The 72,089-nt window shown below is 35.6% G+C and overlaps 3 protein-coding genes across 6 annotated transcripts; 2 read left to right on the top strand and 1 right to left on the bottom strand.

Annotated features, from left to right (window-relative positions):
• Positions 1-4,200: 4,200 nt before the first annotated feature.
• LOC131167957 (heterogeneous nuclear ribonucleoprotein 1) lies at positions 4,201-11,795 on the top strand. Its single transcript, XM_058127057.1, has 6 exons — positions 4,201-4,499; positions 5,150-5,190; positions 5,340-5,503; positions 5,587-5,686; positions 5,786-5,955; positions 10,901-11,795. The coding sequence occupies exons 1-6, from the start codon at positions 4,384-4,386 to the stop codon at positions 11,420-11,422; spliced, it is 1,113 nt and encodes a 370-aa protein (XP_057983040.1). The 5' UTR covers positions 4,201-4,383; the 3' UTR covers positions 11,423-11,795.
• A 2,408-nt stretch (positions 11,796-14,203) lies between these two features.
• LOC131167956 (uncharacterized) lies at positions 14,204-47,061 on the top strand. Of its 4 annotated transcripts, none has more exons than XM_058127053.1 (4): positions 14,204-14,278; positions 14,380-14,446; positions 14,576-14,710; positions 46,562-47,061. In XM_058127053.1, the coding sequence occupies exons 2-4, from the start codon at positions 14,402-14,404 to the stop codon at positions 46,739-46,741; spliced, it is 360 nt and encodes a 119-aa protein (XP_057983036.1). In that variant the 5' UTR covers positions 14,204-14,278; positions 14,380-14,401; the 3' UTR covers positions 46,742-47,061. The 4 variants fall into 4 exon arrangements, with proteins under 4 accessions (XP_057983036.1, XP_057983035.1, XP_057983039.1 ...); XM_058127054.1 differs by having other exon boundaries at positions 14,226-14,278; positions 14,582-14,710; XM_058127052.1 differs by having other exon boundaries at positions 14,206-14,446.
• Positions 47,062-63,615: 16,554 nt separating this feature from the next.
• LOC131167528 (uncharacterized) lies at positions 63,616-64,308 on the bottom strand. Its single transcript, XM_058126332.1, has one exon. The coding sequence runs from the start codon at positions 64,306-64,308 to the stop codon at positions 63,616-63,618; it is 693 nt and encodes a 230-aa protein (XP_057982315.1).
• Positions 64,309-72,089: the final 7,781 nt, after the last annotated feature.

Below are 72,089 nucleotides of genomic sequence, written 5' to 3'. Positions count from 1 at the left end.
ACCAACCAGAATTAGACTGGTGATATTTCACACTCTCGGATATAGAGCCAAACACTCTTGCCTACGATAGTTAACCGATCCATGGCACATCGTACGGTAATTAGCCGCCACATAGCTGTTTCGGCGTACGGTAATTAGCCGCCACTTGCCGATTTCACAAAACCTGGAATCATTTTGGAACTCACGTCCCTATACATTTCAGTGTATGGTAATTAGTCGCCACGTAGTTGTTTTACAAATACCTAGAACAAATACATACAACCATATATACCACACTTATTTGGTTTACGACAAATCATATCATTTACAATTTCAAGTATACAGTTTATGCAAATATGGATTACGGTCACCTCAATAATACAGTTTTAACACAGCCAATAGATTTTCAAACAAAATAGAGATGATACCCGAAATCCCCGGTGTTCTCGAAAATTATAACCCTAAAATCCCGCATTTTTACCCGATAGATTTCCCCAAATAAGTAGTCAAAACATACATATAATCGTAGCTTACAAGCTTACCGATCTTGATTTCAAAAATGGACTGATATAAACAGAATCCCCTGACCTTAACTTGAATCCCAACTACGAACTCTACGGCCCTCAAAACTATGAACTGAGACTTCAAAAGCTACAAACCACAATACAGTACATACTTACAATTCATACTACTACACATATACTGAATTAGAAATGAAAACCAAGCCTTACCTCGATTTTAGCCCGAAACCCGAAAACGCTCGAAATGGACTTCCAATCTGCTAGAAACGTAGAGAATCCTTCATTGATCCTTGCAATATCTTTGGATTTACGATTCTGGTGACAAACAGCGAAGCAATCGAGGAGAGAGAGAGAGAGCTTCAAATCCTAGAGAGAGAGAGAGAGAGAGAGAGAGAGAGAGAGAGAGAGAGAGAGAGAGAGAGAGAGGAAAACCAAAACTTAGCCAAGAAGCAAATGAAAATATCCTTATAAAGACCTTTGACCCGGAGGATTTTGTCGACGAATCGGTGTCCTCTTCGATGAGGTCTTTAGGGATTTCATCGACGAGACAGCGATTTCGTTGACGAACCCTGATATTTAAAATTTTCCAAACCTCTCGGCTTTTCTTCGTCGACGAACCTCTGAATTTCGTCGACGAGAAGCCTTCTACCTTCGTCGATGAATTATGGTCTCATCGACGAAGTTTGCAGAATTCCATTTTTTACCCCTCTTTTACATAATTAACCCATACAACACAATTCGGGTTCTTACATTTATGCTTCATAACTACATTTTGTTGTGGAGTTTCAACACAACTTAGTTGATGTTTGATCCCTTTAGTGGTATAAAAATCAAGCATATAAAATTTTGGGCCATTTTCACTTTGAATAGCTTTAACTTTGACAGAAAATTGATTTTCCACAAGGCTACAAAAAGACTGCAATAATGGCCTAGTGTCAGATTTGGATCTCATTAAGTATGTCCATGTAGCTCTGGAGAAATCATCCACTATTGTTAATAAGTATTTGAAACCATCTAAAGAGGGTTGAGCCACACGCCCCCAAATATCACAGTACAGTAGATGAAAATGAGCTAGTGATCTATGTAAATTATAAGGAAATGGTAATCATTTCAATTTAGAAAGTGGACAAGTACTACAATTGGAAATATCATGTACTGACAAAGATGGAATTTGTGACTGCAAAAGAAGCATGTTAGACAAGGATGGATGTCCAAGGCAATAATGCCATACATAGGAAGTAGAATATTTATGAACTGAACAAGTAGTAGACAAATTAGAAGGAGAAGATGCACCACGATTAGCTGGAGTCAAATAATATAGTCCTTGCTTTAGCTCACCCCTCCCAATCCTCTTCCGGGCGGCAAGGTCCTCAAGAACATAGTGGTCAGCAAAAAAAAAAAAAAAAAAAGGCAACATTTATGGGAGCGATCTAATTTAGTGGCTAAAATAAAATTGAAGGTAAAATAGGGAACACAAAGGACTTCAGTTAAGATAAATTCTTATGAGATATGGACTTCTCCGATGTGTAAGACTGGAACAAGTGCTCCATTAGGTAAGCGCACAAAGGAAGCCATTGAAGTAGTGATATGAGTCAATAAATGCGGAGAACAGACCATGTGGTTTGAGGCACCTGTATCAATAATCCAAGAGGCAGTGCAAACAGTCAGTGCAGAAGGAATGGAAGAACAGACAATGTTACTAGAAAAATTAGGCGCTAAGGCCATATTGACAGCAACTTTAGGAGGGGTAGAGGCAGTGTCTTAGCCCTTGAGCAAAGGTAGAAGTTGATGGCATCGGTCTTGTGTCAAGTTCAAAGAAGGCGGAATAGGAATAGAGTCAAAAGTGACTGGTGTTGTAGTTGGAGGAGTTTGAGCCTTATCTTTGGAGCAGTAATTGGGTGGATACCCATGGAGCTCATAGCAACGATCAACTATGTGCCCTAGTAAAACCCAGTAAGTGCATAGAGGTTGGGGATGAGTTCCAAAATTTTTAGGGCTACCTTTGGAAGAGTCAGAGCATGTAGCAAGAGCAACAAAATCAATATGAGCTGCAAAAAGTGGAGCAAGGCCACGTTGTCTCTTTTCTTGAATCCCCAGGGTGAAGACCTTGTTAATTGGTGCTAATGGATCAAAGAGTAAAATCTAGCTACACACATTAGCAAACTGATAAGAAAGCCTTATAAGAGAATGCGTCACATATTCCTAATGGTGATATTTAGCAAACACCTTGGATGTAGAACAAGTATAACTTGAGCAAGAACAAATAGGGAGAGGATGGTACTAAAGAATCTCATCCTAGAGGATTTTAAGCTTGTAAAATATGTAGTGACATCCATTTGGTCCTGCTTAAGGCTAACAACAGTAGACTGTAACTGAAAAATATGAGGGCCATCAGCTTGGGAGAATCGATCCCTCAACTCCAACCACATCTCTCGAGAGCTATTAATATATATGTCACTAGCTACAATTTTGGGGAAAAAGGAATCCAGAAGTCAAGAGAGGATCATTGTATCGCAATGATTCTAGGAATTAAACAAAGCATCAGAAGGAGGGGGTGATGGTAAGGTGCCATCGATAAAGCCCAACTTGTTTTTGGCCTTTAATGCAAGATACACTGAGTGAGCCCAAGAATGGTAGTTCAAATTGGTGAGAGGCTGAAAGAGTAGTAAGATACCAGGATGATCACCATTAGTGAGGAAGTAAGGACTCCTAGGATTAGCCATAACGACAGATGCAACAACATTTCCAGAAGAATTTGCCTACAACTCAAATGATTGAAAGACAGGATCTGCCATAAGAGCAATGAGAAGGAAATAAGAGAATATGAGAAAGAAGCAAGAAGAAGATGGAGATAAGATGGGACGCTTTGATACCAGGCTAAAAGAGAGACTCCGTCTAAATATAAGAAATTTCAGTACAAAAGAATACAACCAACTTCCATCTATTTATATACATTGATCGGTTATTCTGGTGAATATAAATGGCGGGAATAAAAAAAAATTACAACAGAATAACAAGCTCTTCCCACTCATTTCATCGCATGGGATTATCCAACTCAGCAACCTTCCATGTTGTTCCAAAATAAAACCATGTGCTTTTATTTATGAGCTTCTAGAACTTCTAACAATATGAATCACAAAACAACTTGATCCAAATTTCTTAAATTGCCCAAATGCATGCTAAAAGTTACTCATTTCAATTCACTTTTGAGGGGAATGATTTCAGTTTCAATTGGTTTGATTTCAATTCTCAATCCAAACAACCAAGCGCCTTGTGATATCTGATTATACTAATTTGCTTTATGATAAAAAATCTGTACAAAATTGATCTTAAAGCAAAATCAATCTTAGAAAAGTATAATTAATTATTACCCAAAAACAAAGAAACTAAATTTCATTGGTAAAATTAAAAATTACAGGTATACTTTTTAATAAATATGTTACATAGTATGTGAGAACGTATTTCACATGTTAGATTTAGATTTGTGTAAATTTAGACAAAACTTAATATTATTTTATGTTATGTTTTATCTAAATTTATGTAAATCATATATATTTTTTTATTTTTTAAGAATATAATATTTTTGGATAAAAACTCAAATAATTTTTCTAAAAAATTTCCATTTCTTAAAAAGAAAAAAAGAAAAAAAGAAAAAATGTGATGTGTATTTTATTTGAACAGTGCATTTGTTCGAGTGCTATCCAGGAGTACGTAGGCCCTCTTATGTTTGGGCCAATCGAGCCGTCTACCGTACATAACAAAATTTAGGGTTTTAGGGAGGCTGGACCTGCAAGCAAGCATTCGAATCAGCTTGCCTTCTCCTCCATTTTCCGTCTACCCTTCTTCCTCCTCGCTGGTATTACCGTCCGTTACACTCGGACCCATGGACTCAAAGCTCACAGAAGCGGCCGTTGACGGAGAAGCTAACGACGTTCAGACCTCGGACCACCAGGAAGACGATCGGTCTCAACCTCAGACCGGTGATGGAGCCAGCCCTGGGTAACTTTCTCCGTTTTGTGTTGTACCCTTTTAAGGCTCCGTTTGGATGCTGAGAAAATGTGAGAAAGGGAAAGGAAGGAAAAGAAATAAGCTTTTTTTTTTTTTTAAATTTTCGTTTGGTTTGATATAGGAAAACATATCTCCTGTACGCACAGCGTAATCTAGAAAAAAACACTTTAACGCGTTATGGTGTGTGCTAGCCTTTCGTTTGATTGTTGAGAAAGACAGAAAATGGGAAATGAATTTCGGGCTTCATGATATTTGATGTTCTAGTTCTTTTCGCGCCATTATTAGTAATATTATGAGTCAAAATTTCAATTTCTTTTGTTTCATGCATTTGCTCAATCATAAAACACTGTTTTCTGATTTTTTCAAGGCTTTTATCCGTTGCTTTTAATCTGGAAAGTTGACACTTATATTCCGATTCATTTTTCTCTTGTTCTTGGGGTTATTTCACATTGGTACTATTTTGTATTTCCTTAAGCTCGTTCTAATAATTTTCACGTTTGCTTCATTTCTTTAATTAGTTGTTTGCTGCCTCTGCATTTTCTTTTCAGTTTATGTGCTTTTTTCCAATTTAGTTCTAGTGAGGAATTTTGCGTTGTAGAGCTTATGTTCTATTGCTGATCATAATTGACATTTAAACACAGAAAGATCTTTATTGGAGGTTTAGCAAGAGAGACGACTTCTGGTTAGTTCTTTGTCCTACTAGAGTTCCATATATAATGCCTTCAATTATAGTGTGACATGTTTGTTTGGTTGTTTTGACATCCTTTCTGTTCTCTATTTTTTTTTTTACTTTTTTTTTCCCCTTGCTTATAATGTTGATTATTTATGCAGCTCAATTTGTCAAGCATTTTGGTGTATATGGTGAAATTACAGACTCCGTGATAATGAGAGACCGGAGAACTGGGCAGCCTCGTGGATTTGGGTTTGTGACTTATGCAGATCCTTCTGTGGTTGATACAGTAATTGAAGATATTCATGTTATCAACGGAAAGCAAGTAGGTTTGACTATGGACTCTAATTTTATGCTGGACCATTACTCTTCAATTTCAATATGTTACCTCAATTGGGGATCTTTTAGGTGGAGATTAAACGGACTATACCCAAAGGAGCTATTGGCTCTAAGGATTTCAAAACTAAAAAGATCTTTGTGGGTGGAATTCCAACAACAGTTACTGAAGGTCATTTTCATTAATTAGTATGTTTTTCTGTTCATTTACTGTTTTTGGCGTTTGAATGTCAGCTACTGTGCACTGAATCTTTCCATCTTGAATTCGCAGATGAGTTTAAGGACTTCTTCTCCAAGTTTGGAGAGGTCAAAGACCACCAAATCATGCGGGATCATTCTAGCAATCGTTCTCGTGGCTTTGGATTTGTTACATTTGATGCGGAACAAACTGTTGATGACCTCTTGACCAGGGGGAGCAAGCTTGAGTTGGCTGGAACTCAGGTGAGCAGGGAGTTGATGTGGCAGTGAGACAGTTACTTGCAAAGAGTGCTATAACTATAATTGATATCAATTATGAACCCTTTATCCAAATCTATTTGAAATTTATTTGTCAAAACCCGAACCCTATAATATGTCATTGCAAGCTTTTGAAAAGACAACAAAAAATGGCACAATGCCTATTTTCTTTGTTGCTTTTGGCTACATTCATGCCTGAATATCTTCTTTCTTATGGTTTGATATAATGTTTTTTGTACCAGATTTGATAACACAAATAGTAGCAACAAGTAACAACCAAGCCTTTAAGTCCCACTAGGTGGGGTTAGCTACATGGATCCTCTTCAGCCATTCTAGACTATTTAGCGCATCCTAACGAGGCACTTACTTTTGATATCCCAACTTGAATCTTCACTCTGATTGCCCTTTCATGTCCACCCTTCTCTTTTGGCATTCCCACTTTAATCACTTAATGCCCACTAAATGAGTTTCTAATAAACTCAGTAGAGGACAGGATATGATTAGCTAATGACTAGTATCTAACGGGACGTCTAAGACTAGCAAATGAACCTTCTCTGAGCTAATTCAAATTAGCTGAACTAATACAAGTTATTCTAGGAAAACCTTTCTCCTTCCTATTGCCCCTAAACCAATACCATCTTAATTGTCTTTCCCTCATCTCACATTATACAAGTGCGCGTCTAGTTTATTACACATATATTCAACTTTGCTTTATTTATTTATTTATTTTTAAGTTAAAAACCATTCAACCATGTTAGTATTCTCATTTTATACAACCTTGAATTTTTTGATATGTATTCTCATTTTCTACAACCTTGAATTTTTTTATATGTTTTTTTTAGCTGCCCAACTTTTTGATTTGTGTAGCATAGGTGGTCTTATAGCTGTCCTATAAAAGTGTAAAGTGTTCTCTCTTAATTTCAAAGATATTGTATGCTCACACAATACGCCAAAGCCCTTCTCCATTTTACCCCACTTGCCTCAATTCTATTTATTACATTTTCTATAACATCCCCTTTGGCTTGCATAATAGATCCAAGGTATCAAAATATACTAATATGAATAATTTTGTGGCCATAGATAAATAGAATTTCTTTGATAATATTGGTTTAAATTTGGATACTAATATATTAATCTGCATCTTTGATTAACTTCTTGCATTTTAAAAATGACTTGAATTTGACAATGTTAGTTTGCTAGGTTTGAGCCCTGCTAGTAGTACCCATAAAGAAAAATGCTTTAGTTTTGGTTTTTATTTATTTTAGAAATTCCTTTGGAAAAATAGTAAATTTTGACACATCTATTTTTAGGGATCTTTCTTTCCATTATAAAAAAATTATGTTTGAAAATTTTGGTTAAAAATTACATTTTCTTTCCAAGAAAACTTGGTTTAATGATTGCCACCATTCCTGAATTAATAAATCAAATGATGGGAAATAGAATTGGCCGTCATTTCAAAAATATTTAATTTGAATAATGGAATTTAATTAACCCATAATTTGGATGACCATCACGTCTAAGCAATGAAAATGAAGTTGTAGGAACTTGCCTGGTGGTCAACTGTAGCGCTTACACATCAAAATAATAGGTTTTTTATATAACCATTAGGTCTCAATTGTATGAGCCAATTATATGATTTTATCTCGTGGCCATTATTCCAAACTCACATGATTTTAAGTAACAGGAATTTACATTGAAAGGCATGGGGTTGCCATCTTAATAATTTTGGAGAAAATTATCAAACAAATTTGATTCAACACTTACAAGGACATCCCATAAAGAAGTTGAGGATTTAAGAATGATGAATGGATAGGTCAATGAAACTTGGCAAGCAACTTTAAAAAAAAATAGGAAAAGAACTATTATTATAATTAATTATTATATTTCAAAATTCACTTTTCAAGAACATTCGTATTGTATGTGACAATTGAAATATAGTAAAAATATTTTGTAACTGCAGTTTATTACTTTTTTATTTTTTTGAAAATTTATGGACATTTTTATTTTAATTACATTTTAAATTCATGTGATCATTCTATTTTAATTTTAATTAAAAATATGTATAGAATGAATGATTTAATCCAAAAAAAGTTAATTTTGGATATTAAAATATTTTGGTTATAGGTTATCAAAACATTTGAAAATCATAGAATTTGGTTTTCAAATTTTTTGCAAACAGAGGAACCCACAATAGAAACGAAACTACTAACATGAAAAAACTCATTTTCATAATATGTTTCTTTAACCAAACAGACCCCTAGAATATTTTATTCTTTGATGAAAACAAAAAAAAAACACACTTAATTTTGACAACACTTATCTAATTTAAACATAAGATAAACGCCAAGAAATAATAGGTTCGTGAAGCATGTAAATATATCCAAACCAAAGCACCTTTACCCAAAGTTAACATATATCCTATTATTGGATCACAATTCAATGCCTAAGCCTGTCAGGAAAGTTTAAGTTGATCGAACCATGGAGAGGGGGATAACAGTGAGAAATATAATCAACTTATGGACCATGATTTGATGCCTAAATCTATGTGGAAGGCTTAAGTTGAGCAAACAAAAGGATTTTATAACAAAAATAAAAGATAATCAATGTAATACTTATAGACCATGATTCAATGCCTATATCTATGTGGAAGGCTTAATTTGAGCAACAAAGGGATTTTAACTTATGATAATTAAAGAAAATGAAATTAAAATGTTAACCTAAATTACTCAAGGTTAATTTAGAAATGAATTTTCCATGGACCATGGTAGCTCAAAAAACTTTATGAAGGGGGAGCCAAAACCACCAAAATATAAGACACGTCAATCAAAAAGCATCATACATCTATATACTCAAATCATGCAATTAATCTTCCTGTCATAAACAATGAGGATAAATAAAATCATCTTTGGATCATAATCAACATCAAAGTAACTCATATGCATTCTTCTGCTTGGTATCCTGTGTGCATTAAAAACTGAGCATCCTTATGCCTATTGCTTTAAGAGATCCAAGCTTTTAGAGAAATCAGTGCAGAGAATAGTTTGGTGATAATCTTAAGCTTCTGGAGATATCCAAGCTTCCATGGTGCAATTTTGGTGAGTCTTGGTACTTCTGTATTTTTGCACTCCTCACAGTAGCACCATCTCCCTCTCTTTCTCAATGCTCCTGAAGGAAGCACCCTATGGTCTTAACAAGGTGCCTTAGGATTAGAGTTAGGCTCGGAAGGCCATCCAAGAGTTCAAAATAGTAAAGTTGACCAAGGTAAAAACTAGGGTCATCTTAAATGTAGGGTTCCATTTTGAGGGAAGAAGAGTTTTCAAATGCATAAAAGAAAAAGAATAGGGCATGGTTGTCTGGATTGTTGAGCTAAAGGGATGGTTGGCGTTAAGTGTGGCTTGGCACTGCATTGTGTCTTAATTTTGCAATTATATGGCCCCAAATCAGGCCATTGAGCCTTTTATGTTGGAAAACATGGAATTAGGTGCTCATTCACTTATTAATTTTAAGCATAGTTGTTAGAATCTTATAATTTGCGATTCGATTCATAGAAGCATATCAGTTCCTTATCAAATAGATTCAAATCTTACTAGCAAATAAAAAAACAACCAAATCTATCAATTCACCGTGCGGATCTAAGAATCCATTAGAATCCATGAATTCACAGGATTTAAACCAATCATATCTTTTGACAGAGTCAGCTGGTTTAAAACCCCAAAAAGAGCATTTCCTTTTTTTTATTCCTTTTATTTTTACAAAAATACCTTTCATTCCTTGTCTATATCAGTTCTGTGCTGAAGAAGAAGAAAATAGAACTTTAGGTCTTATGTTGCGTTCCTGAAACCACTCACTTTTGGAGTAGTGTTTTGCCATTGAGAAGAAGGGGCAGAACACTCATCTACTAAGGTGGTACTCATATTTTATTGTATGTTAAGATTCAAAAGTTGGTTAGTAGTTTGTTAAATTTTTATCACTTTTTTTTAAGTTAACTATTTTTTCTTTTTAATTAAAAATGTGCATAATGTATGATCTTTTTTTAGTTGTTCATAAATACCAAGAGCTCAGTTTCATTATTTTTTGTTCATTCTTTCCCTTAAATAACACTGTTCGTTTTTTTCAGTTAATTTTTCTCAACTCACTATTGTTTAGGGAAAGCATCTACATGAAATGTGATTTGTTTTGTGATGGTATTTCCATCTGGATTTGCAAAATTAATTGCTTATTACCTATTAGAATAGTTTCAAATACCAGACTGGGTCCGACTTAGTGGGACTGAAACTGGTCACCCAACGTGAGGGTATAAGACCAGAAATGTGGTGAACCGTGGTCAAACCGGCCAGACCCAGGTGGCTCAGTCTAACACTCTGAGCTGGCCAGATTGACCTGCCTCATTTTTTTTTTTTTTTCCCAAATTGTGTTATGTGGAAACAGTGGAAAGGCATCGTGATAGAACTTAGTGAGCTCAAGTGGGCAAGGAAAGAGCCTTGCCACCATGCCCGTCACTGATTTCTGCTTAAATTGAACACAAAGTATATATATAACGTACATCTACACGTCTTGACAAATATTTTTTGATCAGATTTGTCTTGACTTATACAAACACACACACACATATATCATAGACATGGAAAACATTATGAGAAGGAAAGGAAAATATGAAAAGGAATCCAAAATTTTCATGTTTGGTTTTCAAGAAAAGTGAGCAAAGTATATAGCAAATCGATGAACAATTTTTTGATTTTTCACATCATTAACATTTAATTTTTCTTAATTTTTGATCATATTAGAACAAATTTTGACCTTCAAAAGTATTTGATATAAAAGAAAATGCTATGGAAAATGAGTTTCCTTCATATTTTCACATCATTAACATTTAATCTTTGATTGTTAAAAGTAAAATAATCTATGTTGACCATTCTCCTTTTTCTGGTAGGTGGAGATTAAGAAGGCAGAGCCAAAGAAACCAAACCCACCTGCTGCTCCATCCAAGCGTTACAATGATTCTAAGCCTGCATTTGGCAGTGGGTATGGAGATGGCTATGGTGGATTTGGAGGTGGTGATGGTTTTGGCCCTGGTTCCTACAGGTCAGGTGGAGCTTATGGGGGTAGAGCCACTGCTTACGGCGGATATGGTGGAGGTGACTTTGGTGCATATGGAGCATATGGTGGAGCTGTGGGTGGTATGGGGGCGTTTAGGGGACAACCCTCTATTGGATACTCTGGCCGTTATGCGGGAGGTTTTAGTAGAGGTTATGACATAGGGGGTGCTTATGGTGGGCCTGCTGAGAGCTATGAAGGATATGGTGGTGGCAGCAGTGGCTCAGGTGGTGGCTATGCTGGTAGCTATGATGGAGGCTATGGAGGCTATGGAGGCAGCAGTGGAGGTTCATTCTTGGGAGGTAGAGGTGGTTATGGTGGTGCAGGGGGAGGTCGGTATCATCCGTACAGCAGGTAGAGGGGGGTCTGGAAAGGGAAGACGAGCTTTAACCATTTTAGTTGCAGCATGAGGTTTCTCTTTAGGTGTTGGCTCTTTTTTTTATTCAAGAGGCTCTTTGATCTGTTTACTCGTCTTAAATTTTGTTTACAAAGGACTCAACGAACAAATTTATTTGGCCTATTCTGACTTACATTTATTTGAGTGCTAGATCATCCTGTTGCCAAAAAAGAGTGCCCTCTTATAATTGTAGTGACCATTTTGCACAGGCGTTTATGATTTTTTCATGTTTAGTTTTATTCAAGAAACCTGCAGAAACAAACTGAGCATTTCCATTATCTCTGGTTTATTCAAGAACCCTGCAGAAATAAACTGTGCATTCTTTTTGTGTTAACTGCATAAATATTGAGCAGTTGAGCTGTGGCGGGTTGGATTTTAATCTTGCATGCCAGTTAGGTGTATTTGTGGAGTTTTGCCTCCACACTGACTGGAGTATTCATGTATTCATGCAGGCCATTGAAATGCATCAAGTATGAAGTTTAGATTTTGGATTTGCAAACAAGATAAAAGAGTATAACATTGTATTGAGTTTGTTAGGTCAAAGGGTTTGGCTCTGTCTGGTTTTAGGCCAAATCAGAAACCTAATTGACCTTGCATTTTTTACTAGAGGAATCAAACCAAAATTTGCAGAGCATTGTGAAATGGACTTTGGGTGGTTTATTTCCTTTTCTAACATATAGTGGTGATGGGGCACGGTGATATGCTCGATGACCTGTTCTTGCGGTGGTGGGATGGTCGAGTGGCTCGTATGAGGGTGCCCAGCTTTGATGTGATGAGTTCTGTGTGCCCTGTGAGCCCATCTGGTGATGCTAGTTGCTTGGTCAAGGAGTAAAGGTCTTAAGGACCTTGGGGTTTAGAATGCAGCAAGGTGAAAAACAAAGGCTTCTAATCCTAATATTGCCTTTGGAAGTATTTTCAAATCTTGAATTTAGATATGGATGAATTTGAATGAGTTTTATTGTAATTTTGCATTGTATTTTATATAAATTAAAATAAAACTATCTTGATTGGGATGAGGGTACTAATTTTGCATTTGAGATTAAATTTGTGTAGATTTAAATAAAATATATTATAAATTTTATCTATTTTTGTCTAATTCACACATTAAATTCTAATCCTTCAAATTTATTCTTCTATACACCAAACCAAATTAATTAATATTGGGGTCTATATTCATATGTGACGTGTTGCATAAATTAAATGCAACCTCGAGGATCTTTGATATGGGTTGGGTTCCCTTGTCCTTGAAGTTCCAACCACACAATCCCACTCTTTAGAATATTGTGGCTGCCCTTTTTTGCAGTCTGCGCATCCGTCCACTACCCATCACTCCTAAAAGGAAAAGGGTAAAAAAAATAAAAAAATGCTTTTGTTGGGTAAAATGAAAATACTCAGATAGACCTGAAAGACACTTATGCCCTCTAGTCCCATCCTTAATTTTTTTTTTTAAAATACTAAAAGCTGCGGCGTAAAATTTGAAAAATATGAGACAAGAAAGAAAACATAAAATAATCTACATTTTAGCATTTTAGTTATCCACGAAAATAAGAAATAAAATAAAATATGTATAAAATAAAAAAAAAAACTAATTTTATGCATAATTAAAATTTATTTTTTAAAGAATTTTAACTATAATAGAATAAATTTTTATTTTTCAACACTATATATAAAGAGAAATACAACATAAAATGCATTTTCTTGTTATTTTTTTTTTCTTTTGTCAAACACATCCTTGATCCAAATTGGGTCGTAAAGTTTCAGAATTTTCACATACTTTTCTTGACGTAACATTTTGTGAAGTCTCAAAAATCTTACGAATATTCCCTAAAATGTTTAGTAAGGGGATTCGAATATTTTTTAGTGTTTACAAAAAGACTGAAGAGGGTATTATTGTCTCAAAACTTAAATGTATAGGGAGGCTCGGAAATTTAGATTTGAAAATTTTTAAACTAATAGAAAATCTACACATATGTTGCCAAAATCTAAGAAGGATCCATATTTTTTTGTCAAATTTTAAGGGAAATTAGTGTCTTATTACATATAGAAAAGTAACTCGTTTCTCTTATAAACTTTTTTCATCTCCTCAAGTTGAAACTTAAAACTTTTAACATGAAAATCTCATTGATGAAATAATAACTATTTATTCTCCATATCTTTAATTTTAAAAAAGTAGTAGGGATGTATGAAATTTATCGAAAAATCATTTGTCAAATCGAAACTGAATTGTTTGATACTTTGATTTGGTATTTCGATTTTGATTTTGAATTTCATAAAAATCGACTCTCATTTTTGGGTTCGCTAAAAAACAGAATCGATATATATTATTTCTTTAATTTTGTAATTGAATACATTTAATACATAATCCACATGAATAAAAATTTAAGATTGAAATTACTCACAAGTCGCATTGCAAAATAAGAGTCAGAAATTTTAAAATAATAAAAGGATGTTATTAATTTTTTATATAAATTTTTAAAATTAAAAAACAAGATAAAATTTTTATAATTATTGCAATTGTTATAAATAGAAAATAAAAGTATTTAATTTTTGTTTAAACTTTTTTAAAAAGTTAACCTAAAAATTTGTTTTCAAATTAAACTTACCCTTAACTTTTTTATTAATAAAACTAGTGATCATCTTAATGCCTTTTTTATATACTATTTAAGAAAAAAACCATTTCTTTTAATGCATTTAAAATTAAAATAAAAAACTAAACTAGTGGTTAAATTAGTAAATTCAATTCATTTTCCTCACATTTTGTCCCCGAAAAAATTATTCACAACTTCCGTGACTCCGTCTTCCGAACATTTTTTTCAGGTGAATTTTTCAGATTTCTGATGTTCCATTTCCAATTTCTTCCTCCGACGCTCACACTCGGATTTCTGGCTTCACGTTTCGATTCTCTTGCTCCGACACAGCTGCAGCTCAGAGAGATTGGCAATGGCGTCGTGGAACCCAGTTGCAGCTCTGACGGTGAGAGAGAAGGTACGAGATTCCGACATTCGTGGAATTTCTTTTAATTGCAAATTTAGAACCTTAATTGAAAATTTATTGATTGATCATGGAAATTGATGTAGTATTCGTCTGGATATTGCCCTTTTGTTTTCTGGGCAGCCACAGATGCTCCAAGTTCTGTGCAGAAAGAAAGAGCGCGACAGAGGAAGAAGAGATAGAGACCACCACTACCCTTACAAGGTCATTGAAATTACGCCTCCACCAAAGAGCCTCGGTGTTCGTTGTTTCCCCCTCGTAAGTTCTTTATTTCTATCATTTATAGACATATACATACATGTCTCCTGTTTTGAGTTTATTCAATCTAAGATTGGTGTATTCGTGAACCCTCCGTTTCTTCTTCTTTTTTTCTTCTTTTTGTGATTGTTGTCTGGGTGGAGGGGTTCCTGCAATGCTGCAGCTGCATTTTCCCTGCAACTCAATAGAGCTTAGATGAGAAAATCTGAAAATGAGTAAAATCTAGGTGGATGAGTTTTATTAATGTTATTTCAACCATTTGGAAGTGTATACAGTTTTTCTTGATTTTGGGAAGTTTCATTGCAGTGCATACAATGGATTAAATTTTTTTTTCAACAATAAGATTCTAATCTATTGTGCATGTGGAGTGCTGAGAATGAGGATTGATTTTGAGGAAAATGTGCTTTAGAAGCTTGGTGAGTTGGGGGGGGGGGGGGGGGGTGGGGGGGTGTTTCCCCAATTTTTGGTTTCCAAAAGTAATAATGAGAAGGTAACACCTTTTTATTGAAGTTTTACGAAGGTTGGAAGTGATGCAAAATGATGAGACGAGTAGAGAAGAGATTGCTTGAGAGCATTTGGAAATAGTGGAGCATTATGGCAGGCCTTCCTTCTATTTTTTCTTACTTTATCCATTGAAGATTTGCATATCAACAAATGCAATGCCCTCATGAAACCATTGAAATTTCACTTGCAAAACAACTAATTACTGTGCAATTCCTATCAAGTTTTTGAATCTTGTAAACACAAATCTGTTAGATCTTCTGAGATGTTTGAAGCTTTCAGGGAAAGCAACATGGTACATATATCTTTAATGTACTAGTAATGCTAATAAAGGATGTTTGAGTTAAATTATTCTAGAAGTAACATTTTTTCTGTGCTTCACAATGCATTTGAGTTTTATGTAATGACACAATTCCTCATTAAAGTTCAACCCAGATGCATTCCTTAGGGCTGTAACAGTTTCTTGTCCAGAAGTTTTGAATATGTGGAAGCTTAGGAAGCTATCAGGGTCATCTATTGGTGCTTGAGGAGTGGCAGGGAACGTTGCACATTTCCCTTAGAGAACTTATTACAAACTTTTGGGGGGTTTCCATTTTGATCTATCCTAAGGTTTTGCAAGGTGCATATGGCACTATGCGCATCGGTGGGTGGGTATAGAAATATTTCTATATGCATAAACTCTTGCTTTAGAAAGGTCAAGTGCTTTTTAGAGCATCATGAGCCAAACTGAAATTTGAGCATCATGATAAATAAGTTGTTGTAATTTGGGAATTAAGCTAGTGGTAGTGGTGGCAGTGGTGGTTCGGGAGTCACACTGACTTAAGAAAAACATAAAAAATGATTCATATCATATAAGTCAATGTGATTATATCCATCTCAAAAAAAAGAGGAAAAACAAATGCTCAACTATAAGCATTACTTTTTTTTTAAATTTTTTTTCAAAGCATATAAAAATACATATGAGAAATATATGTAATTGAATTTTTGTTCCTACATAGATAGATAGATAGATGTCTAATGTGATTAATGGGAAAGTAAATAATAACAACTATACTTGGGACTCAATAGGTTTTTTTATTGTTAGGATTTTTCAAGAAGCGTAACTCATCTCTTATTGTTGTCAAGTTAGTGAATAATCCCTTATTGAGGTATTGTAAGTTAGCCTTTGAAAATTTAGTCTTATCTTATAACCTCTTTAAGGGGACGAGAGTTAAAAATTCTCTAGAAGCCTAAAAAATATCACTATTTTGAAAAAACCCCAAATTAAATGCGACAGTGAAGCAAGTAAGCAAAGCACAATGAAAAAAACTACAAAGAAAACACCAAAATTACATAGTTTATCTTTAAAGCTTACATCCTTGAGTGAGGGTGGAGAGAGTTCCTCTATGAACCAAAAAAAATCTCTTAATGCTCAAACCCTAATCACAGACACAAACGAAAGGTAATTCTGTGTGTGTGTAGACCTGCAAATACAAAACAAAAATGTATTGTCGGGCTGGGTCAAATTTTATCGCCCCTTGCTATTGAAATCCCGAGTATCCTTGACAATATTGAGTAAATTAGGAAAGTGAGTAAATGTAGAAAATTGTGTATCTTTAGGGAGATTGTTTCCTTGTTTAGAGTCTTTGTTTGTATTATATATTGTAAGATTGGGATGTACGTATTTTAAGAATTCAAGAAATATTGAAATTGAATTATGCTCACATGGTATCAGAGCTAGGGTTTCTCGACCTTAGCTAACGATGGTCAGCAGCACCAACAGAGGGTCGACCTTTTCTGGAAAACCCGACGGGGATTCGGAGGCTACATTCACTGGGGGTTTGAATGGGTTGGACAATACAACCTTTCCTCTCTTAGTGGAGAAATTGAACGGAAAAAACTTCTGTGAATGGGCTCAATCTATGTGATTGAGGGAAAAGGGAAACTGAGTTACCTTACTGGTGAATGGAGGAGGCTAGACCCTATCGATGCTGTCGCTTTGCAAAAATGGAGGTCCGAAAACTCCATGGTCACGACTTGGCTCGTCAACTCAATGAAGCGTGCGATTGGAAAAATCTACTTGTTCTTGCCTACGGCAAAGGATGTTTGGGATGCCGTTCGTGAAACCCACTTTGATGTCGAGAGTTGTTCACAAATCTTCGAAATCAAAACCCGGTTATGGCAGATGAGGCAAGATTATAGAGATGTCATAGAGTATTTCATGGAGATGACCCATCTTTGGCAGGAGCTCGATCTGAGCATCGAAGAGGAATGGGAGTGCTCCGGTGACAGCACGCGATAGAGGAGGCTCGAAAACAAACGGGTCTTTGAGTTCTTGGCCCGCCTCAACCGAGATCTGGACGATGTGCGGGGACGAATCCTCAGCTGGAGACCTCTACCTTCAACTTGAGAAGTATTTGCCGAGGTAAGGAGTGAGGAGAGCAAGAGACGAGTGATGCTAAGGCCCCAAGGAGATCGTATCGGGCCAGACCTGTCCTGTCTGTCCAAAATTTGAGTACGAATGGGAATGGGCCGAATCCCAATGGCCTTGATGTCTCGGCCCTTATATCAAAAGGCCCTGTTGGATTTGGGAAAAGATCACAAAAAGGTAAGATATGGTGCGAGCACTGTCGAAAGCCAGGTCATTCAAAAGATACCTATTGGGAGATTCATGGAAAGCTTGTAGATTGGAAGTCGAGACAATATCAAAAATATCATGGGCATCAGGCTATACTGACAGTTCAACTGAAAAATCACAAGGTGAAAAAACCAATAATACCACTCCAAGTGGTGTATTTAGTCCTGAGCAGTTGGATCAGATATATAAAATGTTTTTGTCAATTCAAACATTGGGTTAGTCTTTCACTGACTCTCTAGCTCACCGAGGTCATTTTTTGTCAGCCCTAAATACTATATCCCATTACAAATCACCATGGATAATTGACTCGGATGCATCTGATCATATGACTGACTCTTATCAATTGTTCTCATCCTATTCACCATATACTGGAAATCTGAAAGTAAAAATTGCAGATGGATCTCTATCTCCTGTTGCTGGCAAAGGAAGTATTCGCATATCTGATTCTATAACTTTAAAATCTGTCCTACATTTTCCTAAGCTATCTTGCAACTTGTTATCCATTAGCCAGTTGATAAAAGATTCCAATTGCTCTGCTAAATTTGTTTCATCCCATTGTGTTTTTTAGTACCTATCATCGGGGAATACGATTGGCAGTGCTAAGGCGTGTGAGGGACTCTACTACTTTGAGGAGGCAAATACGAGTGAACAATGTAATACTGCAATTTGTGATTCTGCATCTATTTCTAGAGATAGGGAACTTTTGTTATGACATTCTAGGATGGGTCACCCAAATTTTCAATATTTAAGACGTTTATTTCCTTTTATTTGTTTAAATAAAACGTCTTCTGATTTTCAATGTGAAGTTTGTGAGCTTGCAAAACACCAGCGTAATTCTTTCCCAAAATCCACATACAAACCATCCCGTCCATTCACTATGATTCACAGTGATTTGTGGGGACCCTCACGCTCCCCCAATCGCATCCATACAAAATGGTTTCTTACATTTATTGATGATCATACTCGTATTTGTTGGGTCTACTTGTTGAAAGATAAAACTGAAGTCCGGTCTATCTTTGTTAGTTTTCACTCCATGATTCAAACACAATTTCAAACTCGCATTCAAATTCTATGTACTGATAATGGTATAGAATATTTTAATGATATTCTGGAAAATGATCTTCAAGAAAGTGGAATTGTACATTAGAGTTCTTTTGTGGATACCCCTCAACAAAATGGGGTCGCTGAACAAAAAAACAGACATATACTTGTAGTAGCTCGGGCATTGATGTTTACTACAAATATGAAGAACTATTTTTGGGGCGATGCTATCTTAACAGCTACACATCTCATTAATCGAATGCCGAGTCGAGTTCTTTCCTTTACAACTCTTCTCTAGAAATTCCAGGAATATTTTCCTACCTCTCGACTTCACTCTAGTCTTCCTCTGAAAATCTTTGGATGTATTGCATTTGTTTATGGTCATGCTTACAATTGAGATAAATTGGAACGTTGTGCCGTTAAATGCGTCTTTATTGGTCACTCTCCTACCCAGAAAGGCTACAAATGTTATGACCCAGTCTCCAAAAAAATGTTTGTTAGCCTTGATGTCACTTTTTTTGAAACCACTCCTTATTTTCAGAAGCCCTCTCTTCAGGGGGAGAAGTGGAGTGAAGATCGGTTCTTTAATTTCTTTACTAGTAAATCTATGCCATCTAATGAGTCTCCCATTGCTTCATCGCTGACCCATCTATTGCGTCTCTCATTGTATGTCCTGACCTACCATATACAAATGATCACTTAAACTTGGGGGGAGATGCAAAAAAACAAAAGGAAATACTTGTTTACTCTAGAAAGCCAAAAACAAAGCACAGGGAGAATCTCATACCTGAGGCACCAAAAGAGTTGAACCGGTGATAGCTCCGAGCAACCATGAGTCGATGCCCAGTCCTGATCAGGTAATCAATGATCATGAGCTTTCTTCTGATAAGTCTACATCTAATGACATAAATTTACCCATTGCAGTCAGAAAACAAACTAGGTCATGTACTCTATATCCCTGGTCAAAATACATGTCCTATAAAACTCTATCTACAGGGTATCGTACTTTTTCCTCTAACCTTGATAGGATAAAAATTCCAAAAGATATTCAGGAAGCTTTGGAAAGTCCTGAATGGAGGGAAGCCGTTATGGAAGAAATGTGGGCGCTCGAAAAAAATGAAACTTGGAATGTTATGAACCTGTCGAGTGGAAAGAAACCAGTTGGTTGCAAATGGGTTTTCACAGTGAAATATAGAGTTGATGGGACAGTTGAATGATATAAAGCCAGACTCGTTGCAAAAGGATTTAACATTGACTGCACGGAAACATTTGCACCAGTGGCAAAACTAAACACAGTTCGGGTACTCCTGTCATTAGCAGCTAACTTAGATTGGCCACTACAACAACTAGACATTAAAAATGCATTTCTAAATGGTGAGCTAGAAGAAGAAGTCTACATGACTATACCACCAGGATTCAGTAAGAAAAATGAAGAAAATAGAGTATGCAAACCTAAGAAATCCTTGTATGGACTCGAGCAATCGCCCAGAGCATGGTTTGACAGATTTGCAAAGGTAATTAAAAATCAGGGATATCGACAAGGGCAATCAGATCACACTATGTTCTTCAAATAGTTTGAAAATGGTAAGAAAACAATTCTGATGGTATATGTTGATATAATTCTAACTGGAGATAATACAGTGGAGATGGAAAGATTAATGAAAGTCCTAGCTGCTGAATTTGAAGTTAAAGACTTGGGACAAATGCGATACTTCTTGGGAATAGAAATTGCTAGATCAAAGAAAGGCATCAGTGTCTCTCAGCGAAAGTATATCCTTGATCTTCTAACCGGAACTGGCATGCTTGGATGCAAACCTAGTGAAACCCCGATTGAAGCAGTAAAGAGAGTCAAAGAATGTGGAATACCAGTTGAAAGAGAAAGGTATCAGAGATTGGTTGGTAAACTAATTTACTTATTGCACACCAGACCCGACATTGCATTTTTGGTAAGTGTTGTAAGTCAACACATGCATTCACCCAAAAAGACTCATCTAGATGCTTTGTATAAGATCCTCAGGTACCTCAAGGTTTCTCCAGGCAAGGGACTCTTCTTTAAAAAATGTGAAAGCAAGGAAGTGGAAATCTTCACAGATGCGGATTGGGCAGGATCGGAAGAAGACAGAAGGTCAACCACTAGATATTGCACCTTTGTATGGGGAAATTTGGTAACTTGGAGGAGTAAAAAACAGAATGTGGTGGCTTGAAGTAGCGTTGAAGCTGAATTCAGAGCAATTGCACAGGGGATATGTGAAGGACTATGATTATGGAAACTCTTGGAAGAGCTACAGGTTCGGTGAAATTTCCTATCAAACTCTATTGTGACAACAAAACAACCATTAGTATCTCTCTCAATCCAGTTCAACATGACAGGACTAAACATGTGGATGTGGACCAACATTTTATCAAAGAGAAGGTTGAAGAAGGAATCATCTGTATGACTTATGTACCTAACAAGGAACAAACTGCAGATATCTTTATTAAAGGGTTAGCACGACAGAACTTTGACGATTTCATTGGCAAGTTGGATATGATTAATATCTATGATCCAACTTGAGGAGGAGTGTTGAAATCTCGAGTATCCTTGACAATATTGAGTAAATTAGGAAAGTGAGTAAATGTAGAAAATTGTGTATTATTCTGTAGGGAGATTGTTTCCTTGTTTAGAGTCTTTGTTTGTATTATATATTGTAAGATTGGGATGCACATATTTTAAGAATTCAAGAAATATTGAAATTGAATTCTGCTCACACCCTTGCATCCTCAAAAAACTCCATGTAGCAACAAAAATAGTAAGTGAAAGGTGATGGGTCCTTCCCCTGTTGGGCTCGACCTTTGGCTTTGCCTAGTGAAAGAAAGGGTACACTAATGTGCTAAAGGTACTCAAGACACATTGAACAAATACCCACATTTTCTTGAATTCTACAAAAGTTTCACACCACCTAACAATATAGCAAAACTTTACTTCTTCTTTCCTACAAGCCCTTTAAGGGAAAAAAACTCATCAGCAGCAAATACCAATAAGGTCCAAGCACTAATAAGAATTGGCTTTGTCATTGTATCCGCATGATTATCTTCCATACCAACCTTGCTAAAAATCACATCGCTGCATGATAGATAAGCCCGCACAAAGTGTCATTTCACATTAAGATGCTTAGTTTTCTCATGAAACTTTTGAATTTGAGTATAATGAGTGACATTCATGTTATCAAAAACTACAATAGTTGACTACTACAACATACTCTAGATTTCCAAATAAGTCTTTCAACTATAAAGCTTCCTTTGGTGCCTTTGTAATTGTTAGATTTCCGCTTTATCTTAAAGCTTAAGCTGTTAGGTTGTGGGCCAACAATATATATCAAGCCTTAACAGTCCCCCACACTTGCAGCCCGACAAAACATAGAGAGATAAACAAATGATAAACAACACCCATTGTAGGGAATGAGATAATTCTTAACAAATATATAATAAGTGTGGGCAACATGACTAGACCTAGGACCTCTTGGCAATTTGGATATGATACCATGTTAGATTTCCATTTTTCCTAAAGCTTAAGCTGTTAGGTTGTGGGCTAACAATGTATGTCAGGCCTTAATAGTAATCTCCACATACTTTGCCCTAGTAGTGGACAATGTAGCAGAGTGTAACATGACCTTCCAACTAATGGCACCCATGGACAAAGTAGAGACATGTTGATGTAACCATGTAGGACCGCAGTGTTGGCTAATCTAAGAATACTAACTAGAATGCACTAAGTAAATCTTGCCAACAGATCGTTACAACATTGCAAAATTCAAATTATTTTCATGGTCTAAGATGCAACTTTCACTTGTTTTTGGAGAAGTTGAGTTTTAAGAGTTTCATTGATTCATATTAGGGCAGTCTTTTGTATAAATTAATTTTTTGGTTAATTGAAATACAATGGGCCTTTTCCCAGTGGCGGATCCAAGAATCTTGGCTTGGGGGCAAATTATATATAATAAAAAAATTTGCTAAAAATAATTTATTGTATTTATAATTATTACTTCTTTCATTTATTTTAAAGTAAATCATCCACTATATTAATATCCTTGAATAACAAAGAAAAATGGTTTCATTATTTATAATCATGAGTAAATAGATCCCATCAATGCTAAAAATAAAAATAAAAAGAAATAAAAATAAAATAGTTACATCACTAAGAGCACAGTATATACAAAAAAAATGTATATGCCAAAGATAAACATTAAACTAATAATCCTAACCGCTCTTTAATAGCATAAAAGTCATCAATTATGGAATCAGTACTAAACTGGTGAGCAATTTCGTTCTTAATGTATATAACCAAGGTATTTGCAAGATACTCATCTTCCATCTCATTGTGAAGCCTAGTTATAACTAGACTCATAGTTGAGAAGGCACGCTCGGTTGTAGCTGTAGAAACAGGGAGAATCAAAACAAGTCAGATCGATCCATCAACAAGAGGATAGATTATAGACTTTCTTGTTTTCACCCGCTCTTGACATAGTTTAGAAATGGTTGCCAATTTTTGAAACTCCGCGCACCGAAAAACATCAAGCTAAAATGTTGCAATTGATATCTTAAATGCAACTTCTCTTGCTTAGTAAAATCCTTAGGATAAATTTTTTTTGCAAGTTTGCATATATTATCAACATTGAAGGATTTGTAACCATCCCTTGGATCCAATGTTGAGCTAAGAATAAGCAGCTCTATTACATCCTCCTTAAATCTTGTGTTCAATTCTTGCAACTGAGAGTCGATAGTAGCAAGAAACACATCAACTCAAAAATGATGACCTAATGTAAGAGATTCTATTTTATGACGAAGTCAACCTCAACCTGCTGTATATAAACAACTCATGTCAAGAATGCTTATCTTATGTTTTTCTTAAAATGCGAAACCTTTTCAAACACTGGATCCCATCCATCTTCTCTAAGCTTTTGAATGAGACGTTTGGTTGTTGATACTAAATGCATTGCAATCACTATATCTTGAGATTTGCATTGTAATGCTTGACAAAGATCATCAGTGATCTCCATAATCTCTCTCATCAATGAAGGATTAACACAAACTCAAAAGAAGTGATTGCGTCATAAGCTGCATTTGCATCACCTTTTTGAGAAAAAGAAGCCCCTTCAACAATTATATTTTTCAATACAGAACAAGTGGTTGCAAACATATTTATCAAGTTGCAAATAGAGTTCAAGTGAGAACTCCAACGAGCAACACCAAGACATTTAAGAGTGCCAACTTGATTCAATCCCTTACCAGCTTCAAGCTCTTCATTAGCAAGTAGCTTTTCAATTTCTGAAGCTTGAGCAACTTTCAATTGGTCATGTCGTTTGCAAGAGGAACTAGCAATATTCACAAAAAATGCCAACTAAGTGAAAAAATGATGAACGGATAAAACTTCTCTTGATGCCCCAACTAATGCTAATTGGAGACGATGAGCAAGGCAATGAATGTAGTATGCATAAGGACACTCATTAGAGAATAAAGCTTGTAATCCATTCCACTCTCCATGCATATTACTAGCCCCATAATATCCCTAGCATCAAATTGTATGCTCAAGTTGTGTCGAGATAGTAAAGATATCTCATTCCTTAAGGTCAATAATGTTGTATTAGACACATGGACAAGATTAAAGAAATGCTCCTGAACATAGCCATCAATATCAACATATTGCAAAACAAGAGCCATTCGCTCTTTTTTTGATTCATCCTTTGCTTTCTCCACGATAATGCGAAACTTTGCATTTCCAATCTTCTCCTTAATGGCCTTTCGTACTTTACCAACAATGACTTGCAATATCCTTTTTTGAATTCTATGAGAAATGTAGGATGCATTTTGTAGAGCACTCTGAAGTACAACTGATGCTACATCTTCATTGTAAGAGGCTAAAATCTTGACCATTTCAATAAAGTTGACTCGATTCATTGAATATAAGCTTTCATCATGACCTCCTAAGGCACAAGATTGAAATGTTAGCCACCAAACCACATCAATTGTGGTTTTCAACCTCATTCGATTATTAGAAATTTGTTAGTAGGTTAGAAATTTGTTAGGAGGTTTGCTTTTCAATAATCTTTTCAATGTGTTGTGCTTGATTTTGAAGATCATCACATCATTTTACAGCACGTTTGTGTAATGAATGAGGAACTTTCCCAACATGATTTAGAAACACACTTTTATCGATCGTTGACTTTCTTCCGAGATCGAATTCCTTCAACAGTAAATGCACTGGATCCAGGAGAACCACCTGGCTTGTCAAAAAGATAGCAAGGAAGATAAAATGCAGCATCTTTTGTTGGAGAGTACTCCAATCAATCTGGAAATAACTTGTACCAAGATGCTTGAAAACGACGATGATGTTTATCATCGAAGGGATAACTTGAAGAGAGATGTTGATATAGTCCGACTTTAATATAAGCTCGTCGAATCTCATCTCGTTGATTTAGAGGATAATCCCATATAGGTGGATGCTTTCCTGGATCGTGTTCCAAGGCAGAAAGATCAACCTCATTTGATTGGATTTGGGGAGCTTTAAAAGGGCGTTGAGAAGAAATTAAATGTTGAAGATTTTACGGAGATTGAGGCGCAGAAGCAGAACGTCGAATTAGAGTTTGTTCGCTCGTTTCTACATTTTGAGAATCCCTTCTTTTGAAAAAGGCATCAATTGTAGTTTTGTTTACCATGATTCACTTAGTAAAATGTTTTCAATTTATTTCACTGCACATTCAAGCATAAATAATAAGTAATTCTTAACAAACTATCAACACTGAGAAAGTACACTAGAGAAGGGAAGCATGCTAGAAATCTAACTTTCAAGGGGATTTTACATGAATTCATAAATATAATTATCAAAAAAATTCTCAAGCTCTCAAGAAATTAAGCGAAAGTATAAGAGAATGGAGGTACCTCTAACTAATAATGCACTTCCCTAAAAAGCTGAAAAAACACAAATTTGTTATAATATTTTATCCCTAAAAAGGCATTTTAGATACCTCTAATAAATTTTTTTTTTTTAATTTTTTGAGTTAATTTAAGTTATACAACAAAGACATAATAATTCCAAACATGTTTTGAATTATCTAATTGACATAAAAAGTGTTATCCGCTTTTTTTTTTTTTTTCAAAACACAAAAATACACCACATATGCAAATACATAACAAAATTACAATTTACATTAATTACATAACAATTTCAATTTTCACATCCACCCAAAACAATTATGTCATTATTTATTTTAATTTTATGAAAAAAATAGTCTACATAATGATTATTTTACATGCTCTCTAAATATTAAAATATTATTACAATAAATTGACATAACAATTGATAAATGAGAAACATTACTTGTAATAAAAATTAAAAACTATCTTTGATTTTTGATTTTGGTAACTTATTATTATGATCATTTAATACAAAAAATTAAATTTTGTGTGTTAAATCATTTATTTTTTTACATAATTTTTAATTAAAACTAAAATCAAATGAACATGTGATTAAAAGTAAAAAATATTCATTAATTTTTTAACATTTTGTAAAAAATAATTTATTTAAAATATTTTTACCATTTTTTGTGACATTAAATAGAGGCTGATGCTCGCCGTCGCTTGTGTCGCCCACTGGCCCCACATGCTCCCACTGCTACTGCCTGCTGTGTTGGTCGTTTGTCCAGCAGGCTCCCGGAAGTGCTGCTGTCAGCTGCCTAAAAACAAAAGTTGAAGAGTAAAGGGGAAGTTTAGGGGTTGGTGAGGGTTGAATTTTTTTAAATAAACAAAAAAGAGTAAAATTACCAAATCACCCTAAAAAGTAAAAAGATACTAGGTGGGGTCCATGAAAAAAAGAAAGAGGTAATAAAATACTAGGTGGGGTCATGGAAGAAGGGTTAATCCACAAAATTTAATCAACCCACAGTTCAAGATTTACAACATGAAGTCAATAATATAAAAGAAGAAATAAATGATATCAAAAGACAAATGCGTAATTTGCAAATTAAGGTGGATTTACTTTATGACAAAGAAGAAATTTATTCTGAAAGTGAGAAAGAAGGTAAACAAGAAAATGACGAAGAAAAAGAAGCATTTTTGGGATTCCTATCAAAAGTAAATATTCATAAATGGTATACTAATGTAAAATAAGTGTGGTGGGGGAGGGCTGGATGCACGTGGATTGGGGTTTCGGGCAGACTTTGGGCAGCTTTTTTGTGTTTTTTTTTTTGGGGGGGGGGGGGGGGGTGGCTAGTCTTTGAATTTCGCTCTCCTTGGCTCCAGAAAAGGCCTATGTAAATGGCCATGAGTATTGAAATTCAAGACATACTCAACAAGTGCAACAGCCACCCCTGTCCTAACTCCTAATTCATGTTGGGTGAGGCCAACTATACAAATCCTTCTCCATCAATTTGCACAATTTAAGGCAATGTCTTTTGAAAAGTTGGATTGTACTAAAGTTTTTCTTACTACGCTGGTTCAAGTTCTCTAACATCAATTAGATTACTCTCTCCTAGGAGTTTTATTTGGTCTATATTAGTGCCTAAAGCATCTTAGGACTAGTTTGGTATTGTTTCAGTTTTCTGTTTTTGTTTTCTTTTTTTATAGTGAAGAAACAATTTATGAAAGCATTTTTGTTTATGTTGTTAGTTTTCAGTTGTTTGAGAAAAAAACACCAGAATTTATAGTTTTCAATTGCTTTGGCAACCTGTTGACAAAATATTTTAATATCTAGATTTAACTTTTTTGGATTAAATTATTCATTTTATACATGCATTTTTATTAAAATGAAAATAAAATGATCATATGAATTTAAAATATAATTAAAACAAAGATGTCCATAAAATTTCAAAAAAACTAAAAAATAATAAAATTAATTTACAAATGAGTATATATATTTACAAATGTGTATATATATACTATTTTTCAATTGTCATGTACAATCAAATTTTTCTTGTAAGGTGAATTTTGAAATATAACATTTAAGTACAATAATTTATGATAATTTTTTTTATTATTTTATTTTTAATTTATTATTTTATAGTTTTATTATTTTAAATCATATTTTTTAGTTGTTATTTGATTCAAGGAGAAAAATGAGCATTCGTTTAATCACGGTTTTAATTTGTTTCAATTTAAAAATAGTGACCATATAGGTTGTTGGTTTTTGGTTTTTAGTTTCTATTCTGGTTTTTAATTTTCATTTCTCATTTTTGTTTTCATAATTTTTGGCATTGATGCCAAACAGCAGCCCCTTAATCTTCCTTCCCTTATCTTATCTTTTACAAAATGCAATACCTGGCTTATTAGAGATGTGTAAAGGGTGCAACACATGTACATGGGATTCATGGGAAGTTTTTACAAAACGCTCATGCTATTTATGCATGCATTGAATTCCCCCTAAAACCACAAATCCACACCATATAAAATGAACAAGACATGAAGAAAAAAACCATTACCATGATGTGATGCTAGCATCCTAGGAGTCATCCTAGTGGGTAAAGCTTGGGACTTTCATGTTGGAGGTTCCAAGTTGGGAAGGGTGGGAGAGGCTATGAGATGGGAAATAAGCTATACCTTGTGTAGCCTAGGCCCCAATGTGGGCCTCCAATTGACCAAAAAGGATGTATGCTTTATATGCGAGATACTCATTTTGATGTAGGACCAAATGTCAGTAGAGAATCAGCTAAAATTGTGAGCAAATTAAGGGAAATCTGAAAGAAGGTAATAGATAATAAATGGAATAAATAAAGAGAAGGGGAAAAATCAAAGAAAGACTTAGTTTTGGGCTTAATTCTTAATATTCAAATATTTGCCTAAAGAAATTCTTAGGTTAGACAGCCTAATCATGCCATATTTTAGACAACCAATCATATCCCTAGATTTTGAATGAAACTTTAACCGTTTGGTTGATTTAAATTCTTCTGAAAAATTACTCAAAATCATTCAAAATCCAGGAATATCAAAAGTGGTTTGGAATTACCAACGTGCCCCTGTAACTGGCAGACAGATCATGGATGCTGTCCTCATTGCAAATGAGGTTGTGGATACCTATTTAAAAGGAGGAAAATGGGGAGTGGTTTGTAAATTGGATATATAAAAGGCCTTTGACCATGTGAATTGGAATTGTTTGCTTCATATCCTTGAAAGGTTGGGTTTTGGAGAAATGTGGTGCGATTGGATCAATCACCGTTTCTCTGCCCCCTCATTCTTGGTGCTTGATTATTGGCTGCCCTATGGATCATTTCAGATCTTTGCACGGTTTGAGGCAAGGAGATCCTCTTTCCCCTCTCTTACTTATCTTGGTTATGGTGGTTCTAAGTCATATGATATCCAAAGAAAATGACAACAGCCTGCTTAAGCTGCTTAACATCGGAAGGAGCATCCTATCTCCTTTTTGCTGATGACACTATTATCTTCTGCAAGGATGATCCTGAGAAAATTCTTATTCTCAGATGCATCCTTCTTGAGTTTGAAGCAGTCATGGGCCTGAAGGTGAACTCAGGAAGAGTGTTATCATTCCTATGGGGCTTTGTGACTGTGGCCCTCTCCTCATGAGCATCCTAGGCTGCTCGGAAGCTTTCCTATTTCTTACCTTAGCCTCTTGCTGGGATCCAAGTTCAAAGACGAGGGTGTTTGCCTGTTTGGGATCGTTTATTGAAAGATTTGAAAGGAAGCTGGTTTGTTGGAAAAGGAATTACCTTTCCAAGGTTCGCAGACTCACTTTTATCAGAAGCACCTTAACCCAATATCCCCGTTTATTTATGTCTCTGTTTCTCTTCCCTAGTACAGTAGCCAATCATTTGGAGGGCATTCAAAGAGATTCCTTTGGAGGAACAAGGAATTTAAATATCATCTTATGAGGTTGGCCTTAGATCCCTTTTTACTTCTGGGGGAAGTCGTACTGGAGGTTCATGTTTGAGAGAAACTTGTTCTGGCAGACTACTAAATATGGCCTTCGCCACAATGGTTTGGCCTCCAGGGAGGAGACCGATGACTGGTACAAGTGTTTGGAATTCATCTGAAAAGGGTGGAAGAACTTTTGTTCTCACACTCATTTCAGTGTTGGAAATGGGGCAGATGTGTTTTTTTGGCAAGACATCTAATGTGGTGGCTCCCATATTAATGCCTCATTTCCATCCATTTCCAGACTTTGCTATGATAAAATGCCCTCATTTGCAATCACCAAGAACGCTCAATCCATGGGATTGTTTGGAGCATTCCCTTGATCAGGAATGTTTTTGACTGGGAGATTGATACTCTTGCTAATTTTTACAGCAGCCTTTACAATGTTCTGAGCCAGGACTCCCCCAACAAACCCATATGGTCCCTGAACAAGGAAGGAACTTTCACTGTGAAATCTTATTACAACCACCTTAGCTGCCCTATGGAGTGCCACACTTCTTTTCCCTGGAAGCCCAATTGAAAACAACAGCCCCTTCAAAGGTTGCTTTTCACTTGGGACTTGGGAGGCAGCTCTGGTGAATATCCTTGCTCTTTACAACCTCCAAAGAAAGGGCTTCTCAACTGTGAATAGGTGTTTCCTGTGCCGTGAGGAAGTGGAATCTGTGGATCACATCCTCCTTCATTGCCCCTGGACCGGGAATATCTGGAGCTTGGCCATTTCCATTGTTGATTAGAATTAGGTCATTGCAGCTTTTGTCAAAGGTGAGATTTGGGCTTGGAAAGGGATCTGCTCGAACAAGTCCAAATGAGAGCTCTTTTGCTTATTCCTCTTGCTATTTTTAGGCAGTTTGGAAAGAAAGAAACAGAAGGGCTTACGATGGGACAGCCTTCTCTCTGCAGGCTGTCAAGGATAACTAGATTTCTTTGATCTCTAGCTGGGATTGTGGATATTTGAGAGGGACTTCTCTATACTTGATGTACTTCAGTGATTGGTGTTTTGTTTTTTTATGTGATCTCTGTACCTGATTGGCATCTTCTTGATGCCCTGCTTTTTTTCTAATAAATTTTCTTTGCTGATAAAAAAAATGATCGGTTGTCTAAGATATGGCGTGATTAGGCCGTCTAACCTAACAATTTCTCCTGCCTCTCATGGTTACACATCAAAACTTTTTGTAGGCTTTCCTCTTATACTAAATATTAGATTCCAGAAGGAAACAATCTCTAGGAAATAATGTCAAATCCTAGCACATAATTGTAATTTCAATCTTTAAATCATAAAGACCCTTGATAATGTATTGGATTATTTCCCTAAAAAGTCCTACTATAAACTTGCTGCGATAATAGAAAAAATCTTCACAAATAATAAACTACAAGATTGCACAAAAATCCTAAGAACGCTAAACATGATGAGTTGAATTGCTGGCCTTGAAGCTCATGTTGCATCATTCTCCCCTGATTGGCAAAAATTTGACCTCAAATTTGAAACATTTGAAGGATGAAGAATTGGAGAACTAAACAAATTTGTGGTGGAATGATATAACCCATATTATTGAAAAATGAATATGAATGCAAGTGATCAGAGGTGTTGAAGATAAACTTATTGAGAATTATAATTCCACATTCACAATCCCAGTCACTTCTTTATCCTTGAACTCAACAAACTTACCTTCCATGGTGTCAACATATTTTGAAGGCTTACCTCTACCGATGTAATCTTCAAACCGTCTTGATACAGATGGAAAACTCGAAATTTGGCATTGGTATTTGGGGATGTTATGTCAGTCAATAATATATCAACGGAGTTATCACTAACCTATTTTGTCCTAGGTGAGGTTGGAACACCTATTTAATTACTACCAATTGATTTAGTCGACTAGCTATTCCTAGGGTCCAAATAACCAATGGTCAAAGGTCTATAAACCAAAGTTTGTCTTCGAGAGTACATTTATGCAAGTCGAAGGTACTAGAACCTTATGCACCTGTTTTACAAACGGTACCTACTAAGCTTCATCTAATCACCAACCCACATTATCATCCTTCATGTTATTAAAATTACATTGTCTTTAGATATTGTTCCACCTTGCATTCTCACAGTATTTTGATTTAGAATGTAAGACTTCCCTCACCTCAAGAAAACTGATAGGGAGTGTTATTGCGCCCACCCATGGCATCTATCATTAGATTTTCATTAATTAATATTTGGAATGTTCATGTATTCATATATTCATACCATTCAACATTCAAATAGAGATTCAATCATGATTTTATAACAAGGCACCGTCATATCATAGCAAAATAGCATCACATGTCATTAAGGCATTAAGTTCAATTCAAACCATCATGAATCTAGACAAACTTCAAAAGAATATCACTCTACTGAGTATGGCACAAATCAATCATCCTTACATTTGCAAATAGATAAATGTGCATAAAATGAGGTACCGAGGGCTGCTGAGGCTTAGTTTTCATACATTCTTTGATTCTCACACTCAAATTAGGATGTAAATGGGATCAAAAAACTTTTAAAACCTTGAAATTTTAGTATTTTTTAAGAATTTTCTACAAATTTATGATTTTTAACAATTTATAAAGGCTGAAATTATAAGAAAACTTAATAATAAATATTTAAAAAGGACAAAAATTAACCTAAAAATTCCTAAATTAGAAAAAGGTCTTTGAAATTACTACACAGAAGAATATCTGAAAAAATTGAAAAGAAAATATTTTTGAAAATGGAAGCACAAATTAAAAAATAGAAATAAATAATAAATAAAATAATTTAAGAAAATGATTTAAAAAAAAGGAAATTTTTATTGGTTGTCTCCTATTTTTCAAATTTTTTTGCAATTTAAAAATGTTTATATCAACTTTTAAAGTTTAAGGCAGATTTTTTTAAAAAATAAAATAAAAAAATAAATAAAATAGGACAGACCCGTTGACTGGTCCAAGGGTTTAAACCAACGCGCACACACACGACATGCGAGGGTGATGCCGGCCAGAATTACTCTTTTGGCATCATCTCCAGTGACTTGCCGATGACGACGCCAGAATTCTAAAACTTCAAATATTCCGTTTGGCTTCATTTTACCTCTAAATTGAGTGTTGTCACCTCCATTCAACTCCTTTCGACCTCAGGAATATTTCTGACGAAAAAAAATCCTCCTAAAACACACGATATCCACCTTGTAACTCACTTGGCCAACCGTCACTGACGACCATGGCAACGGCCGGATTTGGGGTGTTCTGGAACCTCTTTGGCCTATTTTTTTGTGCTTTTTGACGCTAGGGACTTTATTTTTCTTGTTTTTCACCCTTTGAACACCCCATGCTGCCATGCATGTAAAAGATGGGTTTTTTCGAAGCTCTCTCCTCTCCTCTCTTTTCTAGTCGGCGAAGGCCTCTGGACCTATGCTCTATGTCTTCCTTTGTTCTATCTAGCTCTTCTTGTCCTATCCCAGCCCTAGACGCACACATGGCCTCAAAATCCAAGCTTTGGCTTAGCTTTTATGTAAACTCTAGATTAGCATACCCTTGAATCAAAAACACCCTTAAGGCCTCTGGACTCATTCTCTATGTTTTCCTTTGTTCTTTCTAGCTCGTCTTGTCCCATCCTAGCTTTAGACACACGTATGGCCTCAAAATCCAAGCTTTGGCTTAGCTTTTATGTAAACTCTAGATTAGCCTACCCTTGAATCAAAAACACCCTTAAGCATGCTCAATTGGACACTCGTGTGCAATCAAACCCTATAAATCAAGATTTTAACACAATATATGCGAGAAAGATTGCAACTTTGTCTCATACATGAAAGAGAACATAAAAATCTAACCTTTGCCATACTAATATGATGATTATGAAACCTAATCATTCATGCACACTTAAACTCATGAAATCATGCAAAGGGGTTTTTCCTTGAATGAGTTTTTCCTTCTCTTAGCTTCAATCTTCAATCTCTAAGCTTTAAGCTTTTCTCCTCTATCTTCTTCTTTCTTTATTTATTTCTCCTCTCTCCTCTTGCTCTCTCTCTCCCCCCCCCCCCCCCCCCCCCACTTGGAGTGAACATACACTCCAATTCCTCTTGTTTGTTCTCTTGGAGCAAATGTAGACTCCAATCCCTTCGTCTTTTTTTTTTTTTTTTTTTTTGTATCCTTGCATGACCTATAACTTCTTATTTATAGAGAAAAGACTTGAATTAATCTTTTAATTCAAAATATGTCCTTTTAGAGTGAGGAAACCCCTTCCTTGTCCTAAATGGGGCTTTTGGCAACAAGAGAAAGCTCTCCCTTGATTAGGAGCTTATCCTTATCTGGGATAATTCCTAAATTAACTCAATTAAGGCTCAATTAAGCCTTAAAAGTGCACGTGAGGGTTCAAGTTTCAAATTTATGAAGAAAGACTTTAAAAAAGGGGAGTGAAACTTCCATTAGACTCTCTTATTCTCCAATTAAATTCAATCCGGACAAAATTAGGTATCTCCTCATGGATAGCTTAATCTTTGCAACTTCCTGCTCGAGTTCCCTTGTGGAGTCTTTGGGCTTAGATATCAACTTTAGCACATCTCTTATGCCCTCAAAGCTTGTTGCTAATACATCCGTCACAGCTTGGGATTCAACAGTGACACACTATAAATCTACCAGACTCCTGTTGTGAGAGAGTTGATTTCTTAGCTCAATAACTATTGGAGTAGTTTGCTCCGTAGTAACTAGTATTGTATCAGGGGTACCTTGTGCATTTTCAGATCCCTTCTTCTCCATCAATTCACCATAGTTTTTTCAGCTTTGGATCCTCTCCTTCGCTGGTGCATATTGACACCTGGCAGCTTGCAAAAACAATGGCCATAATTCAAAAATACAAGACATGGTTGTTTTGTGGCTAAAACCAGAGGAGAGGATTAGGGGGAAAAAAAAAAGAAGAAAAGAAGAAAGAGACTGATGCATCCTTGCTGAAGAAGCTGCATCATAAAATTTCTCCACTGCGCTTGTTTTTTGGGAGCCAAAGCCAGGCTTGCAGCCCTACATTTTGTTCAATGCCAGATGATGCAAAGGGAAAAAGAGAGGAATTGGAGAAAGAAGGGGGAAGGGATGATGCTGAACTAGTTTGGGCAACCCGCTGCTGTGGTGGCAGCAGCGGTTCTCAGTGGTAACAGAGAACTCCAACGGTGATGAGTGCAGGTGCAGTGGCTGATTTCTTCTGTCAGTTCAGGCAGCGATGGCAAGCTTCTGAAATGATGGAAGCATGGGCTCTCCAATTTCAATTTCAGCTGTCAATGATGCAGCTCTGCAACGACAATCTGTTTACAGATCCACGTCAGATGAGGGAAAGGCAGAAAGAGAGGAAATAGAGAAAGAAGGGGGAAGGGATGATGCTGAATCAGTTTTGGCAACCAGCTGCTGTGGTGGCAACAGTGGTTCTTGGCAATGGAGAACTCCAACAGCGACAAGTGCAGGTTCTTTAACAGAGCTGCAATATCTAACAACTAATGTTTATGATGCAGCTTCTCCAGCGAGGATGAATCAGTCTCTTTTTGTTTTTTAATCCTCTGCTCTGGCTTTGGCCATAAAACAACTGCATCTTGTCTTTTTGAATTATAGCCATTGATTTCACAAGCTGCCAGGTGTCAATATGCGGGGGGTGCAGAGGACGATGATCCCCTGCCCCCTGTCAAGAAGAAGATCTGAAGCCAACCCTCTTCTTTTTTCTCGAGTTTACTTAAAATTGAATTAGACCAACTATGTCAAGGCTGGATCGGTCCTGTTTGGTACAACCTGAGTTGGGTTAGACACCAGATTTGGCTTAGCTAAAACAAAATGAACTGGTCTATGAATAAGAAAGTTGGGCCTAGGTTTTAATATGTTGGCTGACAGGTAGGTTTGGGCTTATATGTTTTCAGCCAATAAAATTTGGGTGTGTTTAGGTTTATGAACTGGACTGATGGTTGTCTGACGCCTCTATTGGTGGAGATAATGGTGGTTTGATGATGGTAATGAGTGAGGATTGAGATAAGGCTCTGACACCAAATTGATGCAGGACCGTTTGATGGCAGAGAACCAGAAAATGATAGAAAATTGAGAGGAAACTAAAAGAAGGTAACAAAAAATAAATGAGGAAAACAAAGAGAAAGGGAGAATCGAAGTAAGACTCAATTTAGGCTTAAATCTGAAATTCAAATCTGCCTCTCATAGTTAACATCAAGCCTTTGTATAGGCTTTCTCATGATATTAAATAAGGAAACAATCTCTAGGAAATATTGTCAAATCCCTAAAAATTAAAACAGCACATAACTGTAAAATCTTTAAATCATATGACCCTAGATAATCTACTTGATTATTACCTTGTAAAATCCCACTATAAAAGTTCTGCGAAAATAAGAAAAAGGGCAAAAAACACTTACCTTCCCTAAGGTTGGGCAAGGACCTCCCTTGAGGTTTTAAAAATTCCATTGAACTCCCTTGAGGTTTAAAAAATATCAGAGGTTTCCCCTGAGATTTGTCAAAAAGACACAAACCTCCCCCAAAATATTTGTCTTTTTGCAAAATACAAGGGAAGGTTTGAGTCTTTTTAACAAATCTCAGTGGAGATCCTTGAGATTTTTGAAACCTCAGGGGAAGTCCTTGTTTTTTTGCCAAACCTCAAGGGAGGTAAGTGTCTTTTGCCCTAAGAAAAATTATGAAAAAAAAATAACTACAAGATTGCCTAAAATCATAAAAATGCCAAACATGATGAATTTGAATCGCAGGCCTCAAAGCTCATAAACGTTAAATCTTGATATACTTTGTTGGTCCATAACCTAATAGTTTAAGCTTTTAGATAAAGTGGTAATCTAACATGGTATCAAAGTTGGTTACTAGGAGGTCCTGGGTTCTAGTCAAGGTCTTAAATTTCGATTTCGACTCAAATTTCGAAATTGCAAAAGTATGGAAATTTCGATTTCGATGTTGATTTCGATTTTGATTTGAAAAAATAACGGAAACTAGCAGTAAAGCATGGAATTTTTTGTGAAACTTTAGAAATGGTTAACAAACATAAAAATATAAGTTTTAAGACTAATATATTACAAATTAAATACATCTATGTTTTGTATGAGGTGGAAAAGTTGTAAAATAGTATGTATATCAAACATGTTTGTAAGATAATGTATATTAAACATATTCATTTAATGCAAAAGAAATTCATAAATCATTTAAATATTATTTATTATACAAATATTGATAATTTAGACATGAATGGTTAAATAAAATATTACTATAAGTTTATTTTTTCATATAATTTTAAAAGCACTTGTGAGAACCTTTTGTTTTAATAAAATAAAGAAAATAAATTAAAAGAGAAATTTCACTTCACTATCGAGGTTTTGATAAATTTCGACAAATTTTGCTAAAATTTCGAGGTTTCGATAAATTTCGGATGATTCGTTGAGATTTCGACGGAAATTATGCAAGACGGAAATCGACTGCCATTTCGATTTCGAAGGTGACGGAAATCGGAAATTTCGACAGTTTCATGGAAATTTAAGACCATGGTTCTAGTCTTGTTGCCCATGTTTATTGCGTGGTATTTAAAAAAATCATTGTATTCCGTATAATGGGTGATATTTTCGTGTCTTTATCTCTCCATGTGCTGTCGGCCTGCATGTGCGGGAGAGTGTTAAAGCTTGATATAAATTGTTGGCCCCCAACCCAACAGCTTAAGCTTGTAAGTAAAGTGGTAATCTAACAATAACATTCTAGTCAATCGACCTTGCTTTTTTCACAGCCTCCAAAAATACCACATGGGATGCGAAGGACCTTAACGCTATAGTTTCTTCATATTCATCCTTCCATCCCCTCCTTGATTCTACATCACTTGTACTTCTATTTTCATTTTTAATTAAAAAATTTGATGTTAAACACCAGACTCCTTACACAAGCAACCCTAGGTAGCATGGATTATGCCTCTTTTTCCATAAGTTGTCCCCTGTACAAATGGCCTCCCAACCGGTGTCCACACAGGAAATTACTTTTTCTGAAGCTTTGGCCTTTCCAAATATTCCACATGAGAGACAAGATTTCTAGCATCATGTCTTGGAGTAGGACTTAAGTACTTACCTTTGAACCTCCCTATTTTCAGTGAACTCCATCTCTGCCTATCCTCTGCTCTCACAAACTTTACCAAAGTCTATTAGAAGAGGTATCTAAGTCAATAGTTCCTCTGCCCATGGTCATGACTAATGACCTAATTAAGGGCCAACTCTCTATCCTCACCATCAAAGTGTTGGAGCTTAGTAATTAGCGCCACATCTCTAGGTCATAGATCTTGCCAAAAGCTTATTCTAGTGCGCCATTCTTTGTGAAGAAACCTGTATGCATTAAAAAAAAAAAAAAATCATTATTCTGTGCATGATTCCTTTCCACTCATTTCCTCCATGAGAAATTCTGAAAATATTGGCGTTTAATCTTTTTGGTAAACTTTGTTTCAAACACTATGGATGGTGGCAAAAGTCGAAAGATGAAGGGTCAAAGGGAATTAGCGAATTTGAAGAGTTCGATAAATTATGATGGAATGGGTTTGAAAAGGGGGCTTCTTGGATCATTTTGTTTAGCTTTATTTTGGGTTCTTGTGTTCTCTTTTGTTTTCTTTTTGCTTTTTCCCTTTGGTAAGTGTTCTTCCGTGGTGGACTTCTTGTCCTTGCATGCAGTAATTTCTCTCTATCTCATATATATTCTTTTGTGATATATATAAACACTTTTCATGGAAAACTTCCACAACCACGTATTTGTTGGGGCATTGTTGTATGAAACATAACTCGACCTTTGATTAGAGTGCACAATTCACCCTTCCATCTCCCTTGTTCAATGTGCCCATAATGGTTACTGCTTGTCAATTTTGTCAATTTGAATAGCAATTTCTCCTTCAATGTAAGCTTCCATTCCAATTTTATATCTTTATGTTACCGTTGGTTCACAAAAAGTCCATTCCTTGGAATAGAATGGAATAAGTTGGGAATACAATAAAAGTTGTCCAGGGATATAATAATTTAGAAAAAAGTCACTTATACAAAAGTTTGTGTTATTCTTTCAAACATGGAACATGATAGAAATAGGCATTCCCATGGTGAAATTTTGGAATCATCATTCCTTGTCTATTCCATTGGGAAAAATTCATCAATTTTTGCATTGTCATTTGCTTTAATCTCTATCATGAAAATACATCTTTCGGAATCTATCAAACCCTTGTATTATAATCTTCCATCATGCAAGGATTGTAAAGTTATTCTAGGTGAAAGTCTAACCACACAACATAGAGTTTTATTTTTAGATATATGTATTAAAAAATGGAAGAAAAATAATAAAGTAAACCAGTTTAAGAGAACTAAGTGGTGGAACCTAAAGGGGGAAAATATAAGAAAATTTAAAGATAAAATAATCAAAGATGGGGATTGGACTATAGAGGATAGGATAGATACAAATACTCTTTGGAGTAGATTAGCTAGCTCTATTAAAAAGATAACAAAACTGTTTTAAGGAAGCTAGGGCTACATCGCCGTTGCACGGGGGGTCTCCATCGGCTCTCCATACAATTCACATCGACTCTCTGACTCGAAGGCTCGTCTTTGTTCGCCATGCCGTCACTGTTGCCGTGTGTAGAAGGAGAATACACCGTCGCCGTTCATCCCTTGAGAAAAAGTCTGAACACGGGGATATTTTCATTTTGGGTTAGGGCTTTCAAGTTGACAGTGAGTACGTTCGCATCGGCTTGCTTCACAACCTGCATCTCAGGCACCTGCAGCAGCATCATCCCATTGTTTGCTGGACATCTCACCCTTGCACTCGAGACCACATCATCCCAGCCTCCTCTCTCTCGAAGGTCGTCTTCCGCCGTCGACTCCCGTCACCATCGTCAGAAGAGATGCCGTCAGCCCTCACCGCTACCATAGCCATCGTCAAAGGGTAACATGTTGTTTCTAATTTAACTTGTTGTAAGCTTTTTTAACGTGTTGTTGCTACTTTCCTGGGTTGCCCATGGTGGCGACTGCTCCACCGGTGACTCCCTTGCTGGTGAGGACCTTTGAACCTTGAGATACACTTGCAAAAAGACGTATTCTTAGATGGTAACAAACACGGTGGTGCCTACGTTCAGAATGCCAATGCGTTATCTTGTGGATATTAATGAGGAGAAGGGATTCATTTTTACAAAGATGGAGATGACAAAGGCGGCTGAGGAATTCCGGTTTGCTTTGGTCCTGAAATTTTCACGCTCTAGGCCCTCAATAGATGTCATCAAAATTATAGTGCTTAAAACCTGGGGGCTATTGGAAACTCCAATGGTTAGTTTCATGGATAGTCACCATGTTCTTGTACAATTGAGATCTAAGAGGGACTTTGTGCATGCATGGGCCCGTGAAGGAAGAGTAATAGATGGGTGTTCGTTTCGGTTGTTTCATTGGACGAAAGATTTTGATCTGGAAAGGGAGTCTCCTTTGGATCCCCAATGGATATTCCTACTTGGCCTACTGATCCATATGTATCGCCCGGATTGTCTTCAAATCCTAGCATCCATATTTGGTCGATTTTTAGGAGTTGATAATTCGACTTTGAACAAGACTAGAACGTCCGGTGCACGGATATGTGTAGAAATTGACCTTCAAGAGAAACCGGTATAGGGATTCCCCATTGTTGTTTCAAATAATAAAGTGATTTGGCAAGAGGTAAGGTATGAGAAGTATGGCTTCTATTGTTCCAAATGCTGCCGTCAAGGACACATAGAGGTAGTTTGCAGAGATGGAGAAAATAAGGGCAGGAGGGATAAAGAAATTACTTGTGTGCCAAAGAAAATGTGGAGAGAAAAGGAGAAAAAGGAAGTAGAAGGACACACAGGCCTCCCGACGCCCATTAATGCAGAGGCGAAGGCTGTGGAGTCTCATGTGAAGGAACCAGAAGAGTCGGGGGTGTGGAAAAGTTGTCGGTGATTATTGAAGTGCGGGAGGAAGGTGAAGTGAAGAAGGACAGTACCGTTAACGTAGAGAATGATACACAACCAAAGGATGGCAATACTGAGGAAGCGGGATCAAGGCACGAGAATTTTGTTCCCGATGCTCAAGATAAAAGGGCTAGTGAGACACAGGTGGAGGCAACTACTTTGGTGAATGAGGAGATTTACATGGATTTGGAGGAGGATCAAGCCTTGATTTGTGCATGTGTGGAGGAGGAGATGATGGGAGTGGATGAGAACTTGGTGGGGCAAGGTGGTGCAGGGGGGAACGTCTGAAGTTTTAAAATTAGAGTGTGTTCAACCCCCAAAGTTAGATGGGACATCTTTGCCTACTTATGAATCAGACTATGATGTTGATAGACCTATACAACCGTTGAGTAAGAACAAACATTATGATTTTGATTTGGATTTACAGGTTTCTTTGGCAACGTTGAAGGACCAGCTAAGACAAGGTGTGCGTCATTCTCGGCGGGTTCTTATCCGCCCCTCAAAAATTAATCTATGATTGACACAATGCCAGTGTGGAATGTAAGAGGTTTAGGAAGATCGAGGAGGAGGTTGAAAGATTTAGTTAGATGTCACCGAGTAGCTATTGCTGTGCCGTTCTTGGAGGATACCAGGATCTGGTTAGCTAGTTGGCATGTCAGGGAGAGGAAAGTGACTCACTCGAAAAATGAGCAGTTTGGAAGCTATTCCAAGTATAGGAATTCAGTCGTGTAATAATTAGCCCAAGGGCGTCTTCTCAAGGAATGTAGTTAAGTTCCAAATTTTGCGTAATTCCAAAAGAAATTACAAAAAGAAATTTTTATTGAACACAGTTCAGATTCGGGTGCTTAGAATTTTTGAGATTTTGCAATGAAATTTAAACCCTAACTAAAAATTATTCATACATAAAAAAATACCGATTAAACACCTGACTCAAGACCAAAAAGATGAAAGAAGATAAACCCTTCAAACATTCACTTAAATAAAAATAATAAAAGACTAAACTTGATAATATGAATAAACTCCAACTAAATAAAAATACTAGATTTTATATTAAGGCCAAGAAAAATTAAAGTCTAAAACAAGATTACTGAATAATAAAGAAAAAAAACACAAACTTTATTAATAAAATACCCAAAGCAATTATTGAAATCCTAAAACAATATTTAAAGAAGAAAAAGACAAATTAAATTAGCAATCCCCAACAAACTTAAGAGCATCAACTATTTTAATGCAATAAATAAATAAAAAATATGGAATTAATAATATTAAAAAAAAATTAAAACTTTTGAAATAATTTAAAGAAAGAGAAGAGAGATGAGAGAAGAGAGAGAAGAAAGAGAGAGAGAGAGAGAGAAGAAGGAGAGAAGCTGGCCGTAGCAGCACAGCACAGCAGCGGCAGCACGGGTTGCTCCTTCATGCACAGCACAGCAGCACGGCAGAAAGGAGACAGCAGGAGCAGCAGCAGCACTCGGAACAGGGAGCAACAGCAGCACAGAGCAGAGCTCTTGGGTTCCTAGAGGGCTGAGGGAGAGGAGAGAGTTGAGGGAGACAGGAAGAGAGAAGAGAGGGCGTGACAGAGACTAGAAGGGGAGAGACAGAGAAAGGAAAAAAAAGCTGAGAAAGGAGAGACAGAGAGGAGGGTTGAGAGTTGAGGGGTTGATAGAGGAGAGGAAGAGAGACAGAGAAAGGGAAAGGAGGAAAGCTGAGATGAGGTAGAGAGAGACCAAAAAAAAAACTTTTAAAAACCCCCTTGAGGAAGCCCTATTCCCAGCGTGCTACTCCCCCAGGCCCTTCAATTCGGCCTCCAAATCCCACGCTCACACCCAGTGCATGCCTTTGCATGGCCGGGTCACATCAGGCCCAAAGGCCTCTCTTCCATTTTTTTTTTTTCCGTTTTCTTGTTTCTTTTTGTTGTTTCCCAGCCCGACCTCTTTTTGTTTTCATTTTTATTTGGCCGCTTCCCAGCTTTTTTGTATGTGTGTATTCGGCCAAGCCCTTCACGTGCATGGCTCGATCTCTTCATGCATGCACGCCCCTCATGCTCACGTCCACGTATGCATGGCAGGTCTTCATTTGGTGCACACGGCTTCAAACAAATGCTTGCATACAGTCACGTGCACGGCTCAACTACCTCACATGCATGGATGCGGCCTTCTTGTCCTTTACTCTCACAGTTCCATGCATGGTTCCTCTTGCTCACGGTTTGTAGACTTGTACACGATGTCCCTTTAATATTTAACGCTCACAGCTCACGTACACGTGCTTCCTTCATGTGCATTTTTAATTTCAATTTTAATTTCCAAAAATTGTCCTGCAAATATAAAATATCAAAAATCCATAAATTATTGAATAACGACCCAAATATTAAAAATGGAGTTCAATGTTAAAATATGGGATATAATAGGCATTTAATTAAAATTATAGTCTTTAATACATGAATTTAAACGCCTAACTACGCATCTTTTGACGCGTAATCAGAAGGCACCACTATGAGATATCTAGAGTTTGCTTCTTTACCTCGTCTAGTTAGAGACATGATACGACTTGACAAAATTGGTCTTCCTAATTTAAGAGTCTAGTGTGTTGTTTTGTCTTCGTTTCGTTTTCGTTACGTTTCGTTTTTATCTGTTTGTAGCTTGCTTTGCTAGAACCACGGTTTTCCTCCGCCATAAGTGAGGGGTTTTATAATAAAGAAAGGAGGTGCTGCTCTCTTTTATGGAAAAAAAAAAGAAGAAGAGGTGAATCAAGGAGAAGATTCTTAAATAGTAAAGAAAGTTGGCGGTGGGATAAAAATGTTCAAAAAGCCGTAAAAACAAAAAGAATTTGGTATGAAATGTGACAAAAATGTAGAAACATGGATAACTTTGAAAAGTATAAAAAGGCGAGGAAAAATGCAAAAAAGGTCATTAGTGAAGCTAAACACAGATCATTTAATAGTTCGTATGATAGATTAAATACAAAAGATGGAGAAGAGATATATTTAAACTTGCTGAAGTTAGAGAAAGGAAGAGTAAGGACTTAGGAAATGTAATATGTATAAAAAGTGAGGATGATATTGTCTTGGTCAATGACGAAGACATAAAAGATAGATAGCAAAGTTACTTTAGTAAGTTGTTTAATGAAAACCAAATAGAAGGCTTAAAACTTAGAATTGACAAATGAGGAAAAGACAAAAAATACTTGAGATTTATTTGCAAATTTAGAGTTAACGAAGTTAAGTTTGTACTAAAAAAGATGAAAAATGGAAAAGCTATAGGACCGACTAACATCCCAATTGAAGTTTGGAAATGCTTTGGTGGTAACGGAACTATATGGTTAATTAATTTATTTAATGCAATTATAAAAACTAGGAAAATGTTAGACGAATGGAGGAAAAACACTTTAATACCTATATAGAAAAATAAAAGAGATATTCAAAATTATAATAACTATCGTAGAATTAAACTTATTAGTCATACAATGAAATTGTGGGAAAGGGTAGTTGAACAAAGATTAAGGTTGGAAACGAAGGTCTCAGAAAATTAATTTGGTTTTATGCCTGGGAGACCTACCGCAGAAGTTATATATCTTTTAAGAGGATTAATGGAAAAGTTTAGGAAAAAGAAGAGGGACTTGCATATGATATTTTTTCTTAGAGAAAGCGTATGATAGGGTACCTAGGGAAGTTTTATGATGGGTTTTAGTAAAAAAAAAAGTATATATAGTAAGTATACTAGATGTCATTAAGGATATGTATGATGGAGTAATGACTAGTGTAAGGACTATAGATGGAGAAACTAGAGAATTTCCAACCACCATAGGTGTACATCAAGGATCTACTTTGAGCCTTTATCCTTTTGCTTTAGTGATGGACCAACTGACTAAGAGCATTCAAGATGAGGTTCCATGGTGTATGCTGTTTGCAAATGATATTGTATTGATTGATGAAACTAGGAGTGGAGTGGAGGCTAAGTTAGAACTATGGAGAGAAGTTTTGGAATCTAGAGGTTTTAGAATAAGTAGAAATAAGACAAAATATATGAAATGTAATTTTAATAATGGTAGGAGGAATATTGGAGACAAAGTTAAACTTGATGATGAAGAAATAAATAACATTTATAGATTTCGATACCTTGGATCTATTATGTAAGCTGAAGGAGAAATTGAAGATGATGTAATTCATAGAGTTAAAGCAGATTGGGTAAAATGGAAAAACGCTTCAAGTGTTCTTTGTGATTGTAGAATACACTTAAAATTAAAAGGAAAGTCTTATAGGATGGCTATAAGACCAATTATACTATATGGATCAGAATGTTGGGTAACGTAGAACCAGAATATCCAAAAAGTATAAGTTGTCGAGATGAGAATGTTTAGATGGATGAGTTGTATAATACTAAAAGATAAATTAAGGAATGAACATATTCGCGGTAAGTTAGGTATAGCTCCTATAAAAGATAAGATAAGAGAGAGACGACTCAAATGGTTTGGACACTTGCAATTTGCAACGTAGGGCACATAGTGTGCTTGTGAGGAAGAGTGAGTTAGTTACTGTGGGCGGCAGTAGAAAGGGTAGGGGAAAACCTAAAATAACTTGGAATGAGATAATAAGGATTTAATAGCCTTGAATTTGTCAAAAGAAATTGTCTATGGTCACATAAATTAGCGGAACAAATTCATATAACTGACCCCCTAGTGGGATTTAAGGCTTGATTTGGTTGTTGTATTATTGGGAATAGACATTTTGTGAGCCAAACGTGACCTTAGTGTTAAAAGGTATTTTGCTGCGCTTATAGTATAATCAGGTTTGTCTGTATTTGAAATTTTCCTTGATAGGTGAGATCAATTTTGTAAAAAGATCTTTATAATTTGTTTTAGTATATAGCAGAGTGTGTATGCCAGTAAGTCTCTATTATTGCTTAAGAAAATGAAGAAATAAATGTATTTAGTTTATAATGAGTGAAAAAAATAAAGCATTCAAGAAAGAATTGTGATTGGTAGAGTCCAAAACAAACAACCATAGGCAAGTGTAATTCTCTCATGCTATGGTAGTCCATTTCCCAGTGCTACACACTAGTGAATTGTTGTTTCCACAATCCACGCACACGCACGTATGATTACTATGAAGCAAGTCTAACTCCTCGCTAAAAATCTGTTGCTGTCCAGTTCCACCACCATTGCATGCCTTCAATTATACAAACATGAAAATTTTGGAAAGAGGAAAGCAATTAAGCAAGGAAATGTAGGATGACTTTTCTTGTTTCCTTCAATGCTTCCTGGGGTTTTATGTCTGGAGACAACCTAAAAGAGCCACGTTCAAATTAAAGCAGCACAATGTTTTGGACAAAGGGGCAAAATAGGTCTCAAATGCTCAAGGCTCCCACCATATATTTAGGTCAAGGATAGAGAAATTTCCCATTTTTGATTGTTTGTGGAAAGAATGTACCTTTTAGAGAATTTGAGAAAAGTGTGATCTAATGCAGTCACTGAGATAGGTTAATGGTGGGAGATGCATGATCCCATATTGTTTCGAATGTCAAACCAGTGACCTATCTTGCTCAATCTTTTTTGTTTGTAATGAATTAACTGCCAGGTGTCACTTCATGATTTATCCTTTTTGGGTAAAATTACATTCATGATTTCAGAAAACCAAAAATAGCTGTAGATTCATTCACAAAATTCAATGAACGTTGCTACAAAACTTTAATGACCTTGTCTGTCATGTTGTTGACATTAATTTCACTCATTTTGATTAGTAGGGCCAACATAATTGGTATAATTGGAAACAGCTAAACATGATATTGGAATTGGGGTTATATATGTTGCATTTATGTCTTCTACTTATTGTACTTTTTCTCTACAACAGAACCTGCAGTGTGGGGAGACTGTGACAATAGAAGGCCAAGCTTATACCATTTCAGCTGTAACTCATCGTTACCAGCTTCGGAAGGGAAAGTACGAGCCAAGCGAGAAGAGGCTTGATGTTCTGTCCACAGGGAGATACATACTAAACTTATATCTAGAAAACTTGCTAGAACAATCGTGACCTGCAGTTTTGGATAAGACAGGTCTCCCAAGATTAAGAAGCGAATGAAGCTTGGCCTTGATGCCTAGCTCATGTTAATAAATTTTTTTCTTACTGTAGTTGAAAATTATTAATCTGTATATCAGGAAAACTATTGATCCAGAATAGGGCTCGGTACTACTAGATGGTGTAGTGGATAAATTGTATTTTCATTCTGTTGTTATTATTATTATTATTATTATTATTTTGCTTACTTGGCTGCTGGTGTATTGTTGTTTTAATGTACTAAAAGAACATAGTAATACCATTATATAATCAAGGCTCTTCGGAACTTCCCTCTCTCCATCACTTTTAACTAAGTTGCTAATCTTATTTTTATTTTTATTTTTATTTTACTCTTTATGATTGCACCAGATTGCAGGAAAAATCCTACATTCAACTTTACCCTTTCTTATACTACCTCAACCCGGAAGTTGAAGCGATGCAGCAGGAACCCATACACATGCCTTTGTGGGAAAAGTAGAACTTCCAACTCTTCTGGGGGCATTGATGCATTGTCCTTGCCCAGCCCTAATACCGAAGCACCAGTGTACCACTAAAACGAGGAAGTTATAGCTCATGGACACTGCAGAATTTGCATCACATGGTTTGGTTCTATGTCCCACAAGAGTGTGCAGGGTTAATTCTATGTGCATCTTCCCATTCTACTTATTTTTGCTATTATCCTGAAGAAAAAATCCTGTTTTGCTACGGTAATATATAAGAGTAGTTGGGTGGGGCTGTGACCGAGGTCGAATGAGATGATATTTATGTTTAGCATATTTAAGCTCGGTTCATTTATTAAGCAAGAAGGGCTTAAGGAATAGCATGAACAAAATCACATGATTGGAAGTAACTAAAACTAAGACATAAGTGCACACTCAAAAAGAGCTTAAGGATGTTTTTCTCTTTTAAGAGAACTCCCTGATCAATCAAAGAGCAATTTAATGAAGGAAATTCTCCTATTCTTAGGCTAGGGCTGGCCTGATCTTTTCTCACTAAGAAAAGACTAAACTTTCATAGATATAAAGTTAGGTATGAAAAACTCATTCATGCCCATATCTTGTTTCTTGAAAATAGCAAACTAAATGGAAAGACGTGATGATTATTATTATAAAGGGCAAAATATACTTATTTCTCATGAGGTTCACTAAAAAGATAAGAGATTTTTAAAATCCCACAGATCTCTCCTCAAGTTTGAATCTATGAACACTCATACCTCTCATGTATATTTTTTGTTTGTATTCAAATGGAAGTTAAAAAAAAAAATATATTTTTTCAATCATGCCCTCAATTAGGGGTTGCTAGCTTTTTAGATGTGATATGGCTCATTTGTTTTTTTTTTTTCGTTATCAACCTTATTTACATAATACCTTTAAAAATATTTTATTTTCAATTATGCCATCAATCAAGACTTGTTAGATTCCAACACGTGATGTGGCTGAATTTTTTTTCCCTTTTTGTCCTTATTTATAGTGTTTTAAAAAATATTTTTTTTTTCCTATTTTGCCCTAAATTATATGTTACCAGCAGGGTATAATTTGCCTTTGAAGATATTTTTTTTTGCCTTTTTGCCCTTAATTACATATTACAACATGATTCATTTGCCTTTGAATATTTTTTTCCCTTTCTTTACCCTTATTAAGTCTATTTCACTTTGCCTACCTTCAAAGAAAAAGAGAATGGAAATCAACTTTCAATGTTACATCAATATGTAATTGAAACAAAAATAATAAATTTTTGACTTTCATTGCTACAATATTTATGTGACTTTGATTACTAGTAAACTTATTTGTTTTACAAATGTCTAAAACAGGTAATGATTATTATTAATTAGTTTGTTTTAGTTATAGTGTATTTTTTACATTCCTCACATTTTTAGACTTTGCCATGAGTCAATTCATACTTGCTTTTTTTTTTTTTTTTTTGCTAACAAGATGAGTTCTAGACTAATACTAAGCGTGCAATAACGAGAGCATATTGTAAAAGAGTATAGACTAGTTGCCAAAAATTTATTATTTTTGTTTCAATTAGATGTGGATGTATGATTGAAGGCTAATTTCCATTTGATGGAGATGTCTCTTTTGTTTTGAAGGTAAGCAACGTGAAATGGGCTTAATAGGGGTAAAGAACGGAAAATATATTTCAAAGGCAATTGAAACCATACTACATCATGTAATTAAGGGAAAAAATATTTTAAAAAACAAATTGTACCATGCTAGTAGCATATAATTAAGGATCGAAAAAAATTATTTTTAAAGGCATTATGTTAATAAATGCATTAAGGCTCCTAATTGAGGGCTTAATTGAAAAAAATTATTTTTAAAGGCATTGTGTAAATAAGAGGAAAAATAAAAAAAATTAGTAACATCACGTGTAAAAAACTCATAGCTCCTAATTAAGGGCATGATTGAAAAAAAATATTTTTACAAAATACTTTTAAAGACATTTTGTAAATAAGGGAAAAAAATTTCAGCTACATCATGTGTAGGAAACTAGCAACTCCTAGTTGAGAACATAAATGGAAAAAAAAAAAAATTTTGTTGACTTCTGCTTGAATATTAATAGAAAGCTGACATGAGGCCGAGGATATGAGCATCCACAAATTGAAACTTAAGGGGAGGTTTGTGAGATTTTAAAAACCTTAGGAGAGGTCCTTGTATTTTTAGCAAATTTCGGGGAAGGTGAATGTCTTTTGCCCTGTTATAAATTGAACCTAATTCTATTCAGTCTAGTCCACTCTAATATAGTAGCGCACCCTAATTCTTCAAGAGCTGATGCATATCAAAATATTTTTGCATTGATGAATGTTTGATCACACTTTTTACCTGCTATTTACCTCCTATTTTTTTGATTGGACAAGATTGTACCAATTTTACATATACAAAAGAAGGGGAACAACTCAAATTAGTAGCTAGAAGTAAAACTAACATGCATAGAGGCTCTCTAAAAGGGCGTAATTTTTTTAGAGATGGAGCCTTTGTTAATGCAAGAATTTGTCCCTCAATAATTGGAAGAGTATGTTTGAGTAAATATAAAGGTAAATATAAAGGTTGTAAGAAAGCACAATAGCTATTGATTGAGCGCGATTAGGGACTTGAGTGGCCTATTGAAGAATTAGTTGTATGGAGACTCAACTGTAATGGCTAAGCATGCAATTGAGTAAATTGTTTTTAGTTATACTTCTACTAATATTATCTAGGTTGTTTTTTATTTTGTTAGATAACAACATGAAACTAGTTTATTACTTGAGCATGCAGAAATTGGGAAGGTAGATCATTTACCGGACATTTACCAAATTACTAATAACAAAGTTTCTTTTAAGTTCTCTGTTGATTCTATGAGTCATATCCCGTTTTGATAATGACAAATCATTTTGTATCTTACCTGTACTCTAAGCTTTGAACAGAATTATTCGTAGCACGCACAGATGGTTAGGATATACTAGATGTCATAAGAAACTAAATGTTCATATTACAGGATGACACTTGAAGAACAAAAGGAATAAAGACCAAGTTTCTCAGTTGTAATTTCAATTAAATTTTTGGGTCTGTAATATTAAATGGTCTGTAATAATGCACTGCATGCATGATAGGATTTAATGCTTAAAGGCCATAGTCTGATCTTAGGTCCCTAAGCACTTCATGAAAAATCCCTTAAGCTAAAATTTATACTTATACAATAGGGACAAACTTATAAGGTCAAATTAAGGGCATACCTTGACTTTGCAAGGTGTTCGGTCGACCGATCTCTTGGCGTTATAAACGCCTCAGTCGACCGACCTGGCTAGAAGTCAAATGTTTGATTTGACTCGGCCAACCAACCTATTTTTGAACTAAGCTTTCATAGTTGACCGACCTTTAAAATTGACCTTGTCTATTGCCCCCAGCCGACCGATTCTTTAGTTCAAAATCACCTTGGCCGATCATTCTTCAAAGATTGGCAGACTAAACATTAGGCCAGGCGACCAAACCAACGAAGGTTTGGAAAATCGCCTTGGCTCTGCCGGCCAACCCTTGCTGCGGTAGACCAAACCTCTCGGGTTCGCGTATTTTTACCGCGATTAATCAGGGTTAATTCGTAATTAAACTTTTCCAAAAATATCGGCCGTGTCCCTAACGGTTATTTTTTTGGGAAACTTATTTATATCCCTTCATTTGTCCAAATTAGCAGAAGATTAGCAATTTGATTAGCAAAATTCTTTCGGAAAATTTATTGTTGCCATGTTGCTTATTCTTTCAAATTTAAGCATACTTTGTTACTCTCTTCCATTATTTCTTGCTAAAATTATTTTAAAAGAAGAGAGCATTAGTTTTATACTCCTCATTTGCAAATCAATTGCAAGTTGAAGAGAGTTGTGTTGTTGATTGTTGTGTGCTTACTCATACATTTTTTAGCTTATACTCTCACATATCATATTCATTTGAAAATATTTTATGAGAGTTTGCTTTGAGAATTTTCCCATATTATTTCATATTGATAAATATTTTTGGAAAAATTTCCTCATAAGCTTCTGAGTCTTTTGGCATTTTCATTGCAAAACTCAAGAGCTCCTTTTGTGCTTATTGTTAAAAATACTTTTGTAAGCTATGTTCAACGTCTCCTATATGTTATCTTGAAAATATTTTTGGAGATATTATTACAAGTTTTAGATCTTTGAAGTGTTCATTATATACAACTTTTAACTCCAAGATCATTATCTCTTACATATCTCTTTTAAGAGATATGTTTACAAAGACTCTATTGAGCATAAATCCTTATCATAGGAGAGTGCATTGGTTATATTGTGGTACATATCTACTTATGTAAGAAGCACTTGTTATTGTACACATTTATTACTTGTTGTATTCCAGACGTGGCTTGAGGAGGTGGTGATCTAGCCTGTAAGGATCAGTTGTATTTTAGGTGTGGTTTGAGGGGGTGTTGATCTAGCCTGTAAGGATCTGTTGTAAAGGTTGGGGTTAGCCCTGTAATTTGACCTGGGGTTTTCTTTGTTCAGTAAGGAAAGAGTGTTGTAAATGGTATTGCTCCACCTGTAAGTGGGCATTACTGGAATCCTTAAGCTGGTTAGCTAGAGGCGGGGACATAGGCACAGTTGCTGAAGCTCGATAACATATCTATTGTCACTCTTATTTTACTTGCTTTACATTTTTGTGCTTACTTGAATATATTTATCTTCTCCTTGCATCGGTTGAATTGAAATTGTTTAGAAAAGACCTTAGGTTGGGGTATACTGCTATTGGTAAATCGACCTTAAAATTTTTAAATCTCCAATTCACCCCTTTTTGGGATTGCACCAATTACAGCAATTGGTATCAGAGACTTGTTGCATTTGACTTAACTGCTTTTGTAAAAGACCACAATGGCTCAGGTTGGTGTATCCATGTTTAGTGAGGGTCGATCACTAGTAAGACCTCCATTGTTTTGTGGCAAAAAGTATAGTGTTCGGAAAAAAAAATGTGTTGACCTTATAGGTCATATCCAATTTTGATAATGTCAAATACTCTTAGTATTTGATGACTTTTAAGTTTGTGTGCATGATCATACTAAACTGGATCATATTGATGGCATGTGGTAACTTGAAGAAATATGAAGACCCAGCATATTTATTGTTGTATTTTTTTATCATTGGGTCTGCAATAATTTCAGTTTAAATGGGTCTGTAATAATCTATGCATGTTATGCATGTAGGAAGTAAGCTCATCAAATGATCATACACAGACTATAGAAAGACCTTAGGGATGTCGACCGACGCCGGATTTTTTTGGTGTCCTCAAAAGACCTTAGAAAAACCCTAGGTCCTAGCACTAGCACATAAGATGTCCCCAAAATCACTTAACATATCAGGGGAATTAATTGAAGTAAAAATGAATATAAATGCCAAATCTGTGAGAGGTCGGGCGATCAAACTCGTGGCATTCAAAATGCCTTGGGCTACCGAACCATGGACAGGTCAATTTGTTGACTCTTGTTTGGTAGATCGAACCATATTGTACACATCTTCCTCAGTAAACCGAACCCCTATCAGATCACTTTTCACCAACCCGGGCGCTCGAACCTTAGCGTTCAAAATAGCCGCGGGCGATCGAACTTGTGAGTTCGGTCAACCGAATGTTGGACCGGGCCTTGAACCGCGGTGTGTTTGAGGAATTGCCTCAGTTAGCAAACCGAGCCCATTTTCGGGCACCCAAACCTCGAACAACACCTTTTTGCACTGTGTCTTTTCGGGCACTCGAACCTTGGGTTGGGCACACGAAAACTCTCGAGTTGTTTATTTTTTTACCGAGGTTAAAGTGGTTAAATGGGGTTTTTTTTTTTAAACCCTTTTAAAACTTTTTTAATAATACCCATTGAGTCTCCAACGGTCATAATTTTGCTTATGCCTATATATATAAGCTCATTTGCAAAATTAGTTATGGATTAGCAATTATGATTAAGCTAAAATTCTCTCTATTTTTCAAAACCCTATTTTGCTCATACTACTCCCATACGCTCTCCCAATCCGATTTTCTTGATTAAACCAAGCTTAGTGAGAGTGCCTTGAGTGCTAGAGATCCATCCTATCTTGCTTAATACTCTCAACATTATGCTTGATTGTTTGTTGATTTTTGAGAGTTAAGCAAAGAGTTATCCCACGGATTTTATTTGATAAATCTAGCGTTAGGAAAAACTCATTAGCTCAAGGATCTTTGCATTGTCATTACAAGATTCCTTTACTATACTTTTGGTGTGCAAATATTTTACAAGCTATATTATTTTTTAAACAACTCTTGAGCCTATTTCATTGAAGAAAATTATTTTTGAGTTGATTTGAATATTGTTGTAGCATCTTTGAAACCTTGATTTATTATTAAGATTTGAATATCTTGTTTCAAATAAATAGCTTGTTTATACACTCTTGAGCATACTTGTGATTATATCTTGTTGAGTGTTGCTTGCACAAAAATCACATCAATGAGCTTACTGTTCCTATAATATTGATGTGCATTGATTATACTGTGTTGTATTGTAGTACATAGTTTGCTTAGTTGAGAAGCATATTTTCGTATACGTAAATTTACACTTGTTGTATTCTAGGCGTGGGTCTGAAGAGGAAGACTAACCCTGTGGAATAGTCTCGGATTGGCTTAGATCCGGTTAAGAAAGCTAGGTGCACCATCTTGGTAAGGTGTAGGTTGAGGTCAGTCCTGCTAATTGACCTAGTTGTAAACGGTGCCGCTCCACCTATTAAGTGAGCCGTAGTGGAATCCTTGTGCTGGTGAGTCAAGGCAGGGATGTAGGCACAGTTGGCCAAACCACGATAACATATTGTGTATCTGTTTATATTTCCACAATTTATATTCCTGCACGTGTATGTTATTGTGTGAATGATGCGCATGATTTAAATTTCCTCATATTATACTTATCTATGCATTTGAGATTATATAGACAGACTTTAGGTTGTGTAATACTGCAAATGTCTGGTTAAACCTAGGGAGAAATTTTAAATACCCAATTCACCCCCCTTCTTGGGAATACACCAAAGCCAACAAAGTGGTTATCTTTATTCAAACCATTGATTGGAGGGCTTGGAGAGTATTTTTAGTAAGGGGGCTTTATTCCAATGAAAATCATTCAAAATGTTGAGTTTTCTAAGCTTTTAGAGAAATGAATGAACACAATTTAAATTTAGTGCAAATTAATTCCTATGCCATAAATATGCTATATTGTGCTTTAGATGATAATATTTTTGATGAAATTATAGCATGTCAAAGTGCAAAAGAGATCTAGGAAACACTTGATAGGAGATATGGAGAAACCGACAAAAAGGAGTCTACTACTCCAGAAGCATCCTGCTCAAACGTTCAAGGAGCATACATGTGCTTTATTGCTTTAACCAAAAAAAGTTAAATTTCTCTCCTTCTACTTCATATTGTGTTGATCCATGTAAGGATTCATATGCAAAATCAAGTAATATATCTGATATTGAATCATGTGAAATTTCTGATAGTGATTGCATGCCCACTTATGAGAAATTGCAAAAAGAATATGTTAAAACTCATAAGTTTCTTGTTAAAACACGGAAACGATATACTGAGTTGAAAAACAAGAATGAGGTAGCATTAAAAGATTTAGAATCTAAAGCTCTTGATATAAAATAAAGGGATTTGAAAATCATGAAATTGGACAATAAGAATGCAATGTTGGAAAAAGAGCTAAATGATGTGAAACCCCAACTTTCCATTGAAAATAAAAAGGATCTTCATATTTATGATCTCGAAATTAAAGCAAACAATATGATCAAAGAGTTTATAAAATTACAAGCCTTTTGCAAAGGGTTAAAGGAGTTAAAAATTCAAGGCCTAGAAAGAAAATTAGAAGACCAAACTAAGATTATCCACAAATTCACTAAGGGCCAAGAAAACTTTGAAAAATTATTAGGCTCTCAAAAGATGATTTTAGACAAAGAAGGTATAGGTTATAATGACATTGAAAACAGGAAAAGAAAGAACCTATACATAAGGTACTTTGTAAGAGCATCTAAATATTATGCCAGTAGCTCCTCCGCTCCATATGATCACACTACTTGCATTTTGTGCAAAAAGAAGGGCCATATCAAATTTGATTGCCCGTTCAAAAGAAAATGTATGAAACCTAAACAAGTGTGTAGAATCAAAGAAATGTCGGGTCCTAAACCTCCAAAGCTTAAAGAAACATGGGTACCGAAGAAAATCCAAAAGACTCTACCTTAGGTCCTAGGCTTAAGAACTTTATCGTGCTCTTCACCTACTTTAAAAGAAAAATAAGTTTATGGAAGGGATATTATTTGAGTTTTATGGTCAAAACATAGAAAGGACAAATTTATCTTTATTTTCTAAAATTAAATGCTTAATTTAGCCTTAGATATTAAAATCTGAAATTAAGCATATTTGTCCATTGCATTAGCTTGAGTTTAGGGAAAAGAATCCTACACTGCATACTATTTAACACTAAAATGGAGCCTTAGTGGTTTAATCTATCCAAAAAGCTTATTCAAGAAAAATTCACATTCTAATATTGATAGCTTTCCACACACTTAGAATGAACATCTTTAGAGGAAAGTAGTCAAATCTCAAAGCAATGGTGGGTTCTCTTCACAAGCTCTTGAATTTAAATCAAATCAAATAGAGCCTTTGAATGGTGTTGAATGGCTAAAATGATTGCACTAGGCTTCTATCTAAAAGAAGACAAAATTTTCAAGAAAATCTATGCATGAGGAATTAAAATTGGAAGCCATTCGAATCTGTGTCTCACAAAATTCATAGCTAAAGTTAATCTTGAGAGCATAAGTTAATAATGATTTAACTGCATAATTAATGGGGAGTAGTAGTGTTTTAAAATTTATCTGATAAACACGTTATTGTATTGTATTTTTGATTTGTTTATTGTATGCATTGGGATAACTACTGAAATTAGGAATAGCTTCCCAAGAGGGGGGGTGAATTGGGTTCTAAAAATTTCTTTTAATTCCTTTTAAGATACCTTAAACTTCCTTTATTTCTTTTAACCAATTCGTGACTTATTTGTTTAATTCTTTAATCACTCAAGTGTTAGAGATGGAGCCAGAAACACAGCTGGAGACGCGTTGAGATGAGTCAAAAAACGCGTGGAATTTATTCTCCATTTAATCTATTCTTTTAACTTACAATTTGTGATTAAATTGTATTGATTATCATTTAAAATCCAAGCCTATATAAAGAAGTTGTGGATGATATTGTATAATACTATAGCTCAGAATAGCACAGCATAGCACAGTGCAGAGAGAGCACAGAGAGTGCAGAGAGAGTTGTGAGGAAGAAGGGAGGAAGAGAGAGAGAAAGAGAGAGAATTGTAACATTTTCGGCTAGTTATTGAATAGTTGGTGTGTGCTCCATGGACGTAGGTCGTTTTTTGACCGAACCACGTAAATTTCTTGGTCTCACTTTCTTTTGGATGCTCACAGGGTCCTAACATCAAGAACTTAGTTCTTTTATCCAATCAATACCACAATTAAACAACCAATCAATTAAACACAATTTTCAAACTAGACAATCAATTTATTTGCCAAGCACAAGTTAAACAACAAACAACCAAACCAAGATATAAAGTATTCAGCACTTTGGTAATATAACAACTCAAGATGGTTGTTTGTTTATATTTTCCAAATTTGAACCTAACCCTGTAGTGAATGAGAATTTATGCTTGCTGATGTAAAGCCCTGTATAGATGAATCAAATTACTCTTTCCAAATATTTAGAACTCAAATAAACTCTTGGTAAATTTATCTTTGGGGTGTTAACCAAGTAACGTACTCCCGTATGGGGTGTAAACCAAGTAACATACTCCTATATGGTTTCCGCAAGATATGGTGTAACCAACGTACTCCCTTTCGGTTTCCGCAACCCAAATAAAAATTGGACTTTAAGTTTACTTGATTTCCAAATATGCGTAATATGTATAATTTAGATATTTAAATCATCCACGCAGTTGTATATGAACTGAAAATAAAGAATAGGGAAAGAAAGAGTGAGACAGAGATTTTTACGAGGTTCGACTTCAACACAGCCTATGTCCTCGCCTTTGGCAAACCACCAAAGGATGTACTAAAACCTGTTCCGTTGATGGGTGGAACAAACCTTTACAACACTCCTTTGTTAAGGCTAGAGCCCGCCTTCTCCAAATGATATCCCCTCGTTCGGTCACTGCTTACATAGGTTAGAGCCCGCCTCTCTAAGCAATATTTCCTTGCTTAGCCAATGATCCAAACAACCCTTGGAATTGTCAAAGAACTACAAGAAACAAGATATAATCTGTGTACAAGTATACTCTCTCAAAGAGCAAGTTAGTACAATTTTAGCACTATATACATTGAATGTAAAATATCAATATGAAATACAATGAAGCTTAAGTGTAGAATTCACCAATATCCTTCTTAGAAGAGGATTAGAAATAGGAGTTCAAAGGAGGAAGGATTAGCACTTCAGAATATCCAAGAAAAATAGATTTGTAATGAGTGAGCAAGAGAGTTTTGAAAGAACAAGAGTGCTTTCAGCTTTACAAGCAGATTTTTCAATTCTTGGATGTATTTTGATTTGCAAAACCATGTATTTATAGGCTTTCAAACTTGTTTCAATGTTACAAAAGTTTCCTTAGAGAGTTTCCCAAATTTTTAGAAAGTTCGGAGCTCAAACGGCTGTATTTTAAAATATTAGAATTTAAAAATTTTGTTCGTTGAACAGTGTTCAGATGTCTGACAGCAGCGACCTCGTTTCAGTGTTTTGGACATAACTTTTTCTGTATAACTCCAAATTATCTGTTCTTGGTGTCAAAAGAAATCTAAGAAAAAATTATACAACTTTCATGTTGAACACATTTTAAAATAATGAGATTTTGATATATAAAAATTCACCTCAATGTGGCTGTATAAAAACTGACAGCATTTGGAAGAACTCTCTTTTTATGCTTTTCATTCAAAAAATGATTCTAACCTTTTTAAAATAATTTTTGATTTTATAAAAATATTTTCTAGATATTTTAAAAGGTATTTTAGGTCCAAGAAGTTAACCTAGGAGTTTCAAAATATTTCAAACGATATTTTAAACATTAAAGTACTTACATGAAAACTTCTAAGACTTTTCTGATTTTAGGTTCTTGAGTCTTCATACTTTGTCCTTGGATTGAGTCAATCTTTTATTCAAGCTTTCATATTCTTTGAGCTTCCTCACTTTGCTTTTCTTTGGCTCTTTGGACTTTAATATTCCTTGACTTTCAACAACTCATTCATGTCCTCATATTCTTTCAAGGTTTCATATATCATCTTTAAATCCATGCTTTGATCTTTAAATCCATGCTTTGACTCTTTTAAGTTTCATTTTATCCTTGTGAGTACTTTGACCTTGTTTTCTCATATATGAGCCCTGAAATATCATTACTCACACAAATACATTAAATTTTATTTGTTTGTTAGCATCAAAACAAGATAACAAGATTTTAAACCTTGTAAGGCCAACAACTACAAATCACTATCCATTTGTGCTGAAAGATTTATTTTATCTGATGGATGGTTGTTCTGTCTATGAACTGCGCCTGTACCATATTGAATTGCATGCTTGAATTGGAATGTCATCCGCATGGCCGATGCAGATTTGTGAAATGCATGCTGTAGAAACAACCAATATTTTTTAGTGCATGATTTTGTGGACATCATGATGGAAAAATGAACTATTTACAAACGACATGTTGCCCGTTCTTTTTAAATTTTCCTAAACTAATCTAACTTGCATACACATCATCTGGCTTGGGAAAATCTAGTTCATGGATACTCTTTTGGTCTCAACTTTAAATTTTGAACTTCATTGAGGACCAAAATGACCAATCATCTTGTTTTAAAATTTATATCAATTGGTTAGATGGTAATCCATGAACTGGCTAAGTGAAAATCCAATATGCAGTGGCCTTGTGCTAAATGTCTATAGTGTGCTATATGTTGAAGTCCCGTGTGCTGAATCATTATGAAGGATGAATGCATAATGATTTATGAATTAAACCTCATCCTAAATTGAAAATGCTTTATGTGTACTTCAGAAAATATAGGAGAGCTGAGCCCTATCATTAGAGAAAAAGAGCTTTAATGTAACATTCTTGTGAAAACCATGAGCATCATATCCCATTTGTCTTGGAAATATGAGATGATATGGATTGTTCTTGGAATTTATGAACCTTGCATGTCTTAAACTTTGGTTTTCTAATGCATATTAGTTCTACAGGTTTAAACTTGCTAGATGGATAAAAATGACTTAACCTTATATCCAATAAAAGCATTTTATGATTTAAGACCTTTTGCTTATACTGTTTTGCATTTAGTAATATCATCCTTGATAAAGGGGAGCTTCTGTTTTGAAATTCTATCTCTTCTGGCTCACCCAAAATTTTGGCTTAGATCTGTATTGAGTCTATTGTGGTATGATTATTTAAGCATAATGATTGTCTTGAAAATCTAGAATGGAAGAACAATGCTTGCCACAAACTCTTTTACTTAAGACCCTGCTATATGATCTTGCACTAGAGTTTCACATTTGATTTCATATGGTTGCTTTTTCTGGTTATATTTCTGAAATGTTCTGTGTTTAATTGCTCACCAGAAAAATCTTGCTTGCTTGATCATTGTGCTAAAAGTGTCTTTTTCAGCAAGCACAATTCCTAATACTTGTTAATTATTTCCAAAAGGAGATTCCTTTTAAAGTTTTTTGGCAAGAAATGATCTTATAAACGATAAATTTTTATCTCTTGATGCTGGTTTATAAGCTTCAAAATATTCATGACTTATATTAAAAAAATTTAGTTTTTTTCCTTCATGAAGTTCATCAATTTTAAGGGCCGATATATTTACGAAACTACTTCAAGAGGATATATTTATGAAACTACACAGTAGAGAAGTTGCTTAGAGATACGGTCAAGTGCATAAACCGAGGGGGAGCAACTTAACTATTAGATACTATGACTCCAAACATTCAAGCTTTCTCACATTTATATTCATATACTTCATATCTTGTGAGGAATGCAATTGCTATCCATAATGCACTGCATGTCTATAATATTTTATGGAAATATTATACTTATTGCATGAACTGTCTTGAACCATATTGAATTGCTTGCACAATATTGTTTTAAAACAGTTTTGTTTCTCCTTTTAAGGTTGCTTTACATGCATATTTTTATTATTACCTTAGCTCTTTCCGATGATGTCAAAAGGGGGAGAAAGATCTTAGTAAAACTAGGACGATAATAGCTATAGTACTTGAACTCTATTGTCAAACATTTAATTGCATGATTGATTATTTGGTGTCTTCTTTCCACATATGCTTGAATTACATTATAAATTTTTTTTTATGCATATTCTATGGGGGAGCCTTTTAAAGGTTATACCCATTTTTGCTTGTGTATTTGTCATCATCAAAAAGGGGGATGTAACACCCCAAACCCGAAAACCCGATCCGATGCATTATACCTGAATAAACCGTACTTCGTGGCACCGAAAACCCGCCTAGTGGGTCCCGGGTACCACGTAATCCATTTTTCTATACCTGTTATTCCATTAACAATTACGTAGCGGAAAACATAACTACAATCCTCAACCAAAATAATACTAGAGTTTTCTACATCTATCTACATTTCAAAATAAACCATTCATCCACCTGTATCCACATATATATATATATATATCTCTAACATCCAGTATTCACAACCATCCATTTCTTAGAAGACTTAAAACATAAAACGTAAAACATAAAACTCATACATCCCAAAAGTATCATAAAAATTTATACCCTTTTCCTTTTTATAACTAAAAAATGGGACAATAATCTCGAGCTCTCTAAGCTCGATCCCATGGAGGTCCTGAAAAAGATAAATTTGTATATGGGTGAGACACATCTCAGTAAGGGAAGAAACATTATATTAAATCAGCGTGCGGCTAACATGAGGTTTGTAAATAACATATGTATATGTATTCAACATTTGCAAATCATTATCATAATTCTAAAATCATTTTCTTGAGCCTGATCAAACACATGTAAGGTATTTTACCCACGAGAATACCTAAGAATTGGGGCGATTACCCGCCCATACAAGTAGCACCCCTCTGTTCATATACCTTAGGCAACCAATGGTCACAACTGAAGCATATCAGGGCACTTACCTTACTCAGTAACCCTCAGGTGAAAAGTAATCTCGTACTCACACAGTTCATACAAAGGTTTACCAACAAAAGCTCTCAAGAATAAGGAAATTTACCCTCCCATACAAGTAATTTCCCTATGTTCTAATACGTTATGTAGCCTACTGGTACATCTGATACCTACTAGAACACTTGCCTTTCTCAGCAAGCCCTCAGACGAAGAGTCTGCCTCGCCCATAATACGTACCATGTTCTATTAGCATACATATTGATACTATTGTAATATATTATTCTGTATCTCTCATCTATTCATGTTCTTAACTTTGATATTTTATAGAATTTCACTTTACGAGGCTCTTTCCCATTTTACATTGTTCACATTTCACATTTCATTTCCATTTCATTTCATTCTTTTATTTCATTCTTTTCATTTCATTTCATGCTTTCATACTACAGCTCCTTTTAGTTGTACATTAGTTAATCCACATAGATATGCACTAAATCTGCTACTACAACTCTTTTCAGCTATCATCAGTTAGTCTACAGGTCCTTTCAGTTGTTCATCATTTACATGGTTACATTAACAATCACATGTATCATAGTTCATATAACGTTTTCCTTCTCATTGCATTCCTTGTATAACCTATATCTCATACACATAACATAATTCAACACAGAATTTTCATTTTACTCATGTCACACAATTTAGTAGTAAAATTCATACATTTCCTATAAAATAAGTCAACCTACATTTAACATTCATATATTGAAAATATACCTTTAATTTCTTATGTAATTATCTTGAAAAATCTTTCACTTTCATCAGTCCATTTTCACATATACGTAACTAATAAAATAGTCATAGGCTCAGAAATCATAATTTAAACAGTTAACATTTTAAACCCATATGAAAACATATACCTATATATATAACATAATCCACTTTTTCGTTTAATTCATAAAATCTGGTTTAATATATATTCCCTCTTACTTGCTTTCTTGAACTACGCCAACAGGAACCCCAGAAGATGCCTATGGCGCTCACCCGAACCCTGAATCAAAAACCCTAGTTTAATTAGATAAACCCCAAATAATTTACTATTTCTGCATTTTCTCAACCTATAAACCTCAAATAAGCATTTAAAATCCCAAAACTAAGAATCCTAAGCCTTACCTTAACTTTGGAGCGTTTCTTGAAAAGCCTAGTTTAGAAATCTGCTCCGTTAGATGTGTAGAGAATCTTCCCTAGAACACTGTAGTGGTCTCTGTTTGTCGATTCGGGCTAAATCCGGGCCGTATTTGAAGAGATAAGGGAGAGAGGACTTTTTAGAGAGAAAAAATCAGATGAAAAACTGATTTCTTCGCCAATAAGCTTCCCTAAATCCTTTTATACGCGATCTTGCCACGTGGATTCGTCAACGAAAAAATAGGATTCGTCGACAAACCATAGAAGGGACTTCGTTGAAGAGAGGATACATTTGTCGATGAAACATAAAATTTGAAATATGCTTACTCGGGATCTCTTCGTCGATGTGGGACTAAACTTTGTCAACGATCTCTAGAAGAACACTCGTCGACGAAGATAGGATATTTGTCGACAAGGTCTGCTGTTTTTCTTTCCAAAATTTTCCCTTTTCCCCTTATTTTTTATTTATCTAGTCCATCAATTATTTTCCCTAATTATTTAATCATTATAATTTTTCGGGTCGTTACATTCTCCCTTCCTTTAGAAAATTTCGTCCTCGAATTTTCACTAATCATTCATTTCTACATTCCACTAGATTACATTCAATTCAATATTATCATCAGATAAACTTTTACATCATCTATAACTAAGTAAGATCATCATATAAATTTCCAAATCATTCATAAATGAATTAAATCATAATTATCATAATCATAAACCTATACCTGCGCCTTTGGCATTATTTGGCTCAGGCTGAATCAACGAGTAAACTCATGCTGGACCACCTCTTCCTAGTGGTACTTGCTGCTTCCCCCAATCCTGGTTCGGTACAGGTACAACAAGCAACGGTTCCTAACAATTCTTCTTGATATGCCCCGATTTACCGCACCTGAAACAATTAGGAGTCCCAAACCAACATTCATCTCTATGCCTCTTGTTACATTTCTGGCAGACGGAGTAAAACTGATTACCTTGATAACCAGGATAACCCCAATCTCATGTCTCTTGCCTCAAGCCCATTGCATATTTCCCTTTCTTCCACGATCCTTGACTGACCTCAGCCTGAAAACTAGATGGTGTAGGCCTCTTCTTCTGCTCTGTAGGTTCTGTACTGCTCTGGATGCTCTTTTCCAGCACTAAAGCCTTTTCAACCAAGTTTGAGAAATTCTGGACTTGGAATCCCACCACCAGTTCATAAATTCTATGTCTCATGCCTTTTTCAAATTTCCTGGTCTTCTTTACCTCGTTCGGGATAAAAAATGGTGCAAAGCGAGATAGCTCCACAAACTTCGCTGCATACTCCCCAACGGTCATATTTCCCTGGGTCAGGTTAGTAAACTCTTCAATCTTTTCCTCTCTGATAGATAAGGGGAAATGCCTATCAAAGAACAACTCTTTAAATCGCTCCCAAGTTAGTGCTATCTTTACCAGCGTCTGCTCCTCTAGTAGCTTCGCAGAAAGCCACCAGCGTTTTGCATCTCCGATCATCTTAAATGTGGCACAATGGACCTTTTGCTCGTCTGTGCAGTCGAGTACAACCATGGTATCCTCTATCTCTTGTACCCAATTCTCTGCAGCCACTAGATCAGGTCCTATTATGAAAGTCGGAGGGTTCATTCTCATGAACTCCTTGATGTTGTAGCCCTGACCTGCAAGTGGACAGTTCTGCCCTCTAGTATCCTTCCTCATTTATGCCCTGACCTGTTGGGCAATACCCCATAGCATCATGGAGGTATCAATTTCTTCTTCACTAGAAGTCTCCGAATCATCTCTTCCTTCAACCTCTACATCCTCATCCTTAGGATCCATCTTGAAAATAGGACAGGAAAAAGATAAGAATCCTATATCATAACTCTAACAACACAATCATTAAATTTAAATCCACTATAAATCCAAGTTCTCCATATAAGGACCAGTCTCATAGCTTAGAAACGAAATCATCTAAGGTTTACCATGGATTTTATGAGGCCATCGACTGCTTTAGAAAAATCATAGGAAATTGTCGACGTATTTCCGCCTCTAAACTACAAAACAAAATCCTATACTTCTCAACACCTAACCTATCCATCTAGTATCCTCATCCTAACTAATTCCTATACTCTGGTATAAATCATTCCTAAGTTTGTAGAGCCCAAAATCTATTGCTCTGATACCAAATTATAACACCCCGAACCTAAAAATCCAGTCCGGTGCGTTATACCTGAATAAACCGTGCTTCGTGGCACCCCGAACCTGCCTAGTGGGACTCGAGTGCCATGTAATCCATTTTCCTGTACCTGTTATTACATTAACAATTACGTAGCGGAAAACATAACTATAATCCTCAACCAAAATAATACCAGAGTTTTCTACATCTATCTACATTCCAAAATAAACCATTCATCTACCTGTATCCACATATAGACATATCTCCAACATCCAGTATTCACAATCATCCAGTAATCTCGTACTCACACAGTTCATACAAAGGTTTACCAGCAAAGACTCCCAAGAATAAGGAAATTTACTTGCCCATACAAGTAATTTCTCTCTGCCTTAATACGTTATGCAGCCTACTGGTACATCTGATACCTATTAGGGCACTCGCCTTTCTTAGCAAGCCCTCGGACGAAGAGTTTACCTTGCCTATAACACGTACCATGTTATACTAGCATACATACTGATGCTACTGTAATACATTATTCTGTTTGTCATTATTCTGTATCTCTCATCTGTTCATGTTCTTAACTTTGACATTTTGTAGCATTTCACTTTACGTGACTCTTTCCCATTTTACATTGTTCACATTTCACATTTCATTTCCATTTTATTTCATTCTTTTCATTTCATTTCATACTTTCGTACTACAACTCTTTTTAGCTATACATCAGTTAATCCATATAGATATGCGCTAAATCTGCTACTACAGCTCCTTTTAACTGTCATCAGTTAGTCTGCAGCTCCTTTCATCTGTTCATCATTTACATGGTTACATTAACAATCACATGTAGCATAGTTCATATAACGTTTTCGTTCTCGTTGCATTCCTTGAATAACCTGTATCTCATACACATAACATAATTCAACACAGAATTTTCATTTTACTTATGCCACACAATTTTGCAGTAAAATTCATACATTTCCTGTAAAATAAGCCAACCTACATTTAACATTCATATACTGAAAATATACCTTTAATTTCTTACGTAATTATCCTGAAAATTCTTTTAATTTCATTAGTCTATTTTCACATATACATAACTAATAAAACAACTCTAGGCTCAGAAATCATAATTTTAACGATTGACATTTTAAACCCATACGAAAACATATACCTATATACATAACATAATCCATTTATCCATTTCATTCATAAAATCTGGTTTAATATATATTCCCCCTTACCGTCTTTCTTGAACTACACCAATAGGAACCCCAGAAGATGCCTGTGGCGCTCACCCAAACCCTGATAAAAAACCCTAGTTTAATCAAATAAACCCCAAATAATTTACTATTTCTGCATCTCCTCAACCTATAAACCTCAAATAAACATTTAAAATCCCAAAACTAAGAATCCTAACCCTTACCTTAACTTTGGAGCATTTCCTGAAAAGCCCAATTTAGAAATCTGCTTCGTTAGATGTGTAGAAAATCTTTCGTAGAACACCGTAGTGGTCGCTATTTGTCGATTCGGGCTGAATCCGGGCCGAATTTGAAGAGAGAAGGGAGAGAGGATGTTTTAGTGAGAGAAAATAGGAAGAAAAACTAATTTCTTTGCCAAGAAGCTTCCCCAAATCCTTTTATACGCGATCTCGCCACGTGGATTCATCGACGAGAAAACAGGATTTGTTGATGAACCATAGAAGGGACTTCGTCGACGAGAGGATACATTCGTCGACGAAACTTAAAATCTAAAATCTGCTCACTTAGGATCTCATCGTCAACGATGGACTGAACTTCGTTGACGATCTCTAGAAGAACACTTGTCGACGAAGACAAGATATTTGTCGACGAGGTCTACTGTTTGTATTTCCAAAATTTCCCCTTTTCCCTTATTCTTTATTTATCTATTCCATCTATTATTTTCCCTAATTATTTAATCATTATAATTTTTCGGGTCATTATAGAGAAATTGTTGACTCTATGAGTTATATCCCGTTTTTTGATAATGACAAATCACTTTGTATCTTACCTGTGCTCTAAGCTTTGAACAGAATTATTCGTAGCATCCACGGATGGTAAGGATATAGTGGATGCCATAAGGAACTAAATGCTCACATCATAGGATGACACTTGAAGAGAAAAAAGGAATGAAGACTAAGTTTCTCATTCGTAATTGCAATTAAATTTTTGGGTCTATAATATTAAATGGTCTGTAATAATGCACTGCATGTCACGCCCCGAACCCATTGATGGGCCCCAGGTGTGAATTTAATAACCTAACCTATCTCTATATCATTTAAAACATACATGATACTACACTGAATAAGGGTCCGACCCCGTGGGGTACACGTAAACCCTATACACAATCACATACACATACATACACATCAAATACGCAACGAAAATGTTTTTTCTAATACATACAACGTACCATATCAGAGTCTATACATAACTAGAATCTACGCTACCAAAATATAGTATGTACCCCGGGTGTCTACAAAACCCAACCATGACAACCCGATTACAAAATCCGTACTTACAAAAGTACTATACGTAGCTAACAGACACCCACGCTCCCAAACACTAGGATGCTAGTTTCGGCTACTCAAATGACTTGAAAAACATTTGTATATTCAGGGTAAGACACCTCTCAGTAAGGAAGAAAATAGGTTATATCAGTGATTGGCATACAAGTGTTATTTCGACATAAAACATAACACGATACAGTTCCAATATTTTCACAATCCAGTTCCAATACATATGATACCAAACATATGGTCAGTGTCGTCACACTCGAGCACTCGATACCCTGCAATAATCGAAGCCCCATAGCGATATTGTTGCTAATACGGTGTCCACTCACACCCATCGGTGACCAGATGGAACAAACAGACGATATTTCACACCCTCGGATACTGGACAATCTCACCCACGGTGTTTAGCCGAGACATGGCGTTTGCCTATGGTAATTAGCCGAGACGTGGAAAATTTCACAAAACTTGGAACAATTTTGGAACTCATGTTCCTATACCCACCAACTTACGGTAATTAGCCATCACTGCTGTTTTACGAAACCTGAAACATTTTACATACAACAGTTACATTCCACACTTATTTAGTATACAACAAATCATATCGTTTTCAATTCAAGAATACAGTTTAATACAAATATAGGTACGGTCATCTCATTACTACAGTTTTATACAACATATGATTTTCCAAAAGAAATATAGATGATACCCGAAACCCCCAATTTTCCCCAAGACTGTAACTCGAAAATCCCGCATTTTCGCCCGATAGATTTTCCCAAATAAGTAGCCAAAACATACATACAATTGTAAACTACATGTTTACCGATTTCGATTTCAAAAATAACTGATATAAATAGAATCCCCTTACCTTAACCTGAAAACCAAAACACGAACTCTACGGCTCCAAAACTAGGAACTGAGTCCCCAAAACCTAAACATAAAAGAACTATACTTCACTATATTCCTTACTACTACATATATACCGAAACGAAAACAAAATCGGACCCTTACCTCGGTTTTGGGTCAAAACTCGAAAATCCTTGAATTGAAATTTCAATCCGCTATAATTGAAGAGATTCTCCTCTTGATCCATGTAGCAACGTCGGATCGTTGATTCCGGCAACAAACAACCCAAAATCCTAGAGAGAGAGAGAGAGAGAGAGAGAGAGAGAGAGGTTTTTGGTTTTCTTCTTAACTAAGCAAGCCAAAAGATATTTATAACTTGGTTGACCCTGCCAGACTCGTCGACGAGATAATGTCCTCGTCGACAAGCCATAGAAGGAAACTCGTCATCGACAAGGTGAACTCGTCGAGAGCCTGAGGTTTCAGGATTTCCCAAAATCCCTCGTCATCTCCTCGTCAACGAACCACTGAGACTTGTCGCCAAACTGTACAAGAAACTTTGTCGATGCCACGGTGGACTTGTCGACGAGCCTAAGATTTCAGGATTTCCCAAAATCTCTTGGCATCTCCTCGTCGACGAATCATTGATCCTCATCACCGAGCTGACAAAGGACTTCGTCGACGAGAAGAGAAGCCCCGTCGATGAGCCCTGCTGATTTTTACCTTTTTAAATTTTCCTTCTCCTTTCTTATTTATTTAATACACTTATCTTGGGTCGGGTTCTTACACTACATGCATAATAGGATTTAATGCTCAAAGGCCATAGTCTGACCCTAGGTCCCCAAGAACTTCATGAAAAATCTCTTATGCTAAAATATTATACTTATACAAACAAGGAAAAACTTATAAAGTCAAAGTAAGGGCATATCTTGACTTTTCAAGGTGCTCGGTCAACCGACCTCTTGGCGTTATAAATGCCTCAGTCGACCGACATGGCTAGAAGTCAAATGTTTGACTTGGCTCGGCCAACCGACCTATTTTTAAATTAAACTTCCATAGTTGACCGACCTTTAAAATTTACCTTGTCTATTGCCCCCGGCCGACTAATACTTTAGTTCAAAATCACCTCGGCTGACCATCCTTCAAAGACTAGTAGATCGAACATTGGGTCAGGTGACCGAACCTACAAAGGTTTGGAAAATCGCCTTGGCTCGGCCGACCGACCCTTGCTGCGGTTGACCAAACCTCTCGAGTTTGCCTATTTTTACCGCGATTAATCAGGGTTAATTCGTAATTAAAATTTTTCAAAAATACCGGCTCTGTCCCTAACGGTTATTTTTTTTGGGAAACTTATTTATACCCTTTCATTTGCCCAGATTAGCAAGATTAGCAATTTGATTAGAAAAATTCTCTCTGAAAATTTATTGTTGCCATATTTCTTATTCTTTCAAATTTAAGCATACTTTGTTACTCTTTTCCATTATTTCTTGCTAAAATTGTTTTAAAAGAAGAGAGCATTATTTTTATACCCCTCATTTGCATATCAATTGCAAGTTGAAGAGGGTTGTGTTGTTGATTGTTGACTGCTTACTCCTACATTTTTTAGCTTGTACTCTCACATATTCATGTTCATTTCAAAATCTTTTCTGAGAGTTTGCTTTGAGATTTTCCCATAATATTTCATATTGATAAATATTTTTGGGAAAATTTCCTCGTAAGCTTCTGAGTCTTTTGGCATTTTCATTGCAAGACTCAAGAGCTCCTTTTGTGCTTATTGTTTAAAATACTTTTGTGAGCTATGTTCAATGTCTCCTATATGTTATCTTGAAAATATTTTTGGAGATATTATTACAAGTTTTAGATCTTTGAGGTGGTCGTTATATACAACTTCTTTTAACTCCAAGATCATTATCTCTTACATATCTCTTTTGAGAGATATATTCATATAGACTCCATTGAGCATAAATCCTTATCATAGGAGACCCTTCCGCCCCCCCCCACCCCCCCCCCCCCCCCCCCGAGTCATGAGCCCCCTTGTATGTGATTAACATATCTGCCTTATGTAAAAAGCACTTGGTACACCGCTGCACATTTATTACTTCTTGTTGCCCCCCTACCGAACACCCAGGCGTGACCTAGGACCCCCGACAGTGGTCGATCTAGCAGTTAAAGATTTGTTGTATCTAGGCGCCACCCGGCCGCCGAGGGGGTTCTTGATTAGCCCATAAGGATCTATCGTAAAGGTTGAGGTCAACCCTATAATCTAACATAGGGTTTCCCTTACCCAATAAGGAAAGGGTGTTGTAAACGGTGTCACTTCACCCGTAAGTGAGCATTAGTGGAATCCTCGGGCTGGTTAGCTAGAGGCGAGACAATTCGGAAAGTTCACCGAACCTCAATTAAAACAGATTTGGTGTCATATATTTACGTGTTTACGTTCTGGTGTTGCTTGAATATATTTATTTGCTCGATTCATTACACAGATTTTTGGATACTTATTTGTGATTGGTTGAGTAATACTGGAATTGCTCTACCTGCTTTGCTTATCTAAACATCCTTGGATCGGTTGAATTGAAACTATTTAGAAAAGACCTTAGGATGTGGTATACAGTTGCTTGTAAATTGATCCTAAAATTTTTAAATCTCCAATTCACACCCTATTGGGATTACACCAATTACATCATTCTCGATCCCTTTCTTTATTTTCTGAGTCTCTTGTTTACTTTGCCCTCTCCTCTCTCACCACGACAGCTCTCAAAGTAATGAATAACAAAGTTATTTTGGTTGCGCGAGCCCTGTTCGTTATGGTCTTGGTAGCGTGTTTACTTTGCCTCTCTCTCTCCTCTCTCTCTCTCTCTCTCTCTCTCTCTCTTGCCCTCTCCCTCTCTTTCTTTCTCTCTCTCTCTCTCTCTCTCTCTCTCTCTCCCAAATTACTAATAACAAAGTTTCTTTTAGGTTCTCAATCCCTTTCTTTATTTTCTTGGTCTCTTGTTTACTTTGCCCTCTCTCTCTCTCTCTCTCTCTCTCTCTCTCTCTCTCTCTCTCTCTCTCTCTCTCTCTCTCTCTCTCTCATTTTAGATTTTCCTCTTCTATTTCTTAATGTGGAAGTAGGGGCCCACTTCCTTGATTCACACTTTATATGTGATTTTTACTTTTCCTTTTTCTAAAAGATTGGTGATAAATTTATTTTCTATTAGCACTCTATTTTGTATACTTTCAGTTGCTTTCAGATATATTTGCTAATTTTTTACATTATCTTTTAAGTTTTTCCTTATTTTTAGATATCGATATAAACTTTAATTTATTATTTAAGAGCGTATGAATAGATGAAATAAATTATTTTTTATAAAGCATATATGGTCAAATCATTTGCTAGATTAATAATAACCTTGTCCGCTTAGGTTATTAGACCTTTTATCTCTCTCTCTCTCTCTCAACTTTCACTTCTTCAATTTGTTGGTATTGTGACTAAGGGCCCACATCCTTGAGTCTTACTTTTTTCATTTTCTAAAAAAATGACATCAATCTTATATTCTAGTAATATATTCTAATATTAACATTTGTAGTTCTCAACCTATTTTTTAATAAGAAATAAGTAAATATATTAAACCAAGCTAGTAAAAAAGGCGAAACTGTTATACAAATGGTTTGAAGAAAATAAAGCAAAAAATTATTATTACATGGCCTAAGCCGAATAAAAGCTAAAGTAGAGCAAAGTTCAACCGATCCAAATAGGTCCTAACTGAACTTGAAATTAGCCTAACTAAAATGTATAATCAAATCCTTTCCTTGCTACCCACAAGAGCTTGCACTTCTCCTCTTGATGATTATCTCACATACCAATTAAAAAATAGAAACATTCTCTCTAAGTGAAAGAAATTTGTTGTTATAATCAAATGAGCCAAAGCCACCATAAATGACTGCCTCAATTTTTGATAATCAAAGAACAAATAT

This window comes from Malania oleifera, chromosome 11 (assembly GCF_029873635.1).
Source record: "Malania oleifera isolate guangnan ecotype guangnan chromosome 11, ASM2987363v1, whole genome shotgun sequence".
In the NCBI taxonomy this organism is placed as follows: Eukaryota; Viridiplantae; Streptophyta; class Magnoliopsida; order Santalales; family Ximeniaceae; genus Malania; species Malania oleifera.
Note: the sequence above shows the minus strand (reverse complement) of the source record. Positions and strands in the feature narration are given on the sequence as shown.

Bases quoted from the DNA above. Each gene is read 5' to 3' on its own strand.
- LOC131167957 (XM_058127057.1), top strand. From the start codon at position 4,384: ATGGACTCAAAGCTCACAGAAGCGGCCGTTGACGGAGAAGCTAACGAC. The intron at 4,500-5,149 runs GTAACTTTCTCC...ATTTAAACACAG, and splicing joins GGTGATGGAGCCAGCCCTGG to AAAGATCTTTATTGGAGGTT. The intron at 5,687-5,785 runs GTCATTTTCATT...TTGAATTCGCAG, and splicing joins TCCAACAACAGTTACTGAAG to ATGAGTTTAAGGACTTCTTC.
- LOC131167956 (XM_058127053.1), top strand. From the start codon at position 14,402: ATGGCGTCGTGGAACCCAGTTGCAGCTCTGACGGTGAGAGAGAAG. The intron at 14,447-14,575 runs GTACGAGATTCC...TTTTCTGGGCAG, and splicing joins CTCTGACGGTGAGAGAGAAG to CCACAGATGCTCCAAGTTCT. The intron at 14,711-46,561 runs GTAAGTTCTTTA...TCTCTACAACAG, and splicing joins GTGTTCGTTGTTTCCCCCTC to AACCTGCAGTGTGGGGAGAC.
- LOC131167528 (XM_058126332.1), bottom strand. From the start codon at position 64,308: ATGAGGAAGGATACTAGAGGGCAGAACTGTCCACTTGCAGGTCAGGGC.